Source organism: Ovis aries, chromosome 1, assembly GCF_016772045.2.
Source record: "Ovis aries strain OAR_USU_Benz2616 breed Rambouillet chromosome 1, ARS-UI_Ramb_v3.0, whole genome shotgun sequence".
NCBI classification, from domain to species: Eukaryota; Metazoa; Chordata; class Mammalia; order Artiodactyla; family Bovidae; genus Ovis; species Ovis aries.
This window is the reverse complement of record NC_056054.1, coordinates 238,152,098-238,224,186: the sequence shown is the minus strand read 5'-3', so window position 1 is coordinate 238,224,186 and position 72,089 is coordinate 238,152,098. Positions and strand designations below refer to the sequence as shown.

Genomic DNA, 72,089 nt, shown 5'->3' with positions numbered 1-72,089 from the left:
GCTCCAACCCATTAAAGTAGGGCCTCTCAACCTTTGTGCTGAAGCGCATGTCTGCCTGGGATTGGCTTGATGTGACTTTGCAAAACACAATGTTGCCAAAGACCTATTTCAAAATCCCTGCAAGAAATGCACTCCAAATTGTTCATGTTGCTTGTAACAAAACTTTTCTATTGTTCTAATAACTCCCTAAATCTTAAAATTTGCCTCCCAGGAAGCCATTTCTCCTGAGACGTGTGTAACCCCTGCTGCACTGCTTATTTTTCTTGCGTTGGGTGGGGTATGTGTGTGCACCTGTTTGCACCCATTATCTTAGGAAACATGGAGTCATTTGCTTTAAAATATACATAATGTACACATTATAGTCACTTGCTTTAAATGTACATAACGTTTACACATAGTCTGCACTACAGCATTATACTTAAGGATTATTACAGTAACTGAAGAGGATGTGTTCCAGGAAATCTGCATCCAGAAGAGGCATGTGGAAGATAATGTGAGAAGCGTAGCTGTGAGTTTTGAAATGTTAAAGAGAGTTACAATGCCAAGAAACCAATTAAATACTGTCCAGAGTTAAGTAATGGTGAACATACTGGAAACCTAAGCCTCTGAAAGTCGAGGAAGGCTAAAATGCTGGTTTTATAAATGTTGCCTGTGAATGAATGGCTGGATGGAGGAATGGGTTTGGTTAAGGCCGTGGTTCTCAGCTGGGGGTTTTGTCCAGGAGACACTGGTGATGAAACATTTTTGATTGTCACTCCTGGGAGGGTGTGGTGTGTAACTCCTGGTGTATAGCTGGTAGAGCCAGAAATGTTATGAAACATCCTACAGTGACCAAGACACTTTCCTACAACAAAGAATAATCTTGGGTCAAAATGTTAGTAGGGCAGCTGTTAGGAGTGTCAGATGAGGGTGCTGGGAAAGGAGAAGAAAAAGATGAAGAGAGAGAGACCAGTGGATCAGCATATGCTTGCTTAGAGGGTACTAGAATGGATCCTGGGAACCACAGCCTTTAGCTGAGACCTGGGGTTGGTGGTGGGGTGTAGTGGGGAGACAGCAGTTCTTTTCTAGCCAAGACTGAAAGGATTTCCTATTAAGAAGGCCTGGTATAGTTTCAAGGGTCTCCTTTGCTTCCCTGAGTAGTTTTTCCATATTTAAAATTGCTTCGACAGAGGAAGACTCTTTCCAAAAATAAAGAGCTAAATTGAAGGTGACAAACATTTTTGTGGGAAAAGACTGTCAAGCCAACAAAGAGAAATGGCTCTTAATAAATGATTTCTGGTTTTGATTAGGAACAGAGGAGAAGGACTTTGAGGGCTTGAAGTTGGTAGTGGGCCACCGCAGAGCACGGAAGGGGATACAGAGAGAGGCTTCACATTGTTTCCTGGGGAAGTCCCTATTTCCTTGGAACTTGTGTGAGCAAGTGAACCATGATCAGAAGCAGCTTTGAGGTGAATAAGTTTAAAAGCAGCCTAGCATTTGTGTAGGAATATCTTTTCCCCTGGAGAGATTTGTATTTATGAGTTGGGTGGAAAAAGATGATTAATATTTCAGACTAATAGAGTCCAGAAACGTCTTCTAACAATTAAAATAACTTGTGTTGAAATCTTCCAGGCTTCCACCTTTTCTTAGGCTGATTGAGAGGGTGGTGGGGAATAGCTTTGGAGTCTGTAGGAAGGACAAGCAAATCCACACTTGAAAGGCAACTGTGTTCTTTTAATATTACAACTTCAGGACAGTGTTTCTGTTTAGCTTCTTAAAGCATGTTTTGAGGTTTCTTTGAGCCAGGAAATGTGGAGGCTAACAATTGTGAAGATGTATAGTGCAGTTCCTGCATTCAGGGAGCTTATAGTTCCAGTTAAACACAGCACAAAATAGTAAGTCCTGGTGAAAGAAGCCTAACAAAGGGGGCTACAGAAGTAGACGGTGGGGCATTGGCTCTAAACCCTTGAATATAGGATTTTTGGTAAATGGGGGAGGAAGATTGAGGAGGCAAGAGGAACAAGGATTTCGGAGATGGGAAAGTACAGAGGAACAAAATCTCTGATAATTCCTGCAGGGAAGGATCATTGATGAGAGGTGTCTGGGAGAGGGTGGGAGGAAGAGGGGTGAGTGATGTGATGGGAAATGGGCTGGAACTCTAGGTTGGAGGGAAGATGGTAGAGGGCATTGAGAACTGAGGAATTGGTCTGCATGCTATGGATTAATAGCCAAGGAGGGGCTTTGTACAGGTGAGTAGCAGGATCAGATCTGGGTTTTGAGGTGATTTGGCTCTAGCGAGGGTGTTGGGGGGCTGGAGCAGAGGGGAGGCAGAGGCTCTAACAAAAATATTTTGGTATCCTCATAGCATCTCTTATATCTTTGACCTCAGAGACAAACACACAGTGATTTATGCGGTTACAACTCAGTGTCAGTTTCTGTGGTCATAGTCCCTTTATATTCTGGAGTTTTCTTTTACTTCAGGGTTTAGATTCATGCTAAAATTTACATTCCCTTAGAATTATCCTCCTTAAATAGTCTCATGTTTACAACATAATTTTTTAACCCTTTGGTATCATTTAAGTTTCTTTTTGTATCTATTTTCTGCTCATTGGCTAAGGAGCCTGCCTTGCCCAGAGTACATGAAATTCATTGTAATTAAAAGTATCTGGAGTTTTAGCGTAATTATTCTTGGTGGAGGTTTTCAGCTGCACCATGCAGCTTGCTAGATCTTAGCTCCCCAATCAGGGATCAAACCCATTCCCTTTACAGTGGAATGGTGGAGTCCCAACCATTGGACTGCCAGGCAAGTAAGTCCCTCTTGTTTTTTGTTTTTGAGAATCCATCCTTGCCCTTTGTGACCCAGTTAAGGACATAATCGTGACTTTAGTCTCTGGGGACAATACTCTGTATCCTATGAATATTGATTTCAGGAATGATACAGCTAGGTATTTGTATAGGGAATTAATTTTTCTTACTCTAAGGAAAATCATATGATGGATATTAAGCTGATTACTCTCTTGGACTGAACGAGAACTCAGTACAAGTATGCTGCTGCTGCTGCTAAGTCACCTCAGTCATGTCCGACTCTGTGCGACCCCATAGACGGCAGCCCACCAGGCTCCCCGTCCCTGGGATTCTCCAGGCAAGAACACTGGAGTGCGTTGCCGTTTCCTTCTCCAATGCGTGAAAGTGAAGTATGAGTAGGACCTAAAAGCCTTGTCCTCCTGAAATCTGAAATCTTGATTAGCCTATACTGAGCTGCCCGATACATTGATGTATAGATTCCCCTCTCCCATAGCGGTCAAGATGGCGTAATACACTCGCTTTCCTCAGGAGAATAATGGGCAGTGACTAAAGGCTTCTCAGTGGCCCCTCATGACAGTGCTGTACCTCTCCATCTCTTACTATCCCAGAAACTTCTGAAGATCATTTGGTTAGAAGACGAAAACCATGTTACGAGGGAATTCATGGTTCTGGACACGATGGAGTAACAGACCTAACTAAACTTTCTGAATAGATAATTAAAAGTAGACGAAATTTGTGAAACAACTACTTTGAGAAACTGGACAACAGGCAGTACAGGACTGATCCCCAAGAGAAAGAACATAGCAATGAACCACCACTTTCAGACTTTCTCCTGAGGGTGTATCTTAGCTGATGAAACCCCTCAGACTGGGTGGCTTGAGCAACAGGAATTTAGGTTCTCACAGTTCTGGAGACTGGGAAGTAATCACGGTGCTATCAGGGTTGGTTTCTGGTGGGCCTCTCTTCCTGGTGTGTAGACGACTGTCTTCTCATGTGTCCTCACGTGACATTTCTTCTGTGCCCATGTGGAGGGAGAGAGAGAGCTTTGGTATCTCTTCTTAAAAGGACACCAACCTTATAGGATTAGAGCTCTACCATTATGACCTTGTTTAACTTTATCTCTGTAAAGGCCCTGTCTCTGATATGTAGTCACATTGAGGGTTAGGGCTTCAACATATGAATTTGGGGGAACGCAGTTCATAATGGGCACTTTCTGTGCTCAGATGCAGAGAAGGGGGGAATCCCAGTCAAAGCACAGTCCTGTTACTCAGTTGAGGTGGCAGTTCATGGAGGGGGCTAGAATTTGCAGGGCAGAAAGTTGAGGAAAGAGTCACACAAAGGAACAGCCACACAAGTCTCCACAGGTGTTCTCTTGAGTGTTCTGCTGAAACCTCTTAAGGCTGGGCAAAGAATAGGGAATTGCAAGCTGAACAGTTACCAGAGCGCGAAAGGGCTGGGAAACATTCATGTTCTGAGCTGCCAGAATGGAGAGAGAAATTTAGGGCATTCAGTAGACACCTCAGAAAGGTCGCATCTTGGCAGTAGAGCTAAACTAGCCCAGGGTAAAGATTACCAAACTCCCACCCATAAGCTTAATAACAAGCCTTGAAAGCAGCACGATCCAGAAGTAACCTGTCACATTGAACAGTCTTACACCCTGAAGGAACTAACAAAATTAAACCCTTCACAATGTAGAGTTTGCAATGGCAATCCATTTAAAAAGTTACTACTCATTGAAGGAATTAGGAAAATATGAATCGTAGCATAAACACTGATAAATAGAAAACAATCAGAAATGACTGCCAATAGGATTAGAAAAGATTTTTAAATAGTTTTTATCCATCTACTCAAATACTTAAGGAAAAACATGGATATGGTGATGAGAGGATTTGGAGATACAAAAAAAGAACCAAATGGAGATTGTAGCAGTGAAACAATGCAATATCTTAGATGAAGAGTTCACTGGAGGGGCTTAAAAGATTGGACACTGATTAAAAGATCTATGAACTTAAAGACATTGCAAAAGGAACTAAAGAAAGAAAAATCCAAAGTGGTTACACTATTTTGCATTCTTAACAACATTGCTCCAGTTTGTCAACATCTTCACCAACACTTATTATTTGACTTTTTGATTATAGCCATCCTAGTGTTTTGTGAAGTGGTATTTCATGGTGGTTTTATCTGAAATTTTGATAGCTAATGTTATTGAGCATATTGTCATGTGCTTATTTGCCATTTGTATATCTTCCTTGAAGAAATGTCTATAAGTTATAAGCGTTCTTCATATATTTTGCATATTAAATTTTATCAGATATATGACTTGCAAATGTCTCATTTTGTGGGTTATCTTTTTATATTCTTTTTTCTTTTTTTAGGCAGCTTAAAATTTTATTGGAGTATAGTTGATTTACAATGTTGTATTAGTTTCAAATGTACAGAGAAGTGAATTATTTATATATTACATTTCAAGGGTCTAGCAAAGTGAATCATTTACATATTACATATATCCTCTCTTTTTTAGGTTCTTTTCCCATATAGGTCATTACGGAGTATTGAGAAGAGTTCCCTGTGCTACACTGTAGATCCTTATTAGTTTTCTATTTTGTATATAGTAATATGTATATGTCAATCTCAGTCTCCTAATTTATCCATCCCTGCTTCTCCATAAATTTATTTTCTATGTCTGTGAGTCTGTTTCTGCCTTGTAAGTAAGGTGTGTGTGTGTGTTTTTTTTTTTTGTACTAGGTTTTAGATTCCATGTATAATTGATATCATGATATTTATCTTTCTCTACCTTAACTTCAACCAGTATGACAATCTCTGGGTCCATCCATGTTGCTGCAGATGGCATTACTTCATTCTTTTTATATTTCAATATTCCATTGTATATATGTACCACATCCTCTTTACCCATTTCTCCGTCAGTGGGCATTTAGGTTGCTTCCAGGTCTTGACTGTTATAAATAGGACTACAGCGAACACTGGGATGCGTATATCATTTCAAATTATACTTTTTCTGGATATATGCCTAGGAATGGAAATGCTGTATCATATTGTAACTCTATGTTTAGCTTCTTAAGAAACCGCCATACTATTCTTCATAGTGGCTGTACCAATTTACATTTCCACTAGCAAGTGAGAAGGGTTCCCTTTTCTCCACACCCTCTCCAGCATTTATTGCTTGTAGACTTTTTGTTGTTGTTGGCTGCACTAGGCAGCTTGTGGGATCTTAATTCCCTGACCAGGGATCAAACCTGAACCCTCAGTATTTAAAGCGTAGAGTCCTAACCACTGACTGCCAGAGAATTCCTTGTTTGTAGGTTTTCTGATGGTGGCCACTCTGACCAGTGTGAGGTGATACCTCATTGTAGTTTTGGTTTGCACTTCTCTGATAATCAGTGATGTTGATAACCTTTTCATGTGCTTTTTGGTCATCTGTATGTCTTTGGAGAAATGTCTATTCATTTTAAATTGTGGTTTTGTTTTTTTTTTTTCACATTGAGCTAAATGAGCTGTTGGTTTATTTTGGAGAATCCCTTGTTGGCCGCTTCATTTGCAAAAATTTTCTCCCATTCTTTGGGGTTATCTTTTTGTTGTGTTCATGGTTTCCTTTACTGTGCATAATCTTTTAAGTTTATTTTTGTTTTCATTACTTTAGGGGGTAGATCAATAAAGATTGTGCTGCAGTTTACATCTGAGAGTGTTCTGCCTATGTTTTCCTCCAGGAGTTTTATAGTATCTGGCCTTACGTTTAGATCTTTAATCCACTTTGAGTTTATTTTTGTGTGTAGTGTTAGGAAGTGTTCATGTAAGTGTTCATATAAAAGTGTTCTTTTACATGTAGCTGTTCAGTTTTCCCAGCACCACTTATTAAAGAGATGGTATTTTCTCCATTTTATATTCTTGCCTCCTTTGACGTAGATTAGGTGTCATAGATAAGTGCTTAGATTTATCTCTGGACTTTGCATCCAGTTTCATTGATCTATATTTCTGTTTTGGTGCCAGTACCATACTGTTTTGATTACTGAACCTTTGTAGTATAGACTGTAGTCAGGGACCCTGATTCCTCCAGCTTCATTTTTTTTTTTCCCTCAAGGTTGCTTTGGCTCTTAATGATGTCCTTCAAAGCAGAATTTTTTTTTTTTTTACTATTGGTGAAATCCAACTTTTCTTTTTTGTTGTTGTTACTTTTCCTATTGGTATCATATCTGAAAAGCCATTGCCTAATTCAAGGTCATCAAGATTTATGCCTATGTTTTCTTACAAGAGTTTCATAGTTCTTATAATTGGGTCTTTGATCCACTTTGCATTAATTTTTGTAAATGGCTTAAGGAGGCTTCCAAGTTCATGTTTTGCATGTGGAGTTCAGTTGTCTCAATACTGTTAAAAAGACTGTTTTTTCCTCACTAAATTGTGTTGTCACCTTGTCAAAGGTCTACTGACGATAAGTGTAAAGGGTTTATATCTGTATTCTCATTTTTGTTTTTTTTTTTGCCATGTCACACAGCTTGTAGTATCTTAGTTCCCTAACCACGGATCAAACCCATGGTCCAGCAGTGAAAGCGCAGAGTGCTAATCACCAGACAGCTAGATACCGGGGTCCAGCCCTGGTTGTATCCAAGGTATCCAAAGCGTGGACGGCGAGGCAAGAGAGATATATAGATTTAGAGAGAGATAAGGAAAGAATTTGCAGTTAAGAGAATAGAGGAGAGAAAGAGGCTTATATTCCTTGGTTTACACAGAAAATCAATAAAGTCTCGAGACAAGAGAGTTGCACTGTCTACATAGGCTGCAGGCGCCCTCCCGGTCTCCTGAGGGAGTGAAGACGCAGGGCGCCTTCCTGTTCAGATCTTAGAAGCCCAGGGAAATAAGTAGACACGGTGGACCTCTGTGCTCCAGATGGGAACTAGCCTGAAAGAAGAGTAAGAAAGAAAAGACAACACGGGGAAACCAGACTTTCGAGAAACTGGCCCGTCTCTTTATTTTTCAGGAAAGCTTTTATGCTTTAAGCTGTACATAGAGATAAATGTAAGAAGCAGAGTCACCCAGGGTCAGCTGCTCTGACTCTTATCTAAAGACAGAGTGTTCTTTGCATACCTTTGTTCTTACAAGGGTCTTACATTTGTTTACAATATCTTCTGGTCTGAAGACTGATTAACATTTTATGGCCCCATTTTTCTTTCTATTGATAAAGGTTAGTCAATCAGAAAACTTGTTTTCCCTTAAGATCTACTTAGTCTTAAGATAGTAATAAAGTTATATTCTTACATAGCAAGGATACAACGATTTATAACAAAGAGGAGTACAGTGATTTATAATAAAGAGAAAATTCATTAACTCAAAAGTCTAGTATTGCTAACATCAAAACTATTCTTTTTCTACATTCCAATTACATTGATTAATACACTCCCAGGTGCCTGAGGATATGGAGGCCTGGCGGCAATCATTAACTCAGCAATGAAACCCTTCACCAACATGATATTTATCTTTAGAAAAACTCTATGCTAACTAAGACTTTCAAAATACTCCAAACTCTCTGTGCTGTTTATGGTTGAGAGGTTGTAAACAATCATGTGCATAGTAGCAAGAGTGTGGATAATCCTGTCACACAACCTAGTCTGCCAGCAGAGAGGTTTGACCTGAGACACTCCTTTTATATGCAGGAGACTGTTAACTGGAGCTCTAAGTTAATTTTCCAGAGAAAGGTGGTCAGGGGTAGCCCCTGTTAATGTCAGAAGAGTGTAGTATAACAGATTTTGGTTTCAGGGGTAGATGCTCGAGCAGATCTAGGGGACTTCTTGAGTCTTGATCTGCCTCGCCTGCATGACCTTGTCATGGGTGGGGTCAGGGAGTCACTTTGCCCATTAGGGCTCTTCCTCATGACCTTTGCCATGGGTGGGATCTCCTGTGCTGGCTCCCGGCAGCTAGGGAATTCCCTGGATTTTCAATTCATTTCTAGCCTTATGCCAGCTTGCCCTCGTCTTCTATTGCTGATGATCTCTTTGCTTATATTTTTCATTTCTTCGTATATCAGTTTAGTATTTTGTGTTTGCCTGGTAGTCTCTCCATTTCATTTATCTGTTTTGTTAGCATACAGTTGTTCATAATATTCCTTTATAATCCTTTTCATTTCTGTAAGTTTTGTAAATGTCTCTTTTGTTTCTCTTTTAGATAATTTGAGTCTCTTTTCTTTTCCTTGGCCTGTCTGGCTAAAGACTTGCCAATTTTGTTGATTTTCTCAAGGAAACAACTTTCGGCTTATTGATTTTTTTTTTCTGTTGTTTTTCTATCTGCTGAAAACCGGTAATAAAGAGAAGAATCTTATAAAGCAGCCAGAGGAAAACAAGACTTGCTTGCTTTCAGTGGAAGACTTGCTTGCTTATAGAGGCAGAAGAACACCTACTAATACAGAACCTAAGGATACTACACTTAAAATAGCTGCGTTGAATTTCTTTTAAAAGTTTTGTTAAAAAAAACCATGTTTCCTTTGAGTCTACATACTATCAGTTTGACCTTTGCATGAGACAGTACACTTTCCCTGTCCCCAAATTCTCAGATGATACCATGTCCCAGAGTTCATGGTAGAGGTGATGGTTTTTCCTTCAAGCACAAAAGGAAAAAACGAAGCAAAGCATAGTGCACCGTGGTCCTAGTGTAAGCAGGAGTCTGCACTGATTATGACACTTTTATGGAATTTTTTTCCTCCTTCCTTTTAGCCTTAATCCAGTCATTATCAGCCTCAGCTGTGCTTTCAAATCAGCTGGGGAGTTTTTAAAAAACCACTGAAGCCCATTTCTATCCTGCTGCTGTTGCTGTTTAGTTGCCAAGTCATGTCCAACTCTTTGTGACCCTGTGGACCCACCAGGCTATGTGACCATAGCCCACCAGGCTCCTCCGTCCATGGGATTCTCCAGGCAAGAATACTGGAGTGGGTTGCCATTTCCTTCTCCAGGGTATCTTCCCAACCCAGGGATCAAACCCACATCTCCTGCTTGTCAGTGTGTGTGTGTGTATGTGTGTAAATACATATGTGTGTATGTGTATACATATAAATGTAAACTATATGTGTATTGTATATGTATGTATATATGCATGTTGTGTTTTTTTCACTATTATGTGAAAATTTTTAAATATATTCTGAAGTGAGAACAGTGATCTTTAAACCGAGTGTATGAAGAACGCTGGGGGTGGAAGACTTCTCCAGGGAATCAGCTTTAGCTGAATATCCAGGGTAGAGTTGACATCCCAAGTATACTTTGTCCAGTTTCTCTATCATATGAGGTGCAAAATTGAGGTGGTTCTTGGTCATGAAACAGATACTGTTACACACACACAAATACACACACATACAAACACTGTTGGGAGAAAAAATTTTCCCGTTACCTTATGTCCTAGTGGTTGCAGCCTGGGTGTTAATTGACAACTGCCTGTTTGAAGATCATGTCAAGGGGTTTGCAGTTCTTTGCTTTCAATAAAATTTTGAAAGGGTAAGTCATGAATGTCCACTAAAATTTTACTTTCAATTATCAAAATTTGTCATTTTAATCAACCATGTGCTACTAGTAATTGTAATGTTAACTCAGTCAAAATGTTATTTTGAACACTTAGAGCCTTAAGATCATAGGAAGTTATGTTTAAACATTTTTAATGTAAATATATACTTTGGTAGTCAAGAAATATGAGATGATCAGTAATAAATCTTTAGGTATAAAAATGTTTCAATAACAGTCCAATAAACATCTTTGAAAGAAGTAGGGCTGAAAGTGTAAGTTCAAGATGGGAGCTGGGAGGGAGGTTCAAGAGGGAGGGGACATATGTATACCAGTGGTCAATTCATGTTGATGTATGGCAGAAAACAATACAATATAAAGTAATTACCCTCTAATCAAACAAATTTTTAAAAAACAGTGTAAGTTCAAAAAGAAAAAAAAGAATGTTATGAGTGAGTTCATATATTTTTTAAAGGAAAATGACAGGTCATATTGCTGTGGCCTTTAGGGTCCATTGGATTCATTTTAGAAAGTAATGTTTTACTTCAAAATGTCAAGATTCATAGTATATTGGAAATTAGGTCCTTCACAACTGCTTAAACTTATGATGAATCATAGATGTCAACTGAAAAATGTAGAAGGGAGAACGTGTACTAAAAAAAATTTTTTTAAGGGCTCGAGAAGGGAAAAGTGAAAATCATTGGTCTAGATTTCTTTGTTTCCTTCTGGAGGGCCAAGGACCATTCACTACAAGGTATTTTTATTTTAAACTTTGTCTTCATAGTTAGTGAAGCAGAAACTGATTCATACTTTACAACTTCACCTGTTTTAGGACTGATAACTAATAAAGGCTGCAAAAAACAAAGTACGTTTAGGGAAATTGTGTGGGTAGGTTTTGTTTATGCACTTTCTATCCATTCCATGTCCTTGGAGGAGAAACAAATATGTCTGTGTAGTACAAAGTTACTTTTGCTGTCGTTAATACTTATCAATACAGTTTATTTCATAGGAATAATGAAATCATTCCATTCTGACGTCAGCCTTCATTTACTGTCAATTTTTAGTCTAATTTACCTAAATCAACTTTATAATTTATTTCTAATTCTATGAATTCTCAGGAGAAAGGTGGGTGCATTCTTTGGTTTGGTCAGAGGGGCTGTGGAAACGTGGGGCTCTGCACAAGCTTTGCAAGGTTCCTGTAGCAGATGAGGGTTCCCATCACTGAGCACAACCTACTCCAGGCTACACACTGTACGCTTACTCTAATGGCCACCAACAGCCATGGCAAGTTGATTCCGTCTTTTTCAGTTTACATCTGAGAGAGCTGAGGCTGACGGAGGTAAGTAGCCCAAAGGCACACAGCTAGTTGGTGGAGAGCTAGGATATATCCCTGGGATGGTCTATTGGATGACTTCCACTTCAGCATACTGCCCTCTGGGCTCTAAGAGCAAAGAAGAGCACTCAGGTGAGGAACAGAGGGAAGAACACTAGATGGAATCTGAAGTCCTGGGCTTACTTTCCAGACCTGGGCTCACCTTCCTGGCTAGTTGTGACATCATGAGAAGTCACCATCTTCCTGTCTTAGTGTCATTGGAACTTTGCAGGATTATATGAGATTTAAACTGCAAGCAATACAGGAGTATGTAGAAGCATTATTTTGTACTGTCTCCTAGCTCTTACTTTGTTATAGAATTAATGGGAAACCATCATATCACCTTTTGGTCACACAGTGTTCATAAAACATCATTCAGTTTTGTGGGATTGGGGCCTGGGTTATGTTTTTCTGCCTCTGTTAAATCCTACAGTGATTGTATTGTCAAAGCTTGGAAGTGTGTAGAAGTGTGGAGTATTCCTCCCTGATTTTTGCATTGGGAAAAGAACCCAGGTAGTGGATGGATATTAGGAAAATATTTGCATATCTTTTTAGATAAATATTACCTGTGTGCATTCTAGATGTTGATCTAAAATAAACAGACTGCCAGAAATCTCTCCCACTAAAATGGGTTTATTTGGGATGAGCAAAGAATTATAAATTAGAGTCTGCAACCATGTTGGGCCATGTGCAGGTTTCCACCCAATACAAGGTAAAGAGAACTGTTTTACAGATGGGGAAAGGATCCTGGGAGAGTATAGGAAATAAAAGAGTTCATGGCTTTTCAGTGGGTCTTTGCCAGGAAACAATTCTTCTAATTGGGCTCCGCTACCTTGTAGGATGTGAGAGCTGCCCTTTTTGTACAGATGACCCATGAATTGAATGAACTTGGGTAGAAAACATCTATGTTGTTTGTGTTGAGCTCTGAATCTGGTCTCTAGAATTATGTAAGGGTAGAGTTACAAAATAATACAGTGTGTATTAAAGGAATATCACTTGTTCCTTAAGGAGAAAAATTTCTAAGTTCCAGTCTGGTTTCCCACTCTACTTTCAAGAATTCAGTTAAAGCTTTTACTGACTTATAGAATTGTTTCTCCTCAATAACTGCTTCAACTATCTTTCCTATGTTTGTTTGCCTGCTTCTGGATAGTCTTTTTTCTTTTTTAAGAACAATGTCAGATATTATAAACATAAAGAATAATTAATGAGGGTCCATAAACTTACCACCTTACTTAAGCAATAGTCAAAGGCCCTGCAGTCCTCTCCCCGTACATACACCTCCAGTGGCGAGCACCAGCCTAAAATTTGACATCTGCAAATCCCATGCCTTTCTTTATACTTTACCTGCATGGATATGCCTAACTAAATGATATAAATGGTTGCTTTTGCATGCTTTAAAACTTTATATAAATAGAATAATGCTAAACATATCCATCTGCCCTCTTGATATTTTCATTCAAAGTGAAGAGTTTTTGAGGGTTGTTCATATTGATTTAGGTAGGTCTAGTTCATTCATTTCACTGCTGTATGGAATTCCATTATATGGAATATGTCAGTTCAGGTTGCTTAACTAAGTGCCACCGACTGGATAGCTTACAAACACAATTATATTTCTCACAGCTCTGGAGACTGGAAATGTGAGATCAGGGTTCCGGCATGGTCACATTTTGATAAGAGCCCTTTTCCAGCTTACAGACTAATTTTCTCTTTGGATTGAAGCCCCTCTACCCTCAGTGCCTGGAGTAAAACCTGTGACCCTCCACCCCTCTCTTTGCATGTTTCTGGAAATCATTCTGGCTTCTGTAAGTGCTTGGTCAAGGGGAAGGGTTTGCTCGAGTCATCTCTGGCCGTCTCCTGCCAACCTGATGGGGTGGAAAATTCCTCAAAGGCCGCTGAGCACATTTCACTTACTCATCATCTGGACACAGTGACTCTATGGGCATCATTTGAATTACCTGTGATTTCTGCAGTCACCCTGCTTAAGGATTACTAGTTGCCTTAGGCGGGGGAAATTCTGTGATTATTCTGAGACTGGTTAGCTGACTCGCTCACCTTTGTGCCTCCCTCTTCTACCCGACATGACATTTAGTTCCTGGGCTGGGACAGGTGATCTGTTTTTGGTGCTCCCTATAATTCTGCCTCTGCACTTAGCTCATTGTTTTGTCATGGTCTCTTTTCCCCTGAGGATAGAGAAATGTGATTTTTAGCTTTGTATCACTAGTGCATGGCACAGTAGGCATGTAATAAATGCTTATTAAACAGGTGAAGAAATGAATGAGTGGTATGACCTCTAGATCTGGAATGAAAACCTGGTTTATTAGCACATTCAATCTGAAGAGAGACAGAGTGTGTGCCAGGTGTTTCTGGTAGAAATTTGTAATCAGTGGCTATTCACTCTTGAGAACAGCAGATTTTCCACAGACTGGTAAACTGAACTACACTTGGGGCAGAGTCAGTTTTAGTGTATTCTCAAACTCCACCATTAAGTACAAATAGAGCAGTGAAGAGACACCCAGAATTTTGCTCCCTGGCTATGTACATCCCAGGTAGAGACGTCATTCATTCAGCATTCATCAGGTGTAAATATGTTTTCACATAAACAAGAGAGAAAGAGGCTGGTTTTTTCCCCTAGTGTGTTGTCACTTTGCTTACTAGTTTCCCCACAAAAAGCCTGTGTTATTTGGAAAGTGACTCAATGGGGCATCATCTCTGAGGAGTCTGGATGGATGTCACATAGTCATTTTCATTTCCCAAGACAAGTATGTAAAAAGTGGATGCAGATGGTAGAGTCATTCTCCCCGCCCCCCATAGGACTGACTCCTCTATGCATTGGTCAATGCTGGGTCACTACAGGTGTGACAGAGAAATGTACGTGATTCTCTTCCTGGCTGTGGACACAAGTTAAGTCTTTTTATCACCTGAGTTTGATTTCCCAGTTTGGCTCAAATCAAGGTTTTCCTAATTCTTGGATTTTACTATGTGTCATGGGGGAAAAACTGACACAGACACTCCCTCCAAGGAAGCATATAATTTGAGGAGTTCCCACTAGCTCATTGGCTATCTTTCCATTATAGGTTGTCTTGGGCCAGCCTTTAACGTAGGCTTCGTCAAAGAGATGCATTTAAAATAAATTATTATGCATTTATATATTTGGCTGTCCTGTGTCTTAGTGCAGCATATGGGATCTAGCTCCCTGATTAGGGGTTGAACCTGGGCCCCCTGCATTGGGAGCACAGAGTCTTAGCCACTGGACCACCAAGGAAGAGTCCCAAAGGGATGCATTTTGGAAATAATTTTACTCATACTATTTTCTTATTACCTGAATTATATTCACCTATTTAAAAATTGTTTTTCTATATTGACTATATTCTGAAAATATTTCTTATATTGTTTCTGGAATAAGGTAGAGTATAAACAAAATATACATACATGACCTTTGTTGTCTCACAGGAAAATGAAACAATAGAATGATCATGATAAATTACTTGGATTAAGTAAAATCTTAACTACCCTTTGGGTATTTTCTAACATAATTTTAAAAAAGGACTGTGCAGTTTCTATGTTTATAAAAAATTATCATTAAACTATAATACTTGCTTCTTCAAAACATAACATTGGCATCCAAAATGTTACCAATTTTATTTAGATACATCTATTGAAACAACTTAGACTCTGAAAGCTTTTGCTTTATTCATTCACTCATTTTTTCATAAAGTGGTAGTACATTTACCAGTGAAAATGGAAATACTAAAGTTTCACGAGATATTTGTTTCCAGTTCACTAAGAAATAGTGTGCATTTAATTTTTTGACTTATTTTGTAGCTCTCTATTTAATAGAGTTTAACTTTCTACAGCTTTTCTTGGGGAGTAGAAATCCAGTTTTCTTCCTCTTTCAAAATTCTTATTGGCAATGACTAAATTCCCTTGTTTGAGAGGCTTCTGTTTTCGTTTTCCAAAAACACACCCATACACAAATACAGGAAAAAGACTGGAAAGAAAGCACGACATTAGAGATGGATATCTCCATCTAGTGAGACTGCTTTCAAGATCTTTATGCTTTAGTGGTGATCACTTTGTAACGTATCAGTCAGTCAGTCAGTTCAGTCGCTCAGTCGTGTCCGACTCTTTGTGACCCCATGAATCACAGCACGCCAGGCCTCCCTGTCCATCACCAACTCCTGGAGTTCACTCACACTCATGTCCATCGAGTCAGTGATACCATCCAGCCATCTCATCATCTGTCGTCCCCTTTTCCTCCTGCCCCTAATCCCTCCCAGCATCAGAGTCTTTTCCAATGAGTCAACTCTTCGCATGAGGTGGCCAAAGTATTGGAGTTTCAGCTTTAGCATCATTCCTTCCAAAGAACACCCAGAGCTGATCTCCTTTAGAATGGACTGGTTGGATCTCCTTGCAGCCCAAGGGACTCTCAAGAGTCTTCTCCAACACCACAATTCAAAAGCATCAATTCTTCGGTGCTCAGCTTTCTTCACAGTCCAACTCTCACATCCATATATGACCACTGGAAAACTATAGCCTTGACTAGACAGACCTTTGTTGGCAAAGTAATGTCTCTGCTTTTAATATGCTATCTAGGTTGGTCATAACTTTCCTTCCAAGGAGTAAGCACCTTTTAATTTCATGGCTGCAGTCAAAAAGTCATATCAATTCACTGTAGAAATGATGCAAGATTACAGAAAAATATAGCTGACCCCTGAGCAGCTGGAATAAGGGGCGCCAACCCTCCACATACTGAAAAAAAAAAAAAAAAGGAGGGAGAGTATTATTTTTAGTCACGCCTCCCTACCTTCAGTTTCTCTGCATCCAGCGTGCCTCAGGAGCCACAGTCCCTCTGGATCGGCAGTTCTGCATCTCTGGATTCAACACACTTGGGAACAGAGGAGTTTGTGGTGGTACTACTGAAAAAATTCCCCACACAAGTGGGCCTGAGTAGTTCGAACACCTGTTGTTCAAGGGTCAACCATATAAGGATTTTATGTGTTTTATTGACATAAAACATTGGCACATGCGCCTGGAACTAACATAGTATTGCAGGGCAAATATATGTCAATAAAATAAAATCCACAGATGCAGAACTGCCGATCTAGAGGGACTGTGGCTCCTGAGGCACGCTGGATGCAGAGAAACTGAAGGTAGGGAGAGGTGACTAAAAATAATACTCTCCCTCCTTTTTTTTTTTTTTCAGATGTGGAGGGTTGGCGCCCCTTACTCCAGCTGTTCAGGGGTCAGCTATATTTTTCTGTAATCTTGGATCATTTCTACAGTGAATTGATATGACTTTTTGGTTTTTTGCCCACCCCTTGTGGCTTATGGCAAAACTCTATTAGTCTTTGCCCTGCTTCATTCTGCATTCCAAGGCCAAATTTGCCTGTTACTCCAGGTGTTTCTTGACTTCCTACTTTTGCATTCCAGTCTCCTATAATGAAAAGGACATCTTTTTGGGGTGTTAGTTCCAAAAGGTCTTGTAGGTCTTCATAGAACTGTTCAACTTCAGCGTTACTGGTTGCGGCATAGACTTGGATTACTGTGATATTGAATGGTTTGCCTTGGAAATGAACAGAGATCATTCTGTTGTTTTTGAGATTGCATCCAAGTACTGCATTTCAGACTTTTGTTGACTATGATAGCTACTCCATTTCAAAAGTTGGCTTAAAGCTCAACATTTAGAAAACGAAGATCATGGCATCAGGTCCCATCACTTCATGGGAAATAGATGGGGAAACGGTGGAAACAGTGTCAGACTTTATTTTGGGGGACTCCAAAATCACTGCAGATGGTGATTGCAGCCATGAAATTAAAAGATGCTTACTCCTTGGAAGAAAAGTTATGACCAACTTGGATAGCATATTCAAAAGCATAGATATTACTTTGCTGACTAAGGTCCATCTAGTCAAGGCTATGGTTTTTCCTGTGGTCATGTATGGATGTGAGAGTTGGACTGTGAAAAAGGCTGAGCGCCGAAGAATTGATGCTTTTGAACTGTGGTGTTGGGGAAGACTCTTGAGAGTCCCTTGGACTGCAAGGAGATCCAACCAGTCCATTCTGAAGGAGATCAGCCCTGGGATTTCTTTGGAAGGAATGATGCTAAAGCTGAAACTCCAGTACTCTGGCCACCTCATGCTTTGGGTTGACTCAATGGAAAAGACTCTGATGCTGGGAGGGATTGGGGGCAAGAGGAGAAGGGGACAACAGAGGATGAGATGGCTGGATGGCATCACCGATTCGATGGGCGTGAGTTTGAGTGAACTCCGGGAGTTGGTGATGGACAGGGACGCCTGGCGTGTTGCGATTCATGGGGTCTCAAAGAGTCGGACACGACTGAGCAACTGAACTGAACTGAACTGTGGCTTATGGAATCTTAAGTTTTCTGATCATGTACAGAAACCACACTCTCCACAGTGAAAGTGCAGATTCCCAACCACTGGACTGCTTCGAAATTCCCTGGTGTGACTTTCGTTAGCAGGAAAACCTAGCAAGGAAATGCACTCTGGAATATGCTGCTCATTCACTATTAGAGCTGCATGTAGGTCAATACACTGGACGTGTCTCTTATGTTTCAATCCCCTAGGGCTTTGCTGACGCTGCTGCCAGCTTTACCTGAAGCAAAAAGTTTTCTTCTTTTTTAAAAAAAATAATTTTTTATTTATCTTATTATTTGCTTTTGGCTGGGCTGGGTCTTCGCTGTTGCAGGCGGGCTTTCTCTAGTTGCTGTGAGCAGGAGTTATGGTGCACCCGCTTCTCACTGTGGTGTCTTCTCTTGTTGCAGAGCACAGCTTCTAGCACGCTGGGGCTTCAGTAGTTGTGGCTCTTCGGCTCTAGAGCACAGGCTCAGTAGTTGTGGCACATGGGTTTAGTTACTTCTGGGCATGTGGGATAGAACTAGTGTCCCCTGCACTGGCAGACAGATTCTTATCCACTGCACCACCAGGGAAGTCCAAAAGTTTTCATTTTTTTACTCATCTGTTACAGTGATGTGCATATATGTATCTTCTCAAAGATGATAATTTTATCTGTTCAAAATTGTACACATAAAATGTAAAATATGCATAAGCAAAATAAAATGATAATCCTGAGATCAGGAATAAAAGAATACAAGGATTTGTAGTACTACTGTAAGCTTTAAGTATATCAATAATTCCTTTGAAATTTACAAATGGGCAGACCTACACATTTAGTGTTTTCTTCTCCCTCAATTTATGCAGTATTACTATATGACAACTTTATGGCTGCTGCTGCTGCTAAGTCACTTCAGTCGTGTCCGACTCTGCAACCCCATAGACGGCAGCCCACCAGGCTCCCCCATCCCTAGGATTCTCCAGGCAAGAACACTGGAGTGGGTTGCCATTTCCTTCCCCAATGCATGAAAGTGAAAAGCAAAAGTGAAGTCGCTCAGTCGTGTCCAACTCTTCGCAACCCCATGGACTGCAGACTACCAGCCTCCTCTGTCTGTGGGATTTTCCAGGCAAGAGTACTAGAAGAGTTTAATTTGTTTCTTATGTCAAACTGTAATTGATTTATAATATTTTATTATTTTCAGATGCAAAGTGATTTGGTTATATATAATCTATACATTTATGTATATTCTTTTAAAAAATTATTTTCCATTATAGGTTATTACAAGATATTGACTATAGTTCTTTGTGAAAGTGAAAGAAAGTGAAAGTGAAAGAAAGTGAAAGTGAAGTCACTCAGTCGTGTCCGACTCTCTGCAACCCCATGGACTGTAGCCTACCACGCTCCTCTGTCCATGGGATTTTCCAGGCAACAGTACTGGAGTGGGGTGCCATTTCCTTCTCCAGAGGATCTTCCCAACCCAGGGATCAAACCTGGGTCTCCCACACTGTAGGCAAATGCTTTACCACCTGAGCCACCAAGGAAGTCAATAAATCCTTGTTGTTTAGCTATTTTATATATGGCAATGTGTATCTGTTAATCCCATACTCCTGATTTTCTCCTCCTTCCCCTTCTCCTTTGGTAATCATAAATTTGTTTATGTCTGTGAGTTTGTTTCTGGTTTGAAAATAAGTTGATTTGTACTATTGTTTTTAGATTCCACTTATAAGTGATACCATATGATATGTGTCTTTCTCTGATTTGCTTCACTTAGTATGATAATCTCTGGGTCCATCCATGTTGCTTGCTGCAAATGGCATTTATTTCATTCCTTTTTATGGCTAAGTAATATTCCATTGTATATATGTACCTTATCTTCTAGGTTGCTTCCTTGTCTTGGCTATTGCAAATAGTGCTGCTGTGAACACTGAGGTGTATGAACTTTTTGAATTAGAGTTTTCATCTTTTCCAGATATATGCCCAGGAGTGGGACTGCTAGATCATATGGTACCTCTATTTTTAGTTTTGTGTTTATTTTTTTTAAAGAATCTGTATGCTATTCTCCAGCATGAAGTGGCTGCACCAATTTACATTCCCACCAACAGTATAAGATGGTTCCCTTTTCTCCACACTTTCTCCAGCATTTATTATTTGTGACTGGAGTGGGGTGACACCTCATCGTAGTCTCAATTTGCATTTCTCTAATAATTAGTGATGTTGAGAATCTTTTCATGTGTTTCTTGGCCATCTGTATATCTTCTTTGGTGAAATGTCTATTTAGGTTTTCTGACCATTTTTTTTTTTGATTGGGTTGTTTGTTTTTTGATATTGAGTTGTATCAACTATTTGTATATTTTAGAAATTAAGCTCTTGTTAGTTGCATTGTTAGCAAATATTTTCTCTCAGTTAGTAGGTTGTCATTTTGTTTATGGTTTCCTAGGAAAGTTTAATTTTTTTGAAGAGGTTTTTCTTGTGAAAAATGAGAAAAAAATACCCTATGAATTAACAGAGTAGATTATTAAAAAAAAAACACACCAAGCTTACTTTAAACAGCCATGTGAAAAAACAGGCATTGATAAATAAAATCTATGGCATATCCCAATATACTTTGGGATGCCGATATCCAAAGTAAAAATTATCACTGTTGTTTTAACAACTGAAACCCTTAAATAACAACTGCCTTTAAAAAAAAATTTTATAGAAGTTAATTTACAATGTTGTGTTAGTTAATGGTATATAGTAAAGTGACTTGGTTATACACATATGTTTTCTTTTTCATATTCTTTTCCATTATGGTTTATTACAGGATATTGAATAGTTCTCTATACTATACAGTGAGACCTTCCTGTTCATCTATTTTATATATAATACTTTGTATCTGCTAATCCCAAACTCCTAATTCATCCCTCCCGCACCCCCTTCACCCTTTGGTAATGTGTTTGTTAAAGGCAGCTTAAAAAAAAAAAGGTGGTGAATGGATTAATACCAAGGCCAGCCCTCAGTCTCCAGTAGCTCACCCCCTTCCTGCGGCCCAGCACTCAGCCCTCCCTGGGACACCTCATCCTTCCACTCCTCCTGTGCCCTTCAGCCCTCCCCCATGCTTCCTCAGCAGCCTCTTAGTAGGAAAACAATATGATTTAGTCCTCACACTAACTGATGAATAACTAGCGGCTGGATTTACTTCCTCTTGCTACACACACTTAACACCAAATCTTTTATTCACTGTAAGGAATGGCCCCCTCCAACGAGATTCCTCCCTCTCCCAAGAACAGATACCTGAAAGTCAGGGAAGTTCAGGAGAGGGCAGGCTGGGCATTCGTCTTTAGGGTTCTCCATCTAAAGACTCTCACCTCTGCTTTCTGCTCTTAAGTAATTTTATCACTGAGCAGAGGCTGCTGTGCTGTGCTGTGCTATCCCTGCGGATCCAGCAACATCCCTCCTCCCTCCCCTCAGAAGGGGAAAGACACGTGGTCCCATAATCCTTTGCCAGTGGGATCCCATTATGTTTCCCCAGGGAGAGGCCCCTGCCTGAGGTGTGGGAGGTGGGAGAGGAACAGTGGCCATCGCTCACTTGTGGCAGGAGGGTGGTCTTTGGAGGATGGCAGTTGCTTGCCATTTCTGCATTGGAGTATGGGTAACTCCTGCCACTCTCTCCCTTGGTGCTGTTGGCTTTGTGGCTTCCTGAGATTCCCTCATTTTCCCAAACAGCAGGGCTGTTCCTTGACCTTCACTTTCCCAGCCTTTCAGGAGGTTGTGAAAGCACCTGCTCCCTTCCTGCTTTCTGTTTTCCTGATGGAACTCTGACTGAAAAATAAGGCCTTTGGCTGACTTACTCATTCTCTGTTGTCCCCAAAGTCAGTGGTCTAGTTTTCCGACCAAGAGTGCAAACCAGGGATGACTCAGGATGTGCTCCAAATCTGTATTTCCTAGTCATTGTAGACACTTTTCTTGAGATCTCCCACACTGCCTCCCAGAAAAACACAACAGAACAAATGAAAGCACCATCGTCTTCGTTAAATGTTTTCATTTATCATAGCTGCTATTGTCGTTATTATATCTTGCTTCATACCAGAATTGTGACAAAGGGCAATTAGTTTTAGAGAAAGTGAAGAAAGGTAGGAAGGTTGCTTTAATTTTTCCCAAACCTGGCTGGAGGGGAAATTCACACATCCTTCCAGTTTATGAAACAGACGTCGGATCTTTATTAAACTGGCCAGCAGAAGAAGGTCATCCCCGTTCAGGTATCGGAGCGCTGGAATCTCCTTGGCATTTAGCAGCTTTTCAGCAAAGAGAAAGAGAAAGGGAGCTCAGGGTTCCGTGTGGAAATAGTGACTGCAGAAGCAGGAGGTAGGAGGAGGCGAGAGGCAACACTAGTTAGGGGCTGGAGTCCCCTGTGAGTCTGCTGCTGCTGCTAAGTTGCTTCAGTCATATCCAACTCTGTGTGACCCCATAGACAGCAGCCCACCAGGCTCCCCCGTCCCTGGGATTCTCCAGGCAAGCACACTGGAGTGGGTTGCCATTTCCTTCTCCAATGCATGAAAGTGAAAAGTGAAAGTGAAGTTGCTCAGTCGTGTCCCGCTCTCTGCGATCCCATGGACTGCAGCCTACCAGGCTCCTCCATCCATGGGACTCTCCAGACAAGAGTACTGGAGTGGGGTGCCATTGTTATCTATAAATAGGGGCAGTGGTATTAATTCTGATCTGAACAGGAATGAGCTCTGGAGATTTGAGAGACTAGAGCAGACCAGACCAAACAGAATTTGCATACTTTCTTTCAAATGCTTACAATGCATTCAAGTCATTATAACAGCATATACTATTTCACCAGCATCTATGGAGGAGGGCACAGAAATGCTATAGTTATCCTGTCCCTGGGACACACCCAGTGTGGAGTGAGTGCTGGCCTGGAGGCTGGGAAGGCGGTGGGGAGCACCTGAGCTGGGCTTTCCAGAAGGCCCTGGGATGACTGACACTCCTTTTCTTCTCCTGAATGCGCCCCCACCTCCAGGAGCTGCTGCACATGAACATTCCCAAGACCCTTCCTTGCCCTCTGTGCCACCCATGTCCTCTCAGCCTTGGGTGACTCAGGCTGATGCTGTCTCCTTGAGCTGCAGGAAGGTCAAGGGTCCCAAGCCTTGCCTGGAATGTTTCCAAGGCTGAGCTTTAGGACCAGCCCAGGAGGGGCATGTAGTTTCAGTGGGGTGGGCTAAAAAGCAAGCCCATCTGCTACCTCCTGCAGGCAGAGTGACCACTTATTCACCTGCCAGAGATGTGAGATCACAGTATTCTTCTGCATTTTCACCCCTCCCCACCTTGGAAGGAAGAGAGAGAGAAAGGAAAGAGGGATGGGGGAAGGAGGCTGAGATAGCTGAGAAATAAAGGGTTAATCACCATTTTTAGTTTTCCTTCAAATCCCATAAAATGGGAAACGTTTTCAGAGAGTAAATCAATAGGAAATAGGAAAGATTTTTATCAGCAGGAATAATCTTAAGGAATTCCTGAAGATTGAGAAGCAGCTGGGACCATATCCACTGAGAGATAAATGATCAAATGAAACCACTAGTCCAGAACACACATATTCTGAGCTCAAAGTCAAGTTTATATTAGGATGGCATTTCAGGCAAAGAGCATTAAGAGAGACACATATTGATGATGTTAAATTCTTTTTGTCAAAATAGAAACAAAACCCCTCAGTGATACTCTGAGTCACATAATGGACACAAAGCTGAAGGGCCAATAGGTGAGCTGGCCCAGGGGTGAAAGGTGTAACTCACCATGAAGACAACACCTTGAATTTCCTAACCACAGAACTTCAAGACAAGACAAAGCAAAACCTGATAGGAATTATAGAAAAAAATGGACAAATTCACAGTTGTACTGGGATATTTTCAAACATCTCTCAGAAATAAACCAACAATATAAGAAGAAAAGGATATAGAGAGAAGTATGAATAGAACAATTAAACATACATTATACAATTTGTGCCAATAAGCATTCAACCATCTGGGGGGTCAAATATACATGGAACAGTCATAAATTATGTCGTCAGCTACAAAGAAAATATCCCTGCATTCTAAATAGCAAGAAAAAATACAAGCCATATTCCTTGACCATTTAGAAGTTAACAAGAAAAGGTGGCAAATTTAAAAAACCTTATTTGAAAGTTCAGTAACTACTGAGTTGAAGAAATCAAAATAGCACTCATAGACTATATAGAAGTGAAAGAAAACAAAAGCACTATATGCATGCCACGGTAGGGGTGGGGTGGGCTGCTGGGAGTTTACACAGGGTGGTCAGGAAAGGACTCTGAGAGCAGAACCTGAGGGAAGTGCTAAGTGGGGTATGGGGCATTTTAGGTTGCGGGAACAGCAAGTGCAAAAGCCCTGTGGCAGTGATGTGCATGGCTTTGTCCACAACAGCAAAAAGGCCACAGTGGCTAGAGCAAAGTGGGTAAGAAAAGAGGACTACAGAGAAATATTTAAAAAGGAAGTCCAGATTATGTATTGTAGTGTAGGTGTTTTATAGGCTCTTCTAACATTACTCTGAGTAATGTTAGAAGTCACTAGATAGACCATTTTCATTAGTCGCTAGGTATTTTTTGATTTCCTCTTTGATTTCTTCAGTGATCCAATGGTTGTTTAGTAGCATATTGTTTAGCTTTCATGTGTTTGTGTTTTTTACAGTTTTTTTTCTTGTGGTTTATTTCTAATCTTATAGCTTTGTGATTGGAAAAGATGTTTGATATGATTTCAATTTTATTAAATTTACTGAGGCTGACTTTGTGGGCCAGCAATCCTGGAGGATGTTCCATGTGTACTTGTGAAGAATGTGTTTTCTGCTGCTTTTGGATGGAATGCCCTATAAATATCAATTATGTTTTCAAAATATCACCCTTACTATCATGATAGAATTGACTTTGGGAAGAGTGGATGCTGGGACCCTCGGGAGGAGGCTATTGTAATAATTTAAACAAGATGCATTAAGTAAATACATGAGGCAGATGAGGTAACAGTAATGAAGGATGCAAGGAGTGTTGGAATCTGGTGACATCTTGGTGGTAGCATTTAGAGGACTTGCAGATGAAAGACATGGACAGAGAAGAGAGAACCAACCCCAAAGTTTTGGGTCTGAGCAAATGAAAGAAAGGTGTTGCCACTTCCTGAGACGGAGAAGACCGAAGGAAGAACATGCCTTCCAATGTCAGTTTGCTCTGTGAAGTTCCTAATACCCTTTAGATGCCAGATGGAGATGCAGGATTGGAATCAGAGATATTCAAGTTTAAAGTTCCTGGGAGATCCACCTGGAGATCAAAGGAGGGGTTATCAGCAAGCAGATGGTATTTCAGGACAGAAAACTAATGAGGGAGTTAGTACAGAGAGGGAAGAGGTGAGCCCAGTGACAGGCCCTGGAGCCTTTCAGTATTTAAAAGAGGGGAGGTGAAGAAAATAGGAAAGGAAAAATGAGAAGGAGTAGTCCCTGAGGTGGAAGCAAAATCAAGGCAGAGTAATTCCTAGAAGCAAGAGAGGAAATGCTTCCAGGGGGAGAGGGGTGAGAAACTATGTGTGCCCATTGTCACTGAGAGGGCATTAGATTTAGCATATAGTAAACGTGTAATACTATGCAACAACCAAATGGACAAATTTATTTGGATATCTAGACATGAAAGATATTCCATTTAACTCGTGGAAAACAAAAACAAATAGAACAAGTCTAATAGCACAATCAGTGTAGTCAGATGCAATTTTTATTTTTAAAAAGATGTATATGAATAATATATGAATATATAGAAAAGAGAAATACACACCAAATTTTCAATGTGATTACCTTTGGGAAGAGGATTAGAATAGAAGAAAGGATGGAAGGGAGGAATATCGTTTTTAACTCTTTTATGTCTATATTATTTGAATCTTCAAATATAACAGTGTATTCACATGTCACTTTTGCAATTTTAAAAAACTGAAAGGGTCATTATGAGGATAATGAGAAAAGCAAACTTTTAAACATCAGATTCTTTCTTTTGCACCAACTGTCCTTCTGATTAAAACTCATTTCAAAGGAGAGAGGCGAGGAGAAAGAGACAGAGCATTTTTGACATCTTTGCTAAGGATGCATTTACCATGAATGTATCGAACCCCAAAGAGGCTATATTGTAGATTTCTAACCAAGGAAGAAACTTGTTTGGACTTGCCAGCTGACTGCAGTAGCTAGATCGACTGGAAGCAGCTTGAATATTGCTTAGCACAGTGTGGACCCTCGCTCTCTGTTGACTGAATCTGAAGTCTCCCTTTTGTTTGGTGTTTATGAAATATCCCTGCCTATATGGAACCCTGAAGTCATATTTCCACTTACTTAAATGTATAGACATTTTAGAAACTGAAGATGTCTTTGGAGTTTGGAGCCACCTCTTCCTTGCATGATTGATGAAACAAGGTCCTCGGAGCTTAGGATACTTATTCAAAGTCACATATTATGTGTGTTCTATATATAGTCCCTCAGTCATGTCCGACACTTTGTGACCCCACGGACTGCAGCACGCCAGGCTTCCCTGTCCTTCACTGACTCCTGGAGCTTGCTCAAACTCATGTCCATCGAGTGAGTGATGCCATCCAACCATCTTATCCTCCGTTGTCCCCTTCTCCTCCTGCCTTCAATCTTTCCCAGCATCAGGGTCTTTTCAAATGAGTCAGTTCTTCCCATCAGGTGGCCAAAGTATTGGAGTTTCAGCATCAACAGCAGTCCTTCCAATGAATATTAAAGTTTCACTTCCTTTAGGATTAACTGGTTTGATCTCATTGTGCTCCAAGGGACTCTCAAGAGTTTTCTCCAGCAACCCAGTTTGAAAGCATCACTTCTTCAGTGCTCACCCTTCTTTATGGTCCAGTTCTCACATCCATACATGACTACTGGAAAAACCATAGCTTTGGCAAGATGGACCTTTGTCAGCAAAGTAATGTCTCTGCTTTTTAATACGCTAAGTTGGTCATAGCTTTTCTTCCAAGGAGCAAGTGTCTTTTAATTTCATGACTGCAGTCACCATCTTCAGTGATTTTGGAGCTCCCCAAAATACAGTCTTTTACTGTTTCCATTGTTTCCCATCTATTTGTCATGAAGTGATAGGACTGGATGCCATCTTAGTTTTCTGAATGTTGAGTTTTAAGCCAAGTTTTTCACTCTCCTCTTTCACTTTCATCAAGACACTCTTTAGTTCTTCTTTACTTTCTGCCATAAGGGCAGTGTTATCTACGTATCTGAGGTTATTGATATTTCTCCTGGAAATCTTAATTCCAGCTTGTACTTCATCCAGCCCAGCATTTCACATGATGTACTCTGCATATAAGTTAAATAAGCAGGGTGACAATATACAGCCTTGACGTACTTCTTTCCTGATTTGGAACCAGTCTGTTGTTCCATGTCCAGTTCTAACTGTTACGTCTTGACCTGCATACAGATTTCTCAGGAGGCAGGTAAGGTGGTCTGGTATTCCCATCTCATTAAGAATTTTCCATAGTTTGTTGTGATCCACACAATCAGAGGCTTTGGCCACAGTCAATAAAGCAGAAGTAAATGTTTTTCTGGAACTCTCTTACTTTTTCGATGATGTTGGCAATTTGATCTCTGGATCCTCTGCCTTATCTAAAATCCAGCTTGAATATCTGTAAGTCACAGTTCACGTACTGTTGAAGCCTGGCTTGGAGAATTTTGAGCATTACTTTGCTAGCGTGTGTTAAGTCGTATGGCTCAGATGGTAAAGCGTCTGCCTGCAATGACCTGATTGACCCTGGGTTCAATCCCTGGGTCAGGAAGACCCCCTGGAGAAGGAAATGGCAACCCACTCCAGTACTCTTGCCTGGAAAATCCCATGGACAGAGGAGCCTGGTAGGCTACATCTATGGTGTCACAGAGTTGGACACGACTGAGCAACTTCACACTTTGCTAGCATGTGAGATGAGTGCAATTGTGCAGTAGTTTGAACATTCTTTGGCATTGCCCTTCTTTGGGATCAGAATGAAAACTGACCTTTTCCAGTTCTGTGGCCACTGCTGAGTTTTCTAAATTTGCTAAGTGCAGCACTTTCACAGCATCATCTTTTAAGATTTGAAATAGCTCAACTGGAATTCCATCATACCTCCACTAGCTTTGTTCATAGTGATGCTTCCTAAGGCCCATTTGACTTTGCATTCCAGGATGTCTGGCTCGAGGTGCGTGATCACACCATCGTGGTTATTTGGGCTATGAAGATCTTTTTTGTATAGTTCTGTGCATTCTTGCCATCTCTTCTTAATATCTTCTGCTTCTGTTAGGTCCCTACCATTTCTGTCCTTTATTGAGCCCATCTTTGCATGAAATATTCCCTTTGTATCTCTAATTTTCTTGAAGAGATCTCTAGTCTTTCCATTCTATTGTTAGCCTCTATTTCTTTGCATTGATTACTGAGGAAGGCTTTCTTATCACTCCTTGCTGTTCTTAGAAACTCTGCATTCAAATGGGTATATCTTTCCTTTTTTCCTTTGCCTTTCACTTCTCTTCTTTTCTCAGCTATTTGTAAGGCCTCCTGAGACAACCATTTTGCCTTTTTGCATTTCTTTTTCTTGGGGATGGTCATGATCACTTCCTCCTGTCCAATGTCACGAACCTCCATCTATAATTCTTCAGGCACTCTGTCTATCAGATCTAATCCCTTGAATCTGTGTATATACATGTAATCCCTTTTATATACATGTAATCTATTTATATACATGTAATTTTTATACATCTAATCCCTTGAATCTATACACATACATGCATATATATATATATTTCAGCTTTACTGAGACATAATTGAGAAATCCTACATCTCTACTGGGGCTTGCTTGGGAAATTCCATGGACAGAGAAGCTTGGTGGGCTACATCCATAGGATTGCAAGACAGTTGGACAGGACTTAGCAACTAAACAACAACAAACATCTCTATTGAGCTATCATTTATTAAGTAGTTGGTGCCAAGAAACATGCTAAGCACTTTACATTCTCATTGAATCGTCACAGCAATCAATAATATAATAGAGGAATCATCCCCATTTTATAGAGGAGGGAACTGAAGTTCAAGTTCACCAGCTTAGCTAAGTGTTGAGGTTTGAAACTATGTCCTATAACCTGAAGTCTGTGTTCTTAACCATCGTGCAGCATTGCTGGTCACTGAGAGTGTTCTTTGGGCCATGCCCTGGGCGGTGTAGAGAAATCAGTAAGAAAGAGACTATCCTGCAGGAGCTCACCAGCCAGTAGGAAAGGCAGCCACGAAGGCAAGTAAGGCGCATAGTTCAATAGTTCAGCAAGCACACACATGGACAGAGATGAGTACATGGACAATCTAGAGAAGGACATGATTGACCTTGTTTGGACAAAGGGCAAGGAGGTCTGGGAAGTGTCTCTAAGGAAACAGGGCTTGTGTTGGGTCTTGAACATGGTCAGAACCCAGGTCTCCTGACTCAGCCAAAGGCTTTCAGCTAGAACACAGAGAAAAACAATACAAAATACTAAAACCCAAACCTCAAAGCTGCACTACCCTAGTGGCTCAGATGGTAAAAGCGTCTGTCTACAATGCGGGAGACCCAGGTTCGATCCCTGGGTCAGGAAGATCCACTGGAGAAGGAAATGGCAATCCACTCCAGTTCTATTGCCTGGAAAATCCCATGGACAGAGGAGCCTGGTAGGCTACAGTCCATGGGGTCGCAAACAGTCGGACACGACTGAGCGACTTCACTTCACTTCACTCATAGAGTAGACACTCAGTAAATGTTATTTGGAATCAAGTTTGAACTAAAAAGGAATTTGAGGAAGAAGAAACAATAAGGCTGTCTCAATTCCATATAAATTCAATTCCATATAAAGCTTTCACGGTTTTTTCCTTGAATTTCAAAATTCACAGTGGTGCACCGTAGATTACACACGAGCATAATCTGTCAGTAATGACACTAACTAACATTATTTTACTCTTATTCTAAATGCTTTAAAATGTTTATAAAAATGGACCTACCTTCACTTTGGTTCCGACACTGATTCTTGCCTGTTGGCCCATTCCTAGAAAAGTGATTGAAATCTTGTCTTGTTCTAAGATGCGGATTCCAACGTAATGGTTCAAAGCCAGAAACACAGGTTTAAATGAAACAAAGGGTGAGGAAGTGACGGAACTTGACCAATTCCAAGCCCTTACTCTGTTGCCAGCTTGATCTGAATATTGACCACCCAAGATATTGATGTATACCCTGAGGAGAAAGGAAAGTAAAAATCATAAACAGGAACATTATAATTCAACCCTGAAATTAGCTCTGCCACTTGCTAACCAAAGAGAGCAGCAGTTTATACTAGCCAATAGTCTACGGCTTCCTTGATGGCTCAGTGGTAAAGAATCCACCTGCAATGCAGGGGACACAGGAGACACGAGTTCAATCCCTGGTTCAGGAAGATTCTCTGGAGTAGGAAACAGCAACCTACTCCACTATTCTTGCCTGGAAAATCCCATGGACAGAGGAGCCTGCTGGGTTACAGTCCATGGGGTCACAAAGAGTTGGACACAACTGCACACAACACGATGTGCATATGAATAGTGGAAAACCTCATACAATCATAGGAGCCATATTACTGCGGCAGAATTCTATACTAATTTGAAGTACTGGGTGTAGTTTAAGACCTAGTGATAAACCAAAATGCATCCAGAGGTGGAACCAGGATGATAAAGGGATCTGGAAAATGATGTGCTGGGGAGGATTAAGAGGGAGCAGGGAAGATTTAGTGTGGACATGAAAAAACACAAGAAGGCAGGCTCTACCTGGAAGATGGCCAAGGACTGGTGCTTAGACTTTTCCTGTGCCAGTATGGATATCAGTGAGTGTAAGTTCTAGGAAAGGCTGTATTGGCCTCAGTACTGAGACTTGTTTTCTAACAGCAACTGGGGGGCCAGGACTTCAAGGATATCAAGGCTGGTGTGGGTAGAAAGGGCTCAGGGAACATTTTTGAGATCACTGTGGTTGAGAAGAGCCCAGTAATGGAGGAGAAGGGGGAACTGACACCAGCCAGGCGCCCCAATCTCTTAGAGTCGCTAATGCCACATTTTACTATATTACCAACAGAAGCAGCCCTGTACCGTCTGAGGTCTGGTGTCACTAGTGACTGCCATTCTATTCCATGACCTCCTCTGCACACTCTATCACATTCTTCCATCTCAGCTCACCATGTATTTCTCAGGGAGGGAGGATAGGTAGGGTTCTAGGTACTTAGAAAGTTGGCTTAATTTGATAATAAATTATTTTTAAAAAATCAGATGAATCAGCCATGAGGGCCCCCTAGAATAGGATAACTCACGTCTTATTTTCCCAATTTTGAGTAGCAGCAGTAATCTAATAGCAAAAATACAAATGAGAAATTGAGGTGGTTATCTTATTGTTTCTGGGAAGGAGATTTAGTTTTATCATGCTATGTGGGCGAAGAAAACATTTGGTTAACATTATCTAGATAAATTGTGTGCCATTTATATAGTATGTAGTGGCAAAGATTCAGGGTGTGCCTTCAAGAAACTTCAATTCTACAGGAGAGGTGGGCTTGCTACACAAGAGGCTATGAGGGTGTTAAGGAGCCATGTCAGGGGGCCCAGAGTTCATTTGGTGGGTAGGAAGGGTTCATTGGTACAGAAAAGTCCTAGAAGCCAGTGAATATTTGGTGACAATTAATATTGTGCCTTACCAAATAAATGTAATACAGAATTACTGCTGTTATTGTTCAGTTGTCAACTCGTGTCTGACTCTTTTGCCACCCCACAGACTAAGGCCTGCCAGGCTCCTCTGTCCATGGAGTTTTCCAGGCAAGAACACTGGAGTGGGTTGCCATTTCCTTCTCCAGGGGATCTCCCAGACTTGGGATCAAACCCAGGTCTCCTGCATTGGCAGGCAGATTCTTTACCACTCAGCCACCAGGGAAGCCCCACAGAATTGCTACTGAACCCTGAAGGATAAGTAGAAATCCTCCAATATAATTGGGGATAATGGTTTGACTACTTCTTTGAACTAAAAGTGCAATATTGATAGCTCCATGTGTCCTAACTTTCTCAAGTACTGGCAGAGTAATTCAAACTTTTGTCAATTTATTGGCAGAGTTTCTCAAGATGAGATTGTTATACTTGTAAATAGTTTAAAGGCAGAGAATATCTCTTTCTAAAAGACTTAAAAAGTTGAAATTGTATTTGAAGTTAGAACTCAAATTTCACTTTCTCAGGCTAAATGAAATAATACAAGGTCACAGAGCATATAAATAGTAGATCAAAGGCATCAGGACCTTAATCGCTAGAGATTTTATATACTGCTGTTAAGAATTAATTTTTAAAGACTTATATAGTTGCTCATAGGAAAAGTGCTGTTCATTGTAGCTATGGGGTGCCTTGTTGTTTAGTCACTAAGTTGTATCTGACTCTTTTTGTGACCCCATGGACTGTAATCCACCAGGCCCCTCTGTTCATGGGATTTCCCAGACAAGAATACTGAAGTGGGTTGCCATTTCCTTCTCCAATGGGATGCCTACCTGTTAGGACTATATCTCAAACAACAGAGTATGACAGCTGTCCGTTGCAAATTATTTCCATTGATGAGGCCAGCATTTAGTCTAAAGAGAGACTGCTGGGTTTATATCTCACATCCCTAGAGTGGTCATATAATTTATCTAGAGGGTTTTTTTTCCTAATATTAAAATTGTACAGCTATATTTTCTTGCTGCTTATAGAAAAAATATGATGAGCTTTGTTTTATGTAACTGCCTGGGATTTTTCCACTGCATATGGGATGACATAAATAAAAAACTTCTCTGAATTGAACATTCCTATCCTATGACCACTAATTTAAATAAATCTTCTTAAATTCATTTTTGTCTTTCTAGTTATAAGATGAATAAAATCTGGCAATCTAATGTATAGCACAGTGATTTTCATTAACACTGCAGTTATGTAGTTGAAAGTTGCTAAGACAGTGGATCTTAAATGTCTTAGAAAGAAATGGTAATTATGTGACATGATACAGTTGTTAGCTAACGCTACAGAAGTAATCATTTTGCACCATATAAGTGTATCAAATCAATAACCATTGTACACTTGTAACTTACCCAGTATATGTCAGTTATATTTCAAAAAAGTTGAAAAAATAAAAGGAAAAATAAAATTTCATGAAACTCGAGAAACAAAATAACCGCAGGAGGAATCTAGAAGCCTACCAGACATTTCCATTGGGATGATAGCAGGAACTTCTGCCAGAAGAATCTAGCAATGCCAGGATTGCAGGGTTAGTGGGCATGTCTTCTTGGACTATACAAGTGAAACCATTTATCTTGTTGGGCACTCGGATGATGGCTAGGTTTCCAGATGGGTAACTGAGATCAGTTAAGGTCATTTGAGTTATTCTAATGGTCTTTGACTAGCCTGAGAATAAATTTAATTTATGAGAGAGTCCTTTGAAGCTATAAAGTGTCCTGAAAATGAATGGGAAGCACTGTTAATTACTAAAAAATTTTATGCTTTCTGTGTGCATCAAAATATATTTATGAGACACAAAAATCCTCACCAAAAATACCAGCAAATGGAATCTAGTAAAATATAAAAAGGATTATATGTACAACGACAAACCAGAGTCTATCCCAGGAATGTAAGGTTGGATTACCATCTAAAAATAAATTAACGGAAACATACTACATTGATAGAGAAAAGAGCAAAAATAGAGATGATCATTGCAATAGACACAGAAAACGCATCTGACAAAATCCAATACCTTGTTGTGATAAATGACTCAATGAACTAGGAATAGAAAGGAACCTCTTCAACCAAAGAAGGCATGTCTAACAAAAACCCACAGTTAACGTCACACTTAACTGATGGCAGACTAGGTGTTTTCCCCCTAAGATCAGGAAGCAGACAAAAACATCCCCTCTCCCCACTTTCATTCAACCTCATGCTGGAGGTTCCAATCAGGAAAATATTATGGAAGAAAAAGAAATGAAGGCATCTACATTGGAAACAGAAGAAGTTAACTCCTATCTCTAACTGCAGATAACACGCTCTTGTAAAAAAGAAAATCCTAAGGAATCTACAAAACAATGTCATAGAACTAACAAAAGAGTTCAGTAGGATTGTAAACTAAAAGGTCAATATATACGAAAAAAATTGTATTTCTAAGCAGTGAACATTTTGAAGATGAAATTAAGAAAATAATTCCATTTACAATAGCATCAAAGAATGAAATATACTGAGGATAATTCACGGACTGTTAATATTCAGTCCAATCTAAACTGATTGGAAGTCCAGCAGTGAAGTAAACACAAAATTGATTCTGAATCATTTTGAAAATCAGCCTTAGTCTTCAAAGGAGTGAAAAGGAATTAAAGCCAGGGCAGGAAGTGATAAGTAATGCTACAAGTTGGAAAGTTATTAAAAATTTTTTTGATATAATGAAAGAAAAACCTACTCTCTTTCTCATAGGGCTTGGGGAACTAAAACTTCTTTACACTTCTTATGCCATAAAGTCATTTTTCTGGGTTCTTGATGGGGTTTGACTAAACATTTAGGCAACTATGGCTAAAAATGACTTTCTCCTACAAAGTGAGGCCCTTGGTTCACCAAAAACTCCTAATTTCATAGCTTTGTTTTACTTTCCCAGAGATATTAAATGGCCTTTGTGTCAAAATAGCAAATGGCCTGGCCATCAGGCAGAAGTTCAAATGATCAATAACTTAGTGTTCCATAAAATGGATATTGAATTTTTGTATTAAAAAACAACGTACTGCTCATGGATGTGTAGACTGGTACACATTTTCTGGGGGACAAAATCTAGTAAGGCTTTTTTCTTACCCAGAATTTCTATCTCTAGGTATTTAATTCAAGGAAGTAAGTGACAAGCATGCAGCAAAGTGCACACAAAGCTGTCCATTTAGCCATTGTATAAAACAGCCCCAAATTGTGAAACTGCCTTTGATCAGTACTAGTGGATAAAGGAATTATAGTTCCTCCCTATGATGGAATACCATATGCATATAAAGATGGTGTAGTATCTCTGTATTTATTGCATATTACATACTCATAATGTTTATGAGTATTTATTGTCTAATATTATTAGGTAAAGGGAGCAAGTTATAAAATAATGAAGAACTTGTTTAGAATTAATTTTTAAAGAATTGTATAATTGCTCCTAGGAAAAAATAAGGAAAACTTTATAAACAGATGTTAATAGCTTTGCTCTGTGTGATAGGATTTGGTCATATCTATCTTTTTTCCTTCATATTTTTTTAATCTCTTTTTTCTTTAGCTTTCTTTTTGTGAAGAAATAAGCTAATGAAAATAAGTTGTTGAAAGAAAGGATACAATATTTGCGTTGTCCCGTCTGGAAATGAAGTCAGAAACTTGCTCCCATGCTTGTAGTGCTTTTCAAAGAGCTCATTCGTCACGATCTACACACCACAGAAAACAAAAGGATGGTTATATGATGACAACAGACATCCTTTGCTTGCTAGATAGTGATACAAACCATTTCTTAATTTAAATTTTTAGTCTGGCATCAGCAACAGGAAACAATCCTTAGGAATCATTAAAGATTGTCCCTAAGCCATGCAGATAACTTAAGAAAATCTTTCTGGTAGGAATCTGACATTACTTATCTCTTTAAGGGGTCTGTGTTTTTTGTCGTTTTTAATTTATTTAAAAGTTTAAAAAAATTTATTCAGTAGGACAAGATAGAAGAGAGTGCTTAGGCTTTAGTCAGGATTATATTTTAAGCAATTGTTCTCATCAAAACAGCAAACACTTAGAAAGAGCTTATCACATGGTAAGGTATTTTTTTTAATTGAAGTATAGTTGACGTACAATATTATATAAGCTTCAACAGAGTGGTTCACAATTTTAAAGGTTATATTTCATTTATACTTATTATAAAATATGGGCTGTATTCTCTGTGCTGTATGGTATTATCTTTGTAGCTTATTTATTTTATACATAGTTGTTTGTACCTCTTAACCTCCTATCCCTGTCTTGCTCTGCCCCACTTCCCTCTCCGCACTGAAAAACACTGGTTTGTTCTCTACGTCTGTGAGTCTGCTTTTCATTATATTCACTAGTTTATTTTCTTTTAGACTCTACATATTAGTGATACAATGCGGTATTTGTCTTCTCTGACTTATTTCACTTAGTCAAATACCCTCCATCCATGTTGCAACAAATGGCAAAACTTCATTCTTTTTTTACAGCTGCTGCTGCTGCTAAGTCACTTCAGTTGTGTCCGACTCTGTGCAACCCCATAGACGGCAGCCCACCAGGCTCCCCCGTCCCTGGGATTCTCCAGGCAAGAACACTAGAGTGGGTTGCCATTTCCTTCTCCAATGCATAAAAGTGAAAAGTGAAAGTGAAGTTGCTCAGTCGTGCCCGACTCTTAGCGACCTCATGGACTATAGCCTACCAGGCTCCTCCATCCATGGGATTTTCCAGGCAAGAGTACTGGAGTGGGTTGCCATTGCCTTCTCCGTTTATGGCTGAGTACTATTCATATCTATGTGTGTTAGATGTTCAGTTGTGTCCAACTCTTTCAACCCTGTGGACTGTAGCCCACCAGGCTCCTCTGTCCTCGGAATTCTCCAGGCAAGAATACAGGAGTGGGTTGCCATTCTCTTCCCCAGAGGATCTTTCCAACCCAGGGACTGAACCTGTGTCTCCTGTCTTTCAAGCAGATTCTTTACCACCGGAGCCACCAGGGTAAGGCCATTCATATCTGTGTGTGTGTGTGTGTGTGTGTGTGTGTGTGTGTGTGTGTGTGTGTAGCGTCTTCTGTATCCATTCATCTGTTGATGGACACTTAGGTTGTTTCTATGTCTTGGCTACTGTACAATAAATAATGCTGCTATGAACATTGTGGTGCATGTCTCTGCAAATTAGCATTTTCATTGGTTCATGTATATGCTCAAGAGTGGAAGCACCGAATCATATGGTAATTCTATTTTTAGGTTTTCGGGGAAACACCATACTGTTTTCTGTAGTGATTGCACCAGTGTACATTCCCTCTAACAGTGTATAAAGATTCCCGTTTCTCCACATCCTTGCCAATATTTGTTATTTGTGTTCTTTTGGATGACACCATTCTTGCCAGCTGTGAGGTGATATCTTATTGTGGTTTTAATTTGCATTTCCTTGATGATTAGTGACGTTGAGCATCTTTTAATGTGCCCGTTGGCCACCTTTATGTCTTCTTTAGAAAAAATGTCTATTTGGGTCTTATACCAGTTTTTCAACCAAGTTTATTTTTTATTTATCTAGTTTTACTTTATACACATATTGCTGTGAAAACAGAAGATTAAAAAAATAAACCAACCAGCTCTAGCACAATGGAGATATCCTATATCCTGACTGTAGAGGTGATTATATAACTATCAAAATTAATGGAGCTGTACATATAAAAAAAGTGAATTTCACTATAAATTATACTTCAATAGAATGACTTTACTCTCTAGTATAAGCTGTAGCATCTGGTGTCTCTTCAAGGTTGTTCTTAAAATTGATTTGAGCAATACTAGTGAAATATGAGAAGATGAAGAAAGAAATACTGAGAGATATTCTGTATTATAGCTCTAAGCCTAACTATTTTATTATCTAGGTAATACTCAATAGGAAAATGAATTTGTACCCAACAGGGTTTTATAATGAACTAAAAATTCAGTTTAATTCTCTCTCTTCCTAATCTTGAATTATAATAAAATAGATATAAGAATTCCTAGGGCTAATCTAAATTTTCATGTAAATGTTGCCATTTATTTTGAAAGATAATATGTTTCTCACTTTTATGAAATATAAAATACATTCAGAGAAGCACTAAAATATGCTATTTTGTTAATGGATAGTTATAACATGAACATCCATGTTATCACCATCTGGGTCAAGAAATAGAACAGTGCTAAAACTCTAGAAGTCCCCTGTGTGCTAATCCAAAGTCAGTGTTCTATAATATCTAAACAATATAGTTTCTTTCCCATTTTGAATTTTATGTAAATGGAATCATATGGTGGGAATTTTTTATATTTTGTTTCTTTTAATCAACATTACATTTGTAAGAGTCATATCTGTCCCAGTGTGTAGCCATAGTCCAATAGCTTCCAATTGTGTATAGTATTCAATTGTATGACTTCATCATTTATTTATCCATTGTATTTTTAATGGATATCTGGGTTGTTCCCAGTTTTTGGCTTATAAATAATGATACTCTGAACACTCTTTTGCATGTATGCTGGTACCCAGTTCCTCTCAGAACTTATATCCAGAGGAAGAATTGTTGAATTCCACTTTACAAAAGAATATGTGTCTTTCACTTTACAAAAAAACTGCCAAAATGATTTTCAAGCTGTTGTACCAATCTGCATTCCCACTACAGGCTAAATTGTAGTGACTGTTATTCTACATCCTTTCTAACATTCAGTAGTATCAGACTTTACAACTGATTTATTTAGCCAATATGATAGGTACGTACATACGTGTGTGTGTGTGCTTAGTCGCTCCGTCCTGTCTTGCCCAACTCTTTGCGACCCCATGGACTGTAGCCCACCAGGCTCCTCTGCCAGTGTACACTGATCTCTAACTGTGGTTTCAGTTTTCTTCTCCTAGGTTACTAAAGAGATTGAGCATCTTTTCATATTGACCATTTGGATTTTTTCCTTGGAGAAGTGGTCAAGTTTTTTTTAGTTCATTTTTTTCTACTAGGGAGACTTTTTTTCATGTTGATTTATAAAAATTATTTATACATTTAGGACAAAAGCCCTTTGTATATCATATGTGCTATAAAATATCTCCCTTCTTGGCTTTTCTTTTAAATTTTAATTTATCAATTCCTTTATGGATACTGTTTTTTAGAATTGGTAAATCTTTCCCTAACCTGAAATAATAAAGCTATTCATCTATTTTTTTAAAAAAATCATTATAGTTTTACATTTCACGTTTAAGTCTTTAATCCACTGGAAATGAAATATTATTTCAACTTCATTTAAAAATATGGATATCTAACTGTCCCAGCACCAGGTGTTGACAACATTTTCCTTTCTCCATTATCTTGTAGTGTCACTGCTGGCACATTTCAGATGTCTGTGTGTGCATAAGTTTGATTCCGTATCATGGATTTTTTGTTTATCCTGCCCTCAAGCTACACCATCTTAATTACTATACTTTGTAATGTTGTTGTTGCTCAGTTGCTCAGTTGTGTCCGACTCTTTGTGACCCCATGGACTGCAGCATGCCAGACTTCCCTGTCTATCACCAACTCTCTCTGTCATTATCTGAGGTTGTTGATATTTCTCCCAGCCTTCTTGATTCCAGCTTGTGAGTCATCCAGCCCAGCATTTTGCATAATATACTCTGCATATTGAAGAAGGGAATGGCAACCCACTCCAGTATTCTTATCTGGAGAATCCCATGGACAGAGGAGCCTGGCATGCTACAGTCCACAGAATTCTCCAGCTCAGAATACTAGAGTGGGTAGCTGTTTCTTTCTCAAGGGGATCTTCCCAACCCAGGGATCAAACCCAGGTCTTCCACATTGCAGATGGATTCTTTACCAGCTGAGCCACCAGGGAAGCCCAAAAATACTGGAGTGGGCAGCCTATCCCTTCTCCAGCAGATCTTCCTGACCCAGGAATGAAATTGCATTGCAGGAGGATTCTATACTTATATAAAAATAAATTTATATAAAAAGATATTCAAAGCAATATTATTTAGTAAAACAAAAAAACGTTTAATAATTTTTATTTCCAATACCAGAAGAATGGTTAGATACTATATGAAAAGGCTCATAGATATTAAAATGATGTTAATGTAACCTATGGGCTTTCCTGGTGGCTCAGTGGTAAAGAATCCCCCTGCCAATGTGGGAAATGCAGGTTTGATCCCTGAGTTGGGAAGATCCTTTGGAAAAGGAAATGGCAACCCACTGCAGTATTCTTGCCTGGGAAATCCCATGGACAGAAGAGCCTGGAGGGCTACAGTCCATGAGGTTGTAAAAGAATAGGATACAACTTAGTGACTAAACAACAGCAATGTAAGCTATATAATATCATAGGAAAATTGTTTAAAATTAGGGCAACCATTCCAGTACTGTTGCCTGGAGAATCCCATGGACAGAGGAGCCTGGTGGGTTACAGTCCATGGGGTTGCAAAGAGTCAGACACCACTGAGCGAGTAACACAATAACACAAAGTTAAAAGTAGAAAAAAATTACATATGTAATATAATTACAGGTCTGTTAACAAAAACCTATGCTTAAAAACTCTGGAACAGTGCTGTCTAATAGAACTTTTATTGACCATAAAAGTTTTCTATAACTGCCTTGAAATATGGTTACCATTAGTCACACACAGTTATTTAAAACTTGAAATTTAGCTAGTATGACTGAAGAATTAAATTTAAAATTTATTTTATTTTAATTCCTTTAAACTTGGATAGCCATGTGAAATATTTGTTACCACATTGGGTGGTGCAGATCTAGATAATATTGAAATATTAATCATGATTTTGGGATGAGGCTGAGACTTCTGGTGGTTTTCTATCATTGATTTTAGGTTTCTAAAGGGTTTCAAATGTTCCTCACTATACAGTGTTCACATTTTAAAGTAAAAAGGCTTTAACTAAAATAGCCCCTCATAAGACACATGTAAGGTATTGTTATAAAGTCTGTGTGCGTGCATGCTAAATCACATTAGTCTTGTCTTACTCTTTGTGACGCTATGGACTGTAGCCACCAGGCTCCTTTGTCCATGGGATTCTCTAGGCAAGAATACTGGAATGGGTGGCCATGCACTACTTCAGGGAACTTCCCAACCCAAGGATCGAACCTGTATCTCCCACAGTTCCTACATTGCAGGTGGATTTTTTTTTTTTTTTACCACTGAGCCACCAAGGAAGCCCATTATTCTAAAGTAGAAGTTAAAAGGCCAAGTCTGTACCGATTCTTTATGACTAATAGTTAAACGTGTCCTGTAACCAAGCCACCATCTTCATCGAGACAGCTTTTATAATTTTAGGTAAAACTGGTTTTTAAAGAGTAGCAAATAGAAAAATTACAAGCTAATTACCTTTCCACATGCTATCCTAGAATCACAGCAAATAATGGATATATTTCTTTTGTCCATTTGATAATCAGTTAGTTCTTCCTTAACTGACTCTCCTTCTGGAATATCCACGGAAAATTGATAAGAGATGGTTTTATAGTGTTTCGCATCTAATGGGACAAGAATCACATGCAAATACATATATGTTTAAAACTTTCCAAAATCTCTCTTCTAAAATGAAATTTCAAATTCTATTACAAATGCATTGATTCATTGGACACTTTTTTCCATTGGACATTTTTTTTAATGAAAGAAGAATGAGGAGCTTCATTAAATTAAATTGAGGGGCCCTCTTTTGTTAAAAAATGAGAACATTCTCATTTTGTTGGAAGAACAAAAATGATGATTTTCATTATGTGGAATTTTTTGGCCGTAGGTTTAGTATGAAAGAGTTGAATCCTAAGGAACTTTATACTAGGGGTTGAGTTGGGAAAAAAATGTTCTCAAAGTATCTTTTCAATAGCTCTGAGTTTCAGAGGAGCCTGATGCTCAGAAATATTAAAAATAAAATTTAACTCCAATGTGCAGCCTATAAGGAGAAAAGCAAAAATATAACTCTAGAACTTCTGATTCTAAAATTGATGCCCCTTCAGTTGTATTAGTACTGCAGCTATACTGACCAGCTGACCAGTGGGGCCCATCTATAAGTAAGGAATTTGATTTATTTTTGACAGACTTTCCATATCCTAGCTTGAAACAAAATGGAATGTATGTTTTACTAAAAGAGAGACAATGAACTCAAAAGCTCTTTCTAGCTCTCTGTAAAATGCTCTATGTGCTAAGTCGCTTCAGTCATGTCCGACTCTTTGCAACCCTATGGACTGTAGCCCACCAGGCTCTTCTGTCCATGGGTATTCTCCAGGCAAGAATACTGGAGTGGGTTTCCATTTCATCCTCCAGGGGATCTTCTGAACGCAAGGGTTGAACCTACATCTCTTATGTCTCCCGCATTGGCCGGCAGGTTCTTTACCATTAGTGCTAACTGGGAAGCTCCCAAGTGCTCTCTGGTGGTGGTGGTTTACTCACTAAGTCCCGTACAACTCTTGCAACCCCATGGACAGTAGCCTGCCAAGCTCCTCAGTCTATGGGATTCTCTAGGCAAGAATGCTAGAGTGGGTTGCCATTTCCTTCTTCAGGTGATCTTCCCGACCAAGGAATTGAAGCTGGGTCTCCTGAATTGCAGGCAGATTCTTTACCGACTGAGCTACGAGGGAAGCCAGTCGAAGTCAGTGTTCTATGCTGCTGCTCCTGCTGGTGCCATTTCGACCCCATGGACTGTAGCCTACCAGGCTCCTCCGTCCATGGGATTCTCCAGGCAAGGAGTGGGGTGTACTGGAGTGGGGTGCCGTCACCTTCTCTGCAGTGCTCTATAGATGCTGCTAAATTATTTCAGTCAATAACAGCAGTGAACTGAAGACTCATAACTTCAAAAGCTAGGTGATAGAAAAGTGGGGTTTTCTGATTTTTAGGCATTTTGACTGAGGCATTGACCAAAATGAAAAATTTTAATATTATTTTAAAAATACATCAGTTTTTGCCCTTGGTCAAACACATGAGCTCTCTGATGTATAACTGATCTATAACATCAGCTTTGAGGAACTTACCTTCTTCAGAGAAAGCAGGCTGTTCTTTTGTTAATATTTCATAGTGTTTGGCCATTTGTCGCTCTTGTTTTCTACAAAATTAAAAAAAACATGATGCACAAGTCTGAAATGTGTTCCAAGTTTAAAACAGTATACTATAGTGTGGTGGGAGAAGGAGGAGGTGGTGGTGAATCACTTATAGATGACTCCAAAGCAAGACCCAGAGCCTAAATTCCAGGAGGATAATGGTCATTCATGACCCAGAAGGAAAGACCTGAGACATGGAATCAGCAGTTGTAGCCTTTCAGTGTGAGTCAGCAGGCCCTGAGAAAGGGGAATACCTGCCACCAGGCCTTCATTCGACTGCAGCCACTCCAACCACTGCCTCTGGTGAATCTAGAGGAAACTCTGAGAACGAAGGATTACAGGCCCCAGTTAGCTAAGGGCTATAAGAAATGCAAGCCAGCAGCTTGCCTTTTCCCGCCCCTACCCAGACAACCTCACATGTATTTAATTGGATAAAGCCTTCTCTAACTGCGAGATGCCCTGTGACCTGCAACCAGAGGATTATACATTCTGAAAAAGACATTATTCAAAGGACCATCTCCAACCTGGACAGAGGACCCTTATCGGATGACACAGATTTACATCAAGATAAAGATGATGTGCAGAGAAAAACCCATGCCCCCAAAGAGATAACAGCCACTCCTCCAAACAGATCCAGCAGGAATAACCACAAAAGTCATGCCAGAGCCCCTTATAGAACAGGGAGAGAACTCCATGACCCCACCGAAGTAGGGTCTATGAGTTCTGTGTAAGCATTAAAGAAGTTACAGAAGACTGACCATCTGTCCCTCATCACCCCAGTAAAGATTTCTTGGGGTTCATGTCTCAAGGAAAATTTGAAGTAGGAGATAGATGGGTCTCTGGACTGAACAGCTGGTGATTTTCAAATAGAGCAAAACTGAAGTTTGTCCTCAGCCAGACAAGAATGACACGTATTTCCCTTCCTCCATTGATATGGAGGGAATAAACTAACGGGGGAATTTGTAGCAGTGAAAAGGAAAAAAGAGGAATGAGTTTTTCTTTTTCACTTCTCTGAGAGCAAAGAAGACAAAGAGAACAGTGAGCAGGCCTGAACACTCCTAGTTTATTTTACTTTAACTGCTCCTAATTCTGCACATCTGCAAGTTTGCTTTTCTGCCCCCTAACTGCAGGAGCTACACTTCACTTGACTCTATGCTAAATACATCCCCTATCCAGTGTCTACCTTTACAACAGCCTTTCCCTTGTAGTTACATGTCAGAAAGAAGGCCTCAGAGCCTCCAAACTGCCAGATGCAGTTACTGGGTTACTGACACCAGTTTATGACTGTCTTTGAAACAAAGCAGAAGGAAGAAATCTAGATCCCATCACATTTGTTTCCTCTTCACCAACTCCTGACTGCGAGCACTTGCCTTAGGGGCACAGTTCTTGAGACAGGAGCATAAGGTGTTCCCCTCTGTGCCAGCTGAGAATAAAAGCCACCATTCTATTTCTTTCAAAAAAAGTATACTATAATTTTTTACTGTTTACATGCCATTCCTTATTCTTTGTATCTGTTATTACTTGTGAACCCACTCATTTAATCAGTGCATGTGTGTTTCTACTGTACTTAGTGGACAAATTTCTCTAATATATTAATAGGAATTCCCAATTTCCCTGAGAATTTGGGATGGGTAAATTTTCTACTCTAAAAGTCGGTGAGCTCACTGAGTTTCTGACACCTTCTGACGCTCATAACGTCCACCAGGAACTGCATGAGGTTTGCTTTAGCCAATTTTTGTTTCTTCACTGGGAATGCATCTACAAAATTATCTGCTTTGAAAAAATGAGGTTTGTTTTTAGAAAAGGCTTTCTAGGGCTTCCCTGGTGGTCCAGTGGTTGACAATCCACCTGCCAATGCAGGGGACATGAGTTCGATCCCTGGTCTGGGAAGATCCCACATGCCACTAAGCCCTCAGACACAACGACGGAGCCCACAGGACACAGTTACTGAAGTGCTTGCACCCTCGAGCCCACACTTTGCCACGAGAGAAGCCGCCACAAAAAGAAGCCTACGCACCACAGCGGGAGAGCAGCATCCGCTTGCTACAACTAGAGAAAGCCTGCGTGTAGCAACGAAGACCCGGTACAGGCAAAAATAAATAAGTAAATAAATCTTAAAAAAAAAAAAAAGGCTTTCTAATTCAGTGGGCCTATCTGAGTTCCAATATCGAAGGCTCACTATTACCTCCGCAGAGCTTTTTCTTTCGCTTTGAGTCTGTCAACTTCACTGCCGTGGGCGGCATGAGGGTTAATACTGATTAATTCAGCTTTAGAGCTCTGGATTTTTTTGTTTTCTTCACAGATGTAGTCGACCAGATTTTGGAAATAACCACAACAGGAGGTCTGAAAAACAAAAACGTTATTTTCTTCTGCTCAGCCCTAGATGAAGGTAATTACAGGAGGGGAAAAAAATAAAACCCAAAATGGCTAATGGGGTTTTGGATAACAATCTATCATATTTTTTTAGGGAGGGGGGGCTAACAGCTTTATTGAGGTATAATTCCCATATCATACAATTCACCCATTTCAAGTGTACAATTCAATAATTTTTAGTATATTCACAGAAGTGTGCAGTGATCACAACAATCAATTTTAGAACGTGAAACCTGTACTCAGTAACAGTTACTCCTTCTCCTCCCCACATGGCTGCCACTAATCTATCTGCTGTCTCTGTAGATTTGCCTGTTCTGTATGTTAATACAAATGGAATGTGGTGCTTTGTAACTGGCTTTTTTCACCTAGTACAATATTTTCATTTATGTTGAAGCATGCTTAAATGCTTCATGTCTTCTTATGGCTGCATAAGACTCCATGGTATGGGAGGAGGAACAAGACGGCGGAGGAGTAGGTGGACATGGAATACATCTCTCTCCCCTGATATACCTTCAGACACAGAAGTGCATGCAGAACACCAGCTGAGAGCTGACAGGAGTGTCTGACCAGCGGATAAGAATATACAGAGCCATGCAAATCTCAGTAGGATGAAGGAACTAGGGGGAAAAACAGGAGTGTTAGTAGGATGGACCTGCCCTTGGCAGGTGGGGGAACTGGAGGAGGGGTCCAATCCCCACAGCGGGGCAATTGTCTGAGTCAGAGGAGAAATATAAAGGCTGAGAGTGAAACAGCTGATCTGTGGCAGCCTAAATGGAATGAGAATCAGACAGTTTTTGCTGCAGCCATACGTACCCCGGACAGGGCCACAGGTCCCCTAGAAGGCACAACAGCTGGGAGCTGGAGTTTAGGGATTGTGGAGCAATCCCAGGGCGAGGGCTGCTGTTGACTGTGGAGAGACGGATTGAGGGGATGTGAGGGAGGAGATTGTGATGGGAAATGCCTGTGGAGGAAAGCCGGGCAGCCACAGAAGCAAGCCAATACTGCTGAGTCACGTGTGTGGGGTGTAGCCATCACCATAGCCTCTCTCTTCCCACATGCCAGCATAGGCAGCTGAAAATAGAGAGGCTGGCCCATCAAACGCCTCACCACTGAACTACAGAGTAGGACCTCAGCCAAGGGGGCCCCCCTATGTGCCTGACATGCCTAACAGTAGAGAAGGACCCCAGGCAAGGGAACCCCCTAAGTGCCTGAACAGGCAGAGCTACAGAGAAAGACTGCCCAAAGAGGCCTTCTGATTGCCAGCTATAAGAGGCTTGAAAAAAGACTGTTAGGGCCATAAGTCCTGCAGTGGAGGCAGTCCGTGTCCCTGCACACTTGGTGCTGCCAGGGTCCCTGCAAGCCAAAAAGATGCACCACTTTCATGCTCAGCCCTCACTGGGGCAGAGCTGCCACAGGCCAAAAAGGTCTTGCATCTATGCATGCAGGGTCACTTTGGTCATGTCCAGTGCTTCAAACCCTGTGGACTGTGGCCCACCAGGCTTCTCTGTCAGGGGGGTTCTCCAGGTGAGAATACTGGAGTGTATTGGCCAATACTCGCTGCCATACCCTTCTAGAGCCCTATATTTCCTGTTGCCCTAACCACCAACTCCTCTGAGTACCTGGTGCTGCCAGAAGCCCTGGGACCCAAGCAGCACCACCTCCACACCTGGCCCTCACTGGGGCAGACCCAAATCCTCCAGGGCAGTCTCAGGTGCAAACCCCAGGGGATGACCCACACATTTGGAAATAAAAGCACAACTGAAACCCAGAGGCAGTGTGGCTAAGGAAGAAGACCCAAAATCTTCCCACCAACTGTACAAGCTGCAGATTAAATCCACGTGATCAACTAGGCAGACTCTGTGTCTATGGAATATATAAAAGGACATTGAGAGCTCCCCCAAAAGAAAACACACTAGTTCTGATAGCTGTGGACATTGGAGGCAAGAACACACAGGAGTAGGAGCAGATTAGACTCTGAGCTGCCCCCACAGCAGGTCTGGTGACCGGCACAGTGTTGGAGGGCATCCTAGGGAGGTGAAGTAAAGTAGACTGTGACTCCCAGCAAAGGAAAGGACTCTGACAGCAGTGACTCAAGAAAAACATTTATTATTCTTATGTTTTGACTTGTTTTACAGATTCTTTTGGATTCTTTTTTTTCTCCCCACCCCACTTCTGTTTTAGTTGTCAATTTTATTGGCACTATGAAATCTAATTAAGCTTTTATTTTTCTCATCACATTTTTTATTGTTGTTATAAACCTCTGTGTTTTTGTGGGGTTTTGCTGTTCTGGGGAGTTTTCCTTTTTTTTTTTTTCCTTTCTTCTTCCCTTTTTTTTTCCTTTTCTCTTTTTTAATTTTAATTTTCTTAAATCTGTTATTATTTTTTCTACATTTATTCCTTTGTTTGCTTTTCCTACTGTTCTTTTCCCCTTGCAGTTAATCTTTAATGTATATAAATCTTCTTTATCTACCTCTATTTATCTTTGCATATCTAGTCTTTTTTTCTTTCCTTTACTCTCAACATATTAGTTAGTTTTGTTTTCATTGCTTTATTCCCATCTTGACACCTTGATTTAGTTATGTTTTCCAGTTTGTGCTTTAGTTTTGCTGTTAACTGGTAGATATAATTCTTGGTTTCCTTTGTTCACCAGATCAATCTATTTTACTTTATTTCTGTTGGACTGTTTTGATTTTCTTATGGGTGTATATTCTAGTATTTTAATTATTATTTGCCTGATTTTGTAACTGCCATTTGTCTGGGGTTCATCTTTGGTTTCTTGTTTTGGGGTATTTGTTTTCATCCCACTTAATGCCATAACAAATCACTTGTGAAATCTTTGTTCCTGACAAGAGATCAAGTCCTGAGCCTTTGGAGTGGGAGCACTGACTCGAAGACCGTAGACTACCAGAGAACTAACCCTAGGGAATATCAAATAGTGAGAACTCACACAAAGGAAACCACTTGAATACAAGACCTGGCATCACCCAACCACCAATAGCACCCTGTGCAGGACACCTCATCTAAACAACAAAGAAAACAAAAACTCATCAGCAGACAGGATTAGCACCTCACTCAGCCTTACCCAGCAAAGGGAAAAACAAAGAAGCAAACAAAAAACTCAGCACGAATCTCACCCTATACAAAGCTTACACAGGCCACTGGACCAACTTTAGGAGGGAAGAAACCGAAAGAAAGAAAGAATTCAGCCTTGAAGCCTGGGAAAAGGAGACCTCAAACACAATAAGTTAAAAAAAAATAATGAAAAGGCAGAGAAATACTACACAGATGAAGGAACAAACCAGAAAACACAGAAGTTCAAATAAATGAAGGGGAAATAGGAAAACTACCTGGAAAAGAATTCAGAATAATGGTAGTAAAGATGATCAAAAACCTTGAAAACAAAATGGAGAAAATGTAAGAATCAATTAACAATGATCTAGAAGAATGAAAGAATAAACATACAGAGACAAACAACACAATTACTAAAGTTAAAAATACTCTAGAAGGAATCAATAGGAGAATATCTGAAGCAGAAGAACAAATCAGAGAACTGGAAGATAAAATGGTGAAAATAACCTCTGAAGAGCTGAATAAAGTAAAAAGAATGAAAATAGCTCAGGACAGTCTCAGAGACCTCTGGGACCATTTCAAATGCCCCAACATTCAAATTATAGGGGTTCCAGAAGAATAAGAGAAAATGAAAGAGAAAAAGAAAAGTTTTGAAGAGATTATAGATGAAAATTTCCCCAACTGGAAAAGGAAATAGTCAATCAATCCAAGAGGCACAAAGAGTCCCATACAGGATAAACCCAAGGAGAAACATGCCAAGACACATACTAATCAAATTAGCAAAGACTAAACACAAAGAAAGAATATTAAAAGCATCAAGGGAGAAGCAACAAGTGACATACAAGGGAAACCCCATATGCTTAACAGCTGATCTTTCAGCAGAAACTCTGCAGGCCAGAAGGGAATGGCAGGATATATTTAAAGTACTGGAAGGGAAAAATCTACAACCAAGATTACTTTACCTGGCAAGGATCTCATTTAAATGATGGAGAAATCAAAAGCTTTTCAGACAAGCAAAAGTTAAAAGAATTCAGTACCACCAAACCAGCTTTACAAGAAGTGTTAAAGGGACTTATATAGTCAAGAAATACAAGAGAAGAAAAAATATCTGTAAAATCAACCCCAAACAATTAAGAAAATGGCAATAGGAACAAACACATCAACAATTACTTTAAATGTAAATGGACAAAGACTGGTTGAATGGATAATAAAACAAGACCCATATTTATGCTGTCTACAAGAAACCCACTTCAGACCTCAAGACTCATATAGACTGAAAGTGAGAGGACGGAAAAATATATTCCATGCAAATGGGAAGCAAAAGAAAGCTGGAGCAGCAATCCTCATATCAGACAAAATAGACGTTAAAGAAGATTACAAGAGATAAGGAAGGTCATTACATAATGATCAAGGGATCAATCCAAGAGGAAGACATAACAATTGTAAATATCTATGCACCCAACATAGGAGCACCTCAATACATAAGACAAACATTAAAAGACATTAAAGGAGAAATTGACAGTAACACAGTAATAGTAGGAGACTTTAACAACCCACTCACACCAATGGACAGATCATCAACACAGAAAATTAATAAGGAAACAAATCTTAAATAATACATTAGATGAAATGGATCTCATTGATATCTTCAGGACATTCCATCCAAATGCAGAAGAATACACCTTCTTCACAAGTGTACATAGAACATTCTCTAGGATAGACAACATCTTGGGTTACAAATCAAACTTCAGTAAATTTAAGAAAACTGAAATTGTATCATGCATCTTCTCTGACCACAGTGCTATGAGACTAGATATCAATTACAAGAAAAGAACTGTAAAAAACACAAACACATGGAGATTAAACAACACATTTCTAAATAACCAACATGTTACTGAAGAAATAAAAAGGGAAATCAAAAAATTTCTAGAAACAAATGACAATGAAAACTTAACAACATCAAAACATGACCTATGGGTCATCCATGCAAAGCATGTTCTAGACATAGACTGGGGATTCAATTCACATGATAGTATACATGTTAGAATGTCATTCAAATCAATGAAAACTTAACAACTCAAAACCTATGGGATGCAGCAAAAGCAGTTCTAAGAGGGAAGTTTATAGCAATACAATCCTACCTTAAGAAACAAGAAAAACATCAAATAGACAACCTAACTTTACATCTAAAACAACTGGAAAAAGAAGAACAAGAAATCCCAAAATTAGTAGAAGGAAAGAAATCATAAATATCAGAGCAGAAATAAGTGGAAAAGAAATGAAAGAAACAATAGTAAAGATTAATAAAACTAAAAGGTGGTTCTTTGAGAAGATAAACAAAATTGACAAACCTTTAGCCAAACTCATAAAGAAAAAAAGAAAGAAGAATCAAATCAACAAAATTAGAAATGAAAAAGGAGAGGTTACGACAGAAATACAAATGCAGAAATACAAAGGATTATAAGAGACTATTATGAACAACTATATGGCAATAAAATGGATAACCTGGAAGAAATGGACAGATGCCTAGTAAAGTTCAATCTTCCAAGACTGAACAAGGAAGAAACAGAAATTATGAAAAACCAAATCACAAGCACTGAAATTGAAACTGTGATTAAAAAATCTCTCAAAAAACAAAAGCCCAGGACCAGATGGCTTCACAGGAGAATTCTATCAAACATTTAAAGAGCTAGTGCTATCCTTCTAAAACTCTTTCAAAAATTGCAGAGAAAGGAACACTTCCAAACTCATTCTATGGGGCCACCATCACCCTGATACCAAAACCAGACAAAGACAACACACAAAAAGAAAACTACAGGCCAATATCCCTGGTGAACATAGATGCAAAAATCCTCAACAAAATTTTAGCAAACAGAATTCAGCAACACATCAAAAAGCTCATACATTATGATCAAGTTGTGTTTCTTCCATGGATGCAAGGATTCTTCAATACAAGCAAGTCAATCAGTGTGATACATGATATTAACAAATCAAAAGATAAAAACCATATGATAATCTCAGTAGATGCAGAAAAAGCCTTTGACAAAATTCAGCACCCATTTATAATGAAAACTCTTCAAAAAATGGGCATCGAAGGAACCTATTTCAACATAGTAAAGGCCATATATGATAAGCCTACAGCAAACATTATTCTCAATGGTGAAAAACAGAAAGCATTCCCCCTAAGATCAGGAACAAGACGAGGGTATCCATTTTCACCATTATTATTCAACATAGTTCTAGAAGTCCTAGCTACAGCAATCAGAAAAGAAAAAGAAATAAAAGGAATCCAGACTGGAAAAGAAGAAGTCTGTTTGCAGATGACATGATGCTGTACATAGAAAACCCTAAAGATAGTATCAGGAAATTACTACAGCTAATCAGTGAATTTAGCAAAGTTTCAGGATTCAAAATCAATACACAGAAGTCACTTGCATTTCTATATACTAACAATGAAAAATCAGAGAGAAACTAAGGAATCAATCCCATGCACCATTGCAACAAAAAGAATTAAATATCTAGGAATAAACTTATCTAAGGAGACAAAAGAACTATACAGAGAAAATTATAAGATACTGATGAAAGAAATCCAAGATGACAAAAACAGATGGAGAGATATTCCGTATTCCTGGGTAGGAAGAATCAATATTGTGAAAATAACTATACTACCAAACACAATCTACAGATCCAATGCCATCCCTATCAAATTACCAATGACATTTTTCACAGAATTAGAGCAAAAATTTTCACAATTCATATGGAAACACAAAACACCCCGAATAGCCAAAGCAGTCTTGAGAAAGAAGCGTGGAGCTAGAGGAATCAACCTTCCTGACTTCAGATTATACTACAAAGCTACAGTCATCAATACAGTATGATACTAGCACAAAAACAGAAATATAGACCAATGGAACAAGATAGAAACCCAGAAAAAAACCATGCACCTATGGGTACTTTATTTTTAACAAAGGAGTCCAGAATATACAATGGGGCAAAGACAGCCTCTTCAATAAATGGTGCTGGGAAAACTGGACAGCTACATGTAAAAGAATGAAATTAGAACACTTCCTAACACCATATGCGAAGATAAACTCAAAATGGATTAAAGACCTAAACGTAAGACCAGAAACTATAAAACCCTTAGAGGAAAACAGGCAGAACACTCAGTGACATATACCAAAGCAAGATCCTCTATGACCCACCTCCTAGAGTAATGGAAATGAAAACAAAAACAAACAAGTGGAACCTGATTAAACTTAAAAGCTTTTGCACAGCAAAGGAAACTATGAGCAAGGTGAAAAAACAACCCTCAGAATGGGAGAAAATGATAGCAAATGATATAACTGACACAGGATTAATTTCCAAAATATACAAGCAGCTCATACAACTCAATAACAGAAAAACAAACAACTCAATCAAAAACTGGGGAAAAAACCTAAACAGACATTTCTCCAAAGAAGACACACAGATGGCTAACAAACACATGAAAAGATGCTCAACATCGCTCATTATTAAAGAAATGCAAATCAAAACTACAATGAGATATCAACTCACACTGGTCAGAATGACCCTCGTCAAAAAGTCTGCAAACAATAAATGCTGGAGAGGGTGTGGAGAAAGGCAAACGCTCTTGCACTGTTGGTGGGAATGTAAACTGATACAGCCACTATGGAAGGCGGTATGGAGATTACTTAAAAACTAGGAATAAAACCACCATATGACCCAGCAATTCCACTCCTAGGCATATACCCTGAGGAAAACAAAATTGAAAGAGACACATGTATCCCATTGTTCATTACAGCACTATTTACAATAGCTAGAACATGGAAGCAACCTAGATGTCCATCGACAGAGAATGGATAAAGAAGTTTTGGTACATATACACAATAGAATACTATTCATCCATAAGAAGGAACAACTTTGAGTCAGTTCTAATGAGGTGGATGAACCTAGAGCCTATTATACAGAGATAAGTCAAAAAGAGAAAGACAAATATTGTATTCTAACATATACATATGCAATTTAGATCTAGAAAAATGGTACTGAAGAATTTATTTACAAGGCAGCAATGGAGAAACAGACATAGAGAATAGACTTAAGGACATAGGGAGAGGAGAGGAGACTAGAGGGTGAGATGTATGGAAAGAGTAACATGGAAACTTATATTACTATATGTAAAATAGATAGCCAATGGGAATTTGCTGTATGGCTCAGGACACTCAAACAGGGGCTCTATATCAATCTAGAGGGATGGGATGGGGAGGGAGATGGGAAGGAGGTTCAAAAGGGAGGGGATATATGTACACCTGTGCCTTATTCATGTTGAGGTTTGACAGAAAACAACAAAATTCTGTAAAGCAAAGATCCTTCAATTAAAAAATAAACAAATTTTAAAAATAAAATAAAATTAATGATCTGGGAAAAAAAAGATTCCTTAGTCTGGATGCTCCACGTTTCTTTACACTATCTTGATGAACATCTGCGTTGTTTTCACTTTCTAGCTGCTATAAATTATGCTGCTGTGAACATTTATATGTGTTTCTGGGTAGACATATGTTGTTAGTTTTAATGGGTATATACCTAGGAATGGAATTATTTGTTGGGTTATATGGTATCTGTATGTTTAACTTTTTGAGGAGCTACTGTTTAGACTTGTCCAAGGTGGTGGCATCATTTTATATTTCCCTTCAGCAATGTTTGAGAATTCCAGTTTCCCTATACCCTTGCCAACAGTTGTTATTATCTGTCTTTTGGGTTATAGCCATTCAAGGGGGGTGAAATGGTATCCCACTGTGGTTATGATTTGCATTGCCCCAAGAGCTAACAGAGAACCCTTTTAAGAATGGCAATTCATGGAATTCCCTGGCAATCTAGTGGTTAGAATTCCAGTGTTTTCACTGCTGGGGGCCTAGGTTCAATCCCTGTTCAGGGAACTAGGGTCCTTCAAGCCATGCAGTGTGGCAAAAAAAAAAAAAAAAAAGGTGGGGGGCGATGTAGTGGGAAGATGCAGAAGAACATGCTGCTTATGTTTAAAATAATGTCTAAAAATACCTCGGTAAACCTGCTCTAGAACTTACATATTCTGGCAGTTCAGAGCTGCCGTAATCAGAGGAAACATCCACATGGGAGAGAAATGTTCTTAGGTCGCTCCCACAGAATTCACACTTGGGTGATTCCTCCTCTTCTTCTTCCTTCAGAGAGAAGAGAAAAAATGAAGATATGCCCACATGGAGGCCCAGAGCCTCTCAGAGCAGGAGAAGCCAGAGCCCTGGGCAGGGCCAGCGAATCTACACTTCAAAGAGTGTGGCTGGAAAAGAGATCTGGCCAATCGGGTGCTGCCACCCCGAACCTAACTAATGTCAAGGCCTGTCTCAGAAGACCTGAAAGGTCTGCCTGGGATTCAGGCGGAACCAGCCCTGCCCAGAGACCAGTGCAGGGACAGCTCTGTGGAAGGCAGCCCCCAAGGCCTTCCTCAAGCTCAGGCCCATCTCTGGGTGTCAGGGGAAGAAAGCTCAATACAAGCTCTTGCGCTTCAGAAAAAGGAAGGTGCTGTGTTTGCAATGCAAGAGACCTGGTTCGATCCCTGGGTCAGCAATATCCCCTGTAGAAAGGAATGGCCACCCGCTCCAGTATTCTTGCCTGGAGAATTCCATGGACAAAGGAACCTGGTGGGCTATAGTCCATGGGGTCACAAAGAGGTGGACATGACTGTGCAATTAACACTTATGTTTGAAGAAAGAATTTCTTTCTTCAAGAAAGAATTTACATTACATGATGTATTTAATGTGTCACGATGCATTAGAATTGCTTAGTTCAATGTGCTGCACAAAATATCAGTGAACACCAATCACGTTGTTGCATCCACAGGGCATTCCTGTCAACTCCTGCACACATACCTGCCTCACTTGTTGGTGAATCTTATTTTCAGCAAACAAGGCTGTACCTTTAGTGTGCCCCAGAAGAAGTAATCAAGGAGGTTCCAGTCTGGGGAGTGTGCAGCTCTCAGCACAAGTCCAAGTTTGGAAATAATCATACTGCCAGTCAGTCCCATACCTCTTCGGCCAAGCAAGGTGGTGTGCATCCTGTCAGAATAACTAAGGTGACCTCTCCCTCGCCCATTGAAAGCAGACATTAATTGGTCACTTAACACTATTAAATACAGGTAACGCTCACTGTGCTTCCAGGCTTATGGCCATTGTTATAGATTGAACTGTGTTCCCCCAAAGGCTATGTTAATCCTAACCCCTGGTATCTGTGAATGCGGCCTGACTTAGAATGGGGTCTCTGAAGATGTAATGAAGTCATCAGAGTGGGCAATAAAGCAATATGGTATCCTTGGAGAAGTGGGACATTTGGACACAGACACACGCTGTGGATGTAGCCACAAGCCAAGGAATGCTGATGACTGATGCCATCACCAGAAGTTCGGAAGAGGCAAGAAGGGACTCTCCCAGGCTGGACTTGTTGACACCTTGATTTTGGACTTTTAGCCTTCAGAAGTGAGACAATACTTTTCTGTTGCCATAAGCCACCTAGTTTCTGGCATTTTGTTACAGAAGCCCTAGGAAATTAACACAGCCACCCTAAGTGCTATTCCAAGTGAGTGAGCTCTTAGCCTGCTTTTTTTTTTTTTCAAGTTCACTGTTCGGACTTCCCTGGTGGTCCAGTTGTTAAGACTTTGCCTTCTAACACAGGGAGTGTGGATTTCAGCCCCGGTTGGGGAACTAAGATCCCATATGACTCTCGGCCAAAAAACAAAACTATAAAACAGAAACAATTCTGTAATAAATTGAATAACAACTTTAAAAATGGTCCACATCAAAAAATAACCTTAAAAAATTATGTTCAGTATCTTTTGTGCAAATCATCATGTGCCTTTTTACATCATTTATGACAGAAAAAAAATGTAAATGAAAATTACCTTGAACTTAATGCCTAAATTGGAACTCTCTTGTTTGAATGTCAGAATAGGTGGTGGCCCAATGCTGGGTAATGTTCTCAGAGAGGGCTCAAAGAGTGTTATGAAGTCTTCCTTAAACTAAATTTTAAAAAGAGAGAAAGAAAAAAAAAAAGGAAGACTGAATAAGTGATTTTTACCATGAGTATGGTGTACTAGGTGGGTTGATAAACATCTCTTACCTCCAGTTCACATAAAATACTTAGTTTCAGTTCTTCTGGGTTAATTATCCATTTTGCTGAAGAAAGAAAGGGACAAATTTAGAAGGAACGTTTAAAACTTTTATGCAATGTACTTTGAAAACCATTTTCTATAAAGTCCTAGCCCATCACACACACACACACACACACACACACACACACACACACACACACACACACACACACACAGAGTCTAAATGCCCTGAAACCCTACCTTCACCATCTTCTTGCATATATTCTTTTTTTACCGGAATATAATTGCTTTACAATGTTATGTTAGTTTCGGCTGTATTCTTAGGGGAGCTCTTTTCTAAAGGGGTTGGATGCCATCCAAGTTAAGGCAGGCTCCCTAAGGGCAGTTTGTCTTTGTCGGAAGGAGGGGTTGATGCCAAACATCCAGTTACCTCTTAACTTAGATGCTAGATTTTCAGGTTCATCCTCCTTCTTTACAGAGGGCACTTCCTTCCCTGAAAAAAAGAGTGTACATTCGTCAATCAGTCCTGACAAAGGAGGAAAGAAATCTCATAGAAAAGAAAATATGCCTCTTAGGAAAATAAGTTCCTTTACTGTGTTTATCTTTTAATGTTTTTCCTTTTCCCAAATAACATTTTATCAACAGTAAGTAACAAACAGAGGAGGTGCACCACTAATGAAACACATTAAAAATGTTTCCTGGAGCTTCCCAAGTGGCACTAGTGGTAAAGAACCCGCCTGCCAATGCAGGAGACATAAAAGATGTTTCCTTGCTGCTTTTGAGTCCCAGAATACTACATGAATGTATATTTTACTTGATTATAATCATGGTTCGCAGACCCTTTTGTGTTCTGCCTGTTAAGCATACCATTCTGTCTAATTTATGACCATCATTCTGCAAAAGTCTTCAGAGAGAGAAGTGCTGGGCTGAGGTCGAGGAGGAGCACCCTATTCAAAACAGTGAATTAAACCACCGTGATAATTCCCTCTGCAGATTCCAGGGCAATACTGGGAATGGGGAAAACAGCCATCAACACACAAGCCACTTGGAGTAAATGTCTAGAAGGTTAAGCAAATGAGATTGGCGTGATGAAAAACCAATCCAAACAACCCACAATGGGACAGAGGTAAAGGGGGAGGGTGGGCCCATTTTCCCAGTATAGCCAGAGCTGGTGCTGGAGAAAGAGATGGGTGTCAGAGGATGAGACCCTTCCTCTGTGGTGGTGGTGGTTTAGTTGCTAAGTCATGTCCGACTCTTGCAACCACATGGACTGTAGCCTGCCAGGCTCCTCTGTCCATGGAATTCTCCTAGCAAGAATACTGGAGTGGGTTGCCATTTCCTTCTCCAACTTCCTATGTGGAGGATCTGAATACTTTTATTTTTTCAAGTGGACCAGTTTTTAAAGTCTTCATTGAATTTGTCACAGTATTACTTCTGTTGTTCATGTTCTGGTTTTTTGGTAGTGAGACATGTGGGATCTTAACTCCCTGACTAGGGATCAAACCCATATTCCCTGCATGGGAAGGTGAAGTTTTAGCCCCTGGACTTCCAGGGAAGCCCTTGAACAACTTAAAAATAAGTTTTAGGCATTTTGCCCAACAGAAACACCAGCACAGATATTTTTTTAAAAAAAGAGTGAGCAAAGGTTTTCATTAAGGTATATTTTGTTATAGCGAAGAGGTCAAAACACCAAACCAAACCAAATCAAATGACCTTGAAACATCTAACAATCAGATGTATTACATAAGTCACAGTAACTGTAGGTATATAAGGGAATGCTATGCAGTCATTTCAAGAAAGTAGATCAGTTGTTCCTGACATAGGAAGGTAAAAAATATTTTTTAATTAAAAAAAAGATAAAACTGCTGCTAATCACAGGAAATATAATTGTCTGGTAGACTTTTAACTGATAAACTATTAGAATTAGAAAGTTCAGCAAGAGAATCAGATACAAGACTAATGCAATCAATAATTTTCCTCAGTTCAGTTCAGTTGCTCAGTCGCGTCCAACTCTTTGTGACCCCATGGACTGCAGCATACCAGGCCTCCCTGTCCATCACCAACTCCCGGAGTTTACTCAAACTCATGTGCATTGAGTCAGTGATACCATCCAACCATCTCATCCTCTGTCGTCCCCTTCTCCTCCCGCCTTCAATCTTTCCCAGCATCAGGGTCTTTTCAAACGAGTCTATACATGGACAATAACCAATTAGAAAATATAATAGAAAAAAATTCCAATTGTTATATCAATAAAAGACAACTGCAAAACACCTCAGAATAAATTAATTAGAGCTGCAAATAAGTTCTCTATTAAAAGGAACTATAAAAGAAGATATGAAAAAAGTTGAAAATGTACATTAGGCTCCTGTTGTTAAAGTAATCAAACAAGGAAATTATTCCATGAGGTGGCTCTAATAATGCCTTGGTAGCCAACTGTTAGCAAAAGGGAAACCTAAGCCAGAGCCAAGGTTAATGACTCAAGGTTAAGAACAGCTAACTGCAAACAGCCAACTGGGCTTTCCCAAATAATGCAACCTTAGGCAATAGCCAGTCAAATAACTTCCTTGGTTTGCTCTTTCGACTTCTCTATAAAAACCTCTCCAGAGCTCTCCTCTGTGAAGTGCTCCTAACCATATCTGGTTTGGCGCTGGCCAATTCCAATCCATATCTGCTCAAATAAACTCTTAAATAAACTCTAAAAAAATGGAAAATGTCTCAGTTTATATTTTAATGCTGCAAAGCAAGATCAAAGAGTCAACTTGTCAAATTCCTCTGAAAAACCTCATCGCAATTACTTGGACTATATAGATTAATTTGGGAATAATTAACAAGTTTGCTGCTGCTGCTGCTGCTAAGTTACTTCAGTTTTGTCTGACTCTGTGCGACCCCATAACGGCAGCCCACCAAGCTCCCCCGTCCCTGGGATTCTCCAGGCAAGAACCCTGGAGTGAGTTGCCATTTCCTCCTCCAATGCATGAAAGTGAAAAGTGAAAGTGAAGTCACTCAGTAGTTTCCCACTCTTAGCGACCCCATGGACTGCAGCCTACCAGGCTCCTCTGTCCATGCAATTTTCCAGGCAAGAGTACTGGAGTGGGATGCCATTGCCTTCTCCAACAAGTTTTCTAATGGTAGGTTTAATATTATATTAACATATGATATTAATTCTACATCTGATTTTTATGTTAGATTGTGTCACTCCTCTGGGCAGGCCCTCCAGTGACTTCGGACTTCATTCTCATTGAATAAGATCTGGTCCTCACCATCTCTCTGACCTTTATTACCTAGAATTCACTTCCTTCCTCACTCCATTGCAGCCACTCTGGCTGCCTCCATTGTTTTAGAGGGAAGTGCTTTCTCTTCCCTATGCCTGGAACACTCTTTACCCAGAGGCCATCATCACTCTCACACTTCGAGGTCTGTACTCAAATACTTCAGTTTCTCAGTGAAGATTTCCCTGAGCATCCTGTGTAAACTTTCACCCATCTGTCCAGCATTTCCCACCCCTTTGCCTGCTCTATTTTTCTCCTTAGCACTTACATCATCTAAGCCATTGTGCATTTACTTGCTTTGTGTATTATTTATGTCACTATCACTGTCACCTCCATCTCCCACACTTTAATAGAAGACCACTGACTGAGACAGGGGTTTGTCTGCTTTATTCATTGCTGTGACGCTAGAATAGGAAACTGACCTGTGACAGGTACTTGACCTATTACAGGTATGTGCTCTGTAAACATCTGATGAACATATGATCCAACATACAACAAATAATAACATTTAAAGGAAAGGCTATTCATAATGATGACTTCTGAGGAATATACTGGGTAAGTTAAAAATTAATGTTCCCATTATATTTTTCTTAATGGTTTGATGTTTAAAAAACAGCATGCATGGGTTACTCCTATAATAAAAAAAATAGAGATATGTATCAAAATATGATGGCAGACTATCTCTTAATGTGAACACAGATGCTACCATATACTAAAGACTCAGTGCCAAGGATTTTCAATGTTGAATCTCATTTTGATCTTCATAATGGTCCTATGAGACAAGGATTATTATGGCCAGTAGAGGAAGAAGGAGAGTCAATGAGGTTAACTGTCTTGCCTCGTTGTCACAGCGTTGGTTTGTGTTGGTGCTGGGGTTTAATTCTACCTCTCCTGGTCGCCTACCCCCAAGCTCTTTCCAGCATGCAGTCCCACCTCCCAGCAAAAGCTTCAGAACCAAACCACTCACTGGGCTTCTCCATGCCAGCCAATTCTTGAAGCCAACTTTCTTCTGTTTGTATTGATACTGGAACTTTTGGATGCAGACTGTGATAGATAGCCCTGAAATTTAGACAAAATGCTTGTTTTCAGTATACCTAGAGAGTTGTTAGCAGTCTTTTAAAATCTGGTACATTTAACAATCAAATAACAAATGTCCCTAGAAGACCCTGATTTCTTTTTTCTTGGAAATATTTTCTTCCATTTTTATGTCTTCAGTAAAGTCTGTGTTAGTGCCGTATCTGTTCTTTGCAAAGTACTCCTTTCTAAATCTTAGAGGCTCCCAATACCATATTATTTCTCTCAGAGAGTAAATTACTACCCCTCTCTCTGTGTATGTGTGTCATTATTGTTGGCTTTGGCAATGATGTTATGTGTGTTTAAACATTTATTTGAATTTAAATTAGAACATACTGTTCGTTTTAAAGTAGCTGTAAAATAATCCAGTCTTTTTAAAGGGCTGAAGTTAAATGCATTGTAATTAAGCATTCTGTATTCATCCCACAAGTATTGTGGCGCTTAATCAGTCAGTTAACACTGACATAACAGGCAGCAGGAATTTACTGACTAGCTAAAATGACTGTTACGGGTAACAAGTAAATAGTAAATATTGCTTTTCAAGTTCCTTTGCCTCTTTGAGTTTCAGAGTTTTTTTTTTTTTTTTTGTTTGTTTGTTTTGCTGTAATTTGGTGGCTCTTCTAAAAATATCAGACAAAATTTTCCCAAAGAGTTTAGTCAACTTTAGGACTGTTACGTTTTCACCTTTCTCAGTTCTCTTATGTCTCCACCTTCCTTTTTTGAAGCTTTGTTTCTGGTACATTGTGTGTTTTAATTCTGAAATGACTGTACTGTCTGGAGAACTGTTCTGTTGAAGCCACTCCATCTGGGGGAGTCCTGTCTGTCTAACTTCCCAGGGAAACAAGTTATGAGACCACGAGTAAAGGAACACTGAAGAAATTTTAAGACAGGCAAGAACTCAGAAATTTAACTATCCATGAGATCAATACAAAATAATTACCTGAGTCATTTTCTCCAGCAAAAAGAAGAGGAATAAAAAGAAAAAAAGCAAAATGGAAATCAAGAAAGTATGGCCATTAGCCCAATTCAGAAAAATTGAAGACAACTAAAAACAACCAAGGGTTCAGAAGTTCTCCTTTTAGGAGCCAAGTTTTATGGACATAGGATTTCACTTTCTTATACATGCATACAGTCACAGTATTGGTTTCTTAGCAAGAAATTATGAGTATTGGTTACTGGTTTTCAACTTTTAGAATCAACTTGTACCCAAAGCACTAAGAACTAATAATAATTACAAAACACACAATCACAATAAAACTTAGTAAAGTAATATGACTCTATATGACTATATTATATATTTTAATTAAATCTGTTAAATAATTTATTGTTTATTGGGAAAGGAAAGGGTAAGAAGAGAGAAGGAAGTAGCAGTTCCTTAAGGTGTTAATTTTTTAAAAGAGTTAATAGTCACTAAAATTGATAAATCAAGAAGTAGAGATTTAAATACTTTAAAGTCCTTAAGGTTAGAAAAATTAAAATTAATATAACTACTGAAAATGGAGAGGAGGGAAGTGGCGTGAGTTACATTCCTCAGCTTTCATGATGGGAGGTCAGTAGCTATGTTAAAAATTGATAAATCAAGTGATGAAAATCTGCTATTTAAATTCTACTGGAAACAAAACAAGCTGTTAATAGTATGTTAACTCTGGTGAGTGGAAGAGGGAACAGAGAGGGGTACAGAAATCTACAGGTAGATAATAGGCCAGAGATGGGCAAGGACCCTGTCTCTATCTGCTCCAAAGTGTCTAACAGTGTAGATTAAAAATTCAAATATATATATATTAGTTGCAAATGCCCTGGATGATCTTACTCTACCTTCCTGACATGTTCATCCCCAAAGTAAACATCATTTTCAAAAAATAAGATGAAAACTGAAAACAGTTTCTTACCTATCAAAATTCATCTCAGACATGTCTTTCCTAAATGTCTGAAATATTTTAGGAAAACCTGTTGAATAAAACACGAAACAATTTAGCCATTCTATTTGAATCAATGGTTCTCGAAAGGTCAATTTTGCCCCCTAGGAGACATTTAGCAATATCTAAAGACATTTTGACAATTTTTGATTGTCACAAAGCCTGGTAGGGGCTAACTGGCAGAGTCAGATGTAGACAGGGATGCTGTTAAATATACCATAATGCCAAGTACAGTCCCTCCTCCTGCCCTCAACACACTCAGGAAAGAGTGATCCAGACCAAAATGTCAATACTGGGGGATGGGCGAAGTCTACTCTAAGTAACTGCTCTGCCTCCAAGTGGCTGGAGTGGTTTCAGTACAGGAAGTTAGGCACAAATGAGAACTGTTTATTTGGGGAGGGGGGGCGGGGAGGAGGGGAGGCAGAGCTGTTTCAATAGCAGAGCATCCTTAAAGCACTACTCCTTCCTCTTCCTCGTGGTATGAGAGAGAGAGAGAGAGAGGCAGGAGGACATGATGACTATGAGAGAGAGGACACGATCACTGAATGCACTCGTACATGTTATAAAGCGAGCACTCGGTACACTACTGCCTGTTTCCTGTTTTAGGAGGATGCTTCCCCTTCATTCTAAACTGTGAACCATCACAGCCGCTCAGCGAAGATTTCAGTATCTCTGATAGAAGGGACTGAGATAGGGGTGTATGGGAAATGGTGAGTGTATTTGGAAACTGACACCCCGTAGACGAAGGTTCTAGAGTAGTTGGACCAGCTCTCCCCTAGGGATCGGGAAGCCTTAGAAGAAAGGGCTCGGCGTGGGGGCCGAGGTGGGGGGAGCGGTACTTTTTTGGGAGGAGATCCTGGAGGGGGCGCTCTCGCTGGGCACAGACGTCTGGCTCCACCACGACAGACTCGGCGTACTGAACGTCAGCGTTGGGCTCAGGCTGGGGCTGACGACGCTGGCTAAGCGGGGGCGAGGCCAGCCTTCCTCATTGGCATCTCCGAAGTCCCAAAACTTCCAGAAGTACTCCTCGCTGAACCTCCCAAAGGCCTCCAGCTCCTTCTCCAGGTCCGCCGCCGCCTGCTGCTCCTCTTCCTCCTCCTCTTCCTCCTCCACTACCTCCTCTTCTTCCTCCTCCTCCTCTTCCTCCACTTTCACCTCCTGCTCCTCCTCCTCCTCTTCCTCCTCCTCCTGGCCTTGCTCTTTCTCGGGCTTTCTGAAGCTGCGCTTCGAGGGCATGTTGGCCGTGGCGGGCAGGAAGCAGGATCCCCGCTAGCACAAAGGACACTGGCAGGTCCAGGCCCGGGGGGCGCGCCGACCTCTGTGCGTCCGTCCGTTTCCCTGGGCAACCGCCCGCAGTTTGGCCCGCGAGCCTGGAGATTAAAGTCGCAGGACCCCTCAGCCGGGAGGACTGGCGCTGGGGGGAGCGGGGCCGACGAGGAGGGTAGCCAGGACTCCTGCAGGTTCCTTTGGCATCTGCGTTCTGGACTCCAGCAGGAAATTCTAGCGGCCTGCTGCGAACTGATCCTCCTTTCTAATTTCTCAGCTTATTTGGAGACAGTCTTTAAATTTGTTTTTAATTAAAAAAAAAAAAAAAGGAGATGTGGTTGACTTAAAATATTGTATTAATTTCTAGTGTACAACACGATTCGATATTTTTGTAGAACTTACTCCGTTTTAATTTGTTATAAAATATTGGGATGCTAGTTTTTGGAGCCAGGGAAGGAGAGCGGCTACTAGTGATGGACCCCCATAAGGCCACTTGGTATTGCTGATGCCAGGGTTTGGTTTTGGAGTGGACAGGTGCTTCTCAGAGCTTATGATAAAACTTTATTTACAAAAGCTGGCACAGGTCCACCGTGGTAGTTTGCTGGTTTGATTTTTTTTAAAACACTGCTTTAAATGTGGGCTTCCCAGATGATGCTAGTGGTAAAGAACCTCCTGCCAATGCAAGGGACATAAAAGAGTTTCCATCCCTGGGTGGGGAAGATCCCCTGGAGGAGGTCATGGCAACCCTCTCCAGTATTCTTGTCTGCAGAATCCCATGGACAGAGGAACCTGGCAGGCTACAGTATATAGGGTCACAAAGAGTTGGACACGACTGAAACGACTTAGCATGCACACCTTAAATATTGTTTATCTTGATTAGTGAGATTTTTTGATGCCAGTTATGTTTTGCCACTGAGGTGAGTGCCTTGCTGTAGTCTGGGGCCTGATTAATGCTTGTTCTATCCATCCATACAGGGGGTGGACAAGGCCTGAGGCATCTGGCCACCAAGGCATCTCCTGTGACCTTGTTTTCAGCTCATTGTACTTTTTACCACCTGTCTGGAAACCAGCTCAGGTTTGGTTGCTCATTGCTCCAAACTTAGTGCTCAACAAGCAAGGGTTGGTGGAAAAAGAAAGGTGCTTTGCTTGGGAAGCTGGCAATCTGGGGAGGTGGTGAACTAATGTCCCCCAAACCATCTCCCAGTGAGCAGATCAGGGGCAAGAGCTTTAGAGGAAAGCTTTAAGGATGTACAGATAGGGGCTGTGCAGAGCAGCACAGTCAGCTCTTGACCACCATCTTGAAACTGGTCATGCTGTGGTTTGGTCTTGATTTTTTTAAGCATAATAATTCTCAGTTTCAGGGTGGTTTGTTGCCATTTTCTTGAAGCCAGCTCCTGGAATTGTGCTAGTCATAGATGTAGTACTGCCCAGAGTGCAGCAGCTTATATCATGGTTACAGTCTGGTCATTATGCTGTTTAGCTTTTTCCCTTTGGTGGTGGTTATAGTGTCTGCAAAATAACTCAGGAATGTGTCTCAGATACCGTTATCTATGTCCTTCAGGGCAGAACCAAAGATTCTGTGACTGCCTTATGGGTGATTTCCTGCTTAAATTGTTACCAGTTCTCTAGGCCTAATTGCTGTTTTTGTCACTACATGTCTACATCCTTTCAATCATTAATTCTTGAGCCAGGCTTTTGTGACTCAGGGGAGGCTCCTAGGGGACTAAAGCCTTTTTCTACAAACAAGAAATAGGGCACATGGAAGGGCTTTTGTACCTGGGAGAATCCTGTAGGATCCTGCTTGGTTTTGTTAGGGGAAGCACTAACTGAAACTGCCCACCCTGGCCAGGCACCATAGTAACTATTTGCATGAGTTGTTTTATGACAGGAGGTCCTGGTAAGGAACAGGGAACTAATAAGCTACCACTAACCAGGAGAGTTCAGAAAAGGTCAAAAAGTGACACCACGTGTCCATCCACCTCCCAGAATCCTTCTCATTGGCATCCATCTTGGCTGAACAAGGCGTGCACCACCAGGAAGGATTCTGAGTCAGAATGATTGGCTAAAGACAACCCAGAAACTAATTCCATCATCATAAAACCCAAGACTGGCAGAGCATTTCTCCTGGGTTCCCTTACCCTGCTGCTCTCTGTGCGGCTGCCCTTTCCCAATAAAATCTCTTGCTTTGTCAGCACATGTGTCTCCTTGGACAATTCATTTCCGAGTGTTAGACAAGAGCCCACTTTTGGGCACTGGAAGGGGCCCCCTTCCTGCAATAGTTTCATACTTACTAAAATTTGTGTAAAATATTTTTGTACACATAAAGTATACAGAATAATATAATGGACATCTGTTTACCTACTGCTCGGACTGCAAGTTATAACTTCACCGGTACAGTTCAACTTCCTTTTAAAAGCCTATTAAGACTGACAAGTGTTCCTGGTGGGAAGGATTGTGTTCTTGCTGTTTAACTTTACCTCTAATAAAGGAAGCCAGCTGAGACTCTATGTGGCTGAGGACATTTAGGTGTTGTGAAAAGGGTCTGGACTCACCCTTATGTTAAGTAACGAGGGTTAGGCTTAGAGTCCCCTTCTGTGTTCTCTGCTAAATAACCTTACATCTTGCAGCCTCAGTTTCCCTGGGAGTATATTGGGAATAATAACATTTACCCCTAAGGTGTATGTAGCTTCCCTGGTGGCTCAAATGGTAAAGAATCTGCCTGCAGTGCAGGAGACCTGGATTCAATCCCTGGGTCAGGAAGATACCCTGGAGAAGAGAATGGCTACCTGCTCCAATATTCTTGCCTGGGAAGTCCCATACAGTCCATGGGGTCACAAAGGGTCAGACACCACTGAGTGAATAAGAAAGATATATGTGAAGACAATAACTGAAATGACTGCCTATAGCTGTAAGGACATTTCAGCCAAAGACCACCAGGAATACATATATAGTTAAATAAGTTGGGTTTATTACTGTTACAGCAAGATGTTTTAGTAAGAGAATGTCAGAAAGAATCTAATACAGGATTTCATGTTTGGTTAGATGATTTGTGAGAGGTCTAAGGAAATGAGCTTTTACTCTGAAGTGGATATTGTCAGAAAGTGAAGTATTCTGCACCAAAGACCTATTGTATAGCACAGGGAACGATACTCAATAGTTTGCAATAACCTATAAAGGAAAAGACTATGAAAAAGAAAATATATAACTGTACACTTGAAACTAACACACATTACTTTGTCAACAAAGGTCCATCTAGTCAAGGCTATGGTTTTTCCTGTGGTCATGTATGGATGTGAGAGTTGGACTATAAAGAAAGCTGAGCGCCAAAGAATTGATGCTCTTGAACTGTGGTGTTGGAGAAGACTCTTGAGAGTCCCTTGGACAGCAAGGAGATCCAACCAGTCCATCCTAAAGATCAGTCCTGGGTGTTCATTGGAAGGACTGATGCTGAAGCTGAAACTCCAATCCTTTGGCCACCTGATGTGAAGAGCTGACTCACTTGAAAAGACCCTGATGCTGGGAAAGATTGAGGGCAGGAGAAGGGGACGACAGAGGATGAGCTGGTTGAATGGCATCACCAACTCAATGGACATGGGTTTGGGTGAAATCCGGGAGTTGGTGATGGACAGGGAGGCCTGGCATGCTGCCGTTCATGGGGTCACAAAGAGTCGGACACGACTGAGTGAACTGAACTGAACTCACATGCCGGAAGGAGAGAGGGAACTCTATGGGCCTCTTTTTTAAAGGCATTAATCCCATTCAGGAGGGCTCTGTCCCTATGACCTAATCATTACCCTAAGGCCCCACCTCCAAGTACCATCACATTGGAAATTAGGTTTCAACAGATGAATTTTAAGGGGACACCAACATTCTAGTTTGTAGCCCCTTGTTTGAGGTTGTTATTCTTCGAGAATCTTTCTATCCAACAGGAGGACTACATGGCCTGGCAGTGAGCACCAGCCTAGCTTGCAATAATATGGAGGTCTAGCTGTGAATATCTGGTCAGTTCCCAACAGGGACTTTCAGCCTTGAGTCTTCCATCCCAGGGCACTTGTAACAACAGGGCTTTCAAGGGAGCAGAAAGTGAGAAGTTAAATGTCTAGAATCACTAAGCCATATGTAATTTATTTATTTATTTTTTAAAAATATAATTTGGTACAATTTCTTAATTTTTTGGCCACTCCATGCAGCATGTGACATCTTAGTTTCCTGATCAGGGATCGAACCCATGCTCCCTGCAGTGGAGGCTCAGAGTCCTAACCACTGGACCACCAGGGAACTCCCTAAGCAGTATTTTATGATTGTCAGATCAAACTAATATTTACTAAGGACTATGAGCCAGCTCTCTATTGCCTTGGCCAGGCAATGAGTAGGAAACCTGTGGTCCCTGCCCTCCCTACCTGCCAGCAGTACCTGAGCATGGGGCAAGAGTTCAGTGAGCTCACAGGCATAGGAGCAGAACAAGGCAGGAGAGAGGCACAAAACTGACATGCACTTCAGGGAGTCAGAGAGCTGATACACAGACTATTGTTGGAAGAAGTGCTCTTATAGGCTATCGAAGCAGTCAACACAGATGAAAGGATGTTTCTAAGGCTCTGGAAGGAAGGGAGAAATGTGGGTGTTTGGAGAGGAGAGTGAAAAGCATTCAAAAGCATCTCAGGGTACCTAGGGTAGGGAAGGGGGCTAGCAATGGGAAGTGTGGGTGGAGATTCAAGGTACAATAAAGATAAATGGATTAAGAAAACAGCCCAACACTTTTCTGGGTATTTTGATGCCGGAAGGGAACCTAGAAGTCACGAAACTCAGCCGACCATTTCTTCTTAGGGATGTGACCTGTCTGAGGAGAGGCAAGTTGGTTTCCAGGGTCCTCAGAGAGCAGAATGGGAATCAGGATGTGGGTTAAAGTTGGGGCTGGAAGAAAGCCCCCACCAAGGGTAAAAGTGTTCTTCTGAGCTGCCTGCCTCTAGCAAGGTTCTGTGGCTGGTATAGCATTTTCTTAATTGCATGGAAAAGTAATTTTTTTTAAAGCATCCCTTATTTATAATCTTCATTAAGGCCTTTTTGAAAATCTTCAAAACCTTCTCAGACCTACTCACTGCACAAAGAACGATTTCTTACTTCCTCACAATGGAATCACTTTTTTGTTTTGGCCATTAAGAGGCCAGATGATTCTGGGTCTTTCAGCATACTGGAATGGGTTGCCATTCCCTTCTCCAGAGGATCTTCCCAAACCAGGGATGGAACCTACGTCTCCTGCACTGAAGGCAGATTCTTTACTGTCTGAGCTACCATGGAAGCCCTTTTAGTGTTTTCTCCTCCTCTATTCCCCATGCCTCACTGGAGCTGGGGGGCTTGGGATTTGAGAACCAGGCACCGCCCTACCTACTTTGTGATTTGGAGCTTAATGGGCTTCAGCTCCCTTATCTGAGATTCCAAGTCGGTATACTTGACATGCTATTTTGAGATAAAGTTTATTTTTGTTTTTGTTATGTTATAAATATATATATTATAATTTTATTATTGAGAACTGATCTTGTATTGAATGTTTCATTTTTTAAGACCAAATAGTTTTTTAAAAATTGAAGTATAGTTGATTTACAATATTGTGTAAATTTCAGGTATAAAACAAAGTGATTAAGATATAGTTATATATTTTTCTTTTATAATTTATTTATTTTAATTAGAGGCTAATTACTTTACAATACTGTAGTGGTTTTTGCCATACATTGACATGAATCAGCCATGGGTGTACATGTGTTCCCCATCCTGAACCCCCCTCCCACCTCCCTCCACATCCCATCCCTCAGGGTCATCCCAGTGCAGTGGCCCTGAGCACCCTGTCTCATGCATGGAACCTGGACTGGCAAACTTTAGTTAGTTAGTTAGTTAGTTAGTTCAGTCGCTCAGTCGTGTCCGACTCTTTGCGACCCCATGAATTGCAGCACGCCAGGCCTCCCTGTCCATCACCAACTCCCGGAGTTCACCCAGACTCACGTCCATCGAGTCAGTGATGCCCTCCAGCCATCTCATCCTCTGTCGTCCCCTGCTCCTCCTGCCCCCAATCCCTCCCAGCATCAGAGTCTTTTCCAATGAGTCAACTCTTTGCATGAGGTGGCCAAAGTACTGGAGTTTCAGCTTTAGCATCATTCCTTCCAAAGAAATCCCAGGGCTGATCTCCTTCAGAATGGACTGGTTGGATGTCCTTGCAGTCCAAGGGACTCTCAAGAGTCTTCTCCAACACCACAGTTCAAAAGCATCAATTCTTTGGTGCTCAGCTTTCTTCACAGTCCAACTCTCACATCCATACATGACCACTGGAAAAACTATAGCCTTGAATAGAGGGACCTTTGTTGGCAAAGTTATGTTTCTGCTTTTGAATATGCTATCTAGGTTGGTCATAACTTTTCTTCCAGGGAGTAAGCGTCTTTTAATATAATGGCTGCAGTTACCATCTGCAGTGATTTTGGAGACCCCCAAAATAAAGTTGATCTGTTTAACATATGGTAATATACATGTTTCAATGCTATTCTGTCAAATCAGCTCACCCTCACCTTCTCCCACAGAGTCCAAAAGTCTGTTCTTTACATCTGTGTCTCTTTTGCTGTCTTGCATATAGGGTCATTGTTACCATCTTTCTAAATTCCATATGTATGTGTTAATATACTGTATTGGTGTTTTTCTTTCTATATTCACTCTTGTTTCCTTCACTCTGTATAATAGGCTTCAGTTTCATCCACCTCATTAGAACTGATTCAAATGCATTCTTTTTAATAGCTGAGTAATATTCCATTGTGTATATGTACCACAGCTTTCTTATCCACTCATCTGCTGATGGACATCTAGGTTGCTTCTATGTCCTAGCTGTTGTAAACAGCACTGCAATGAACATTGGGGTACATGTGTCTCTTTCATTTCTGGTTTCCTCGGTTTGTATGCCCAGCAGTGGGATTGCTGCATTGTATGGCAGTTCTGTTTCCAGTTTTTTAAGGAATCTCCACACTGTTCTCCATAGTGGCTGTACTAGTTTGCATTCTCACCAACAGTGTAAGAGGGTTCCCTTTTCTCTGCACCCTATACAGCATTTATTGTTTGTAGACTTTTTGATAGCAGCCATTCTGACTGGCGTGAGATGGTACCTCATTGTGGTTTTGATTTGCATTTCTCTGATAATGAGTAATGTTGAGCATCTTTTCATGTGTTTGTTAGCCATCTGTATGTCTTCTTTGGAGAAATGTCTGTTTGGTTCTTTGGCCCATTTTTTGATTGGGTCGTTTATTTTTCTGGTATTGAGTTGCATGAGCTGCTTGTATGTTTTTGAGATTAATTCTTTGTCATTTGCTTCATTTGCTATCATTTTCTCCCATTCTGAAGGCTGTCTTTTTACCTTGCTTATAGTTTCCTTTGTTGTGCAAAAGCTTTTAAGTTTAATTAGGTCCCATTTGTATATTTTTGCTTTTATTTCCATTAGTCTGGGAGGTGGGTCCTAGAGGATCCTGCTGTGATTTATGTCAGAGAGTGTTTTGCCTATGTTTTCCTCTAGGAGTTTTATAGTTTCTGGTCTTACATTTAGATCTTTAATCCATTTTGAGTTTATTTTTGTGTATGGCATTGGCAAGTGTTCTAGTTTCATTCTTTTGCAGTGGTTGACCAGTTTTCCCAGCACCACTTGTTAAAGAGATTGTCTTTTCTCCATTGTATATTCTTGCCTCCTTTGTCAAAGATAAGGTGTCCATAGACACACAGATTTATCTCTGGGCTTTCTATTTTGTTCCATTGATCTATATTTCTGTCTTTGTGCTACCATACTTTCTTGATGACTGTGGCTTTGTAGTAGAGCCTGAAGTCAGGCAGGTTGATTCCTCCAGTTCCATTCTTCTTTCTCAAGATTGCTTTGGCTATTCTAGGTTTTTTGTATTTCCATACAAATTGCAAAATTATTTGCTCCAGTTCTCTGAAAAATACCATGGTAGCTTGATAGGGATTGCATTGAATCTATAGATTGCTTTGGGTAGTATACTCATTTTAACTATTTAGTTCTTCCAATCCATGAACATGGTATATTTTCCATCTATTTGTGTCATCTTTGATTTCTTTCATCAGCGTTTTGTAGTTTTGTATATGTAGGTCTTTTGTTTCTTTGGTTAATTTATTCCTAAGTATTTTATTCTTTTCACTGCAATGGTGAATGGAA

At 40.2% G+C, this 72,089-nt stretch overlaps 1 protein-coding gene and 1 long non-coding RNA gene across 2 annotated transcripts; one reads left to right on the top strand and one right to left on the bottom strand.

Moving 5' to 3' along the window:
• Positions 1-22,006: 22,006 nt before the first annotated feature.
• On the bottom strand, positions 22,007-63,927 carry ERICH6 (glutamate rich 6). Its single transcript, XM_027959314.3, has 14 exons — positions 63,472-63,927; positions 62,606-62,663; positions 60,610-60,701; positions 56,804-56,866; positions 56,382-56,437; positions 56,164-56,280; positions 54,320-54,433; positions 44,986-45,143; positions 42,735-42,805; positions 41,095-41,240; positions 35,363-35,448; positions 33,226-33,381; positions 30,011-30,239; positions 22,007-22,274 (listed from the first exon to the last, which is right to left on the bottom strand). The coding sequence occupies exons 1-14, from the start codon at positions 63,866-63,868 to the stop codon at positions 22,011-22,013; spliced, it is 2,007 nt and encodes a 668-aa protein (XP_027815115.2). The 5' UTR covers positions 63,869-63,927; the 3' UTR covers positions 22,007-22,010.
• On the top strand, positions 36,518-59,077 carry LOC121817146 (uncharacterized). Its single transcript, XR_006056949.2, has 3 exons — positions 36,518-36,742; positions 45,103-45,189; positions 54,440-59,077. It is a non-coding gene; the product is annotated as an uncharacterized LOC121817146 (long non-coding RNA).
• Positions 63,928-72,089: the final 8,162 nt, after the last annotated feature.

Bases quoted from the DNA above. Each gene is read 5' to 3' on its own strand.
- ERICH6 (XM_027959314.3), bottom strand. From the start codon at position 63,868: ATGCCCTCGAAGCGCAGCTTCAGAAAGCCCGAGAAAGAGCAAGGCCAG. The intron at 56,438-56,803 runs GTAACTGGATGT...TTCTTTCTTCAG, and splicing joins TCTAGCATCTAAGTTAAGAG to CAAAATGGATAATTAACCCA. The intron at 54,434-56,163 runs GTAATTTTCATT...TTCTCTCTGAAG, and splicing joins ATTTAGGCATTAAGTTCAAG to GAAGAAGAAGAGGAGGAATC.